This window comes from Chamaea fasciata, unplaced genomic scaffold, assembly GCF_029207755.1.
Source record: "Chamaea fasciata isolate MVZ Bird 193981 ecotype frontalis unplaced genomic scaffold, bChaFas1.0.hap1 SCAF_4, whole genome shotgun sequence".
NCBI lineage: Eukaryota > Metazoa > Chordata > Aves > Passeriformes > Sylviidae > Chamaea > Chamaea fasciata.
Genome location: NW_027094089.1, coordinates 46,266,270 through 46,332,460, shown reverse-complemented (window position 1 = coordinate 46,332,460; position 66,191 = coordinate 46,266,270). Strand labels below are relative to the sequence as shown.

General features: G+C 39.0%; 2 protein-coding genes across 2 annotated transcripts; one reads left to right on the top strand and one right to left on the bottom strand.

The window, feature by feature from the left end:
- The first annotated feature begins 9,434 nt into the window (after positions 1 to 9,434).
- TMEM215 (transmembrane protein 215) lies at positions 9,435 to 10,157 on the top strand. Its single transcript, XM_066182393.1, has one exon. It carries the CDS (start codon positions 9,435 to 9,437, stop codon positions 10,155 to 10,157), a length of 723 nt encoding a protein of 240 aa, XP_066038490.1.
- A 10,104-nt stretch (positions 10,158 to 20,261) lies between these two features.
- LOC136289044 (atrial natriuretic peptide receptor 1-like) lies at positions 20,262 to 56,586 on the bottom strand. The gene is made up of 23 exons (XM_066182511.1): positions 56,533 to 56,586; positions 55,223 to 55,319; positions 52,252 to 52,384; positions 49,731 to 49,854; positions 47,675 to 47,779; positions 47,022 to 47,124; positions 44,782 to 44,927; positions 42,046 to 42,118; positions 39,698 to 39,845; positions 38,173 to 38,259; positions 37,760 to 37,903; positions 36,653 to 36,774; positions 34,860 to 35,001; positions 31,946 to 31,991; positions 30,882 to 30,986; positions 29,785 to 29,898; positions 28,835 to 28,928; positions 27,961 to 28,048; positions 27,075 to 27,214; positions 24,108 to 24,260; positions 23,371 to 23,469; positions 20,970 to 21,061; positions 20,262 to 20,411 (listed from the first exon to the last, which is right to left on the bottom strand). The coding sequence occupies exons 1-23, from the start codon at positions 56,584 to 56,586 to the stop codon at positions 20,262 to 20,264; spliced, it is 2,559 nt and encodes an 852-aa protein (XP_066038608.1).
- Between the last annotated feature and the right edge of the window lie 9,605 nt (positions 56,587 to 66,191).

Genomic DNA, 66,191 nt, shown 5'->3' with positions numbered 1-66,191 from the left:
GATGGTGTAGGGAAGGCATCACCATTTGACAGGTATTAGACAGGCTGCCTCCTGAAAAAAGTCAATTTCACGTTTTTCAAGAACACAGCTGTCCCGTGACTTATATGCACACTTTGTGCCCCATTGCACATTTTTGCCCAGAGAATTCCTGGTGCACATATGCTTTGTGCAGATTTCACCCCTTCAAAGACAGTTGCTTGCATCCCCATCTCCAGTAAAAAATACTTTGGCTGTCTCTCTCCACTGCCTCTGCACAGAGTGATGAGAGAGTGCTCAGTCTGTGCATGCACACATGTTCACACTCATCCATCCTTTTCTCTGCCATAAAAGAATCACAGAATGTTGGAATGGGCATGTTGGAAGAACCCTCTAATCAAGCAGGGTCATCCTACAGCAGGTTGCCCAGGACCATGTCCAGATGTATTTTGAGTATTTCCGAGGATGGAGACTGCACCAGCTCTCTGGGCAACCTGCCCTAGTGTTTGGTCATCCTCACAATGAAAAAGTGTATCCTGAAGTTCAGAGGGAACCTCCCATGTTTCAGTTTGTGCCCACTGCCTCTGATTCTGTCACTGGGCACCACTGGAAGGAGCTCTGCTGTGTCTTCTTTGTGACCTTCCTTCATGCACTCAGTGACATTGCTCATTGCACCATTGCTCATTGCTCATTGCCTTCTTCTCTTCAGGCTGAGCAGGGTCAACTCCCTCAGCCTTTCCTCATAGCAGAGGTGCTCCAATCCCTCAGTTATCCTAATGACCGTTCCATTGAAGCGTCCATTGAAGAATGAATTCTCTGCAATATGTTCATGGCCCTACTCTACTGAGGAGCGCAGAACTGGACAAAGTACTCTAGGGATATCCACACCAGCTCTGAGTAAATGAGCAGGATCACCTCTCAGCTGGCTGGAAATACCCTTTCTAATGCAGCCCAGGACATTATTTTCCTTCTTTGCCACAAAGGTACACTGCTGTCTTATATTAAGTTTGGTGTCCCTCCGGACCCCCAGGTCCTATTCTATCAAGCTGCTTTCCAGCTGGGCAGTACCTAGCATATATATATATATATATATATTTTTTTTTTTTTTTTCTCCCCACATGCAGGATTTGGCATTTCCCTTTGCTGGATTTCATTAGGTTTCTATCAGCCCATTTCTCAAGGCTGTTGATGTCCCTGTTCTGGCAACATGACTCTTTGATATCAGCCACTGTTCCTAGTTTTATGTTCTCTGAAAAATTCCTGATTGTGCTCTCTGCCTCATCATCCAGATCATTAATGAAGATTGTTGAAGGACCCAGTGTTGACCCCTGGGGTACACTGCTAGTCACCAGCATCCAGCTATATATTCTGCCACCAGTCATCAGCATTTGGGTCTGCCCATTCAAGCGGTTTTCAGCCCAGCTCACTGTCTGTTCACCTAAGCCGTACAAAACCTGCCTGTCTAGGAGGATCTTATGGGATTGTCCTGGGTTGAAGTATATTCTATCACCATCTTCATGAACTGTTGAAACCAGGTGAGGCAGTGCTCCCTGCCTCCTCCACTCTGGCTTATCTTCTGTTAATGGGCCCATCAGCGCCTTTGCTGTGCAGCTCACAGACAACCCCCTCCTGGACTACCTCCTGTTAATGGGCCCATCAGGCCTTATCACATGACTCACCATCCCATTGTGAGATGCTCCGCCCAGAGGGAGGAACCAAGCATTCCAGCCTGGATATAAGCTGAGACTCTGAACACCAGAGGGGCGCTTACCCACTGGATTCCCAGAGGACCCGAGCTACCAGACCTTTCTACAGGATCACTGCTTCAGGAAGACCACCTCATCTGGACTGCTTCCATCACTCCGCTCAGGTTGTATTCTGACTCTGTCAGTGGTCTTTTGTATTATTGCATCTATTTTATTTTACTTTCTTTCCTTTTTTTTCCTATTAAATTGTATCTCTGACTTTGAGCCTCTCATTTGTTTTGCTTTCAAACCACTACAGGGATACACTGTCAAAGGCCTTACTGAAGTCCAGGCAGACAGTACCCATGCTCCCCTCATCCAGCAGGCCAGCTGTTTCACTGTAGGCTATCAGGCTGATCAAGCATTACTTCCTCCTTTGTGAATCCATGCTGACTGCTTCTGATTATTTTCTTATCATTCCTATGCCTGGAAATGTTTTCCTGGCTTAGCTGCTACGTCTTAGCTAAGGTGCAGATGTGGCATGAAGTAATCATGGGTCAAGCAATCAGGACTGTTATGACAAAGATTTCATTTCTTCTTTCATATCCACAGCATAGGATGATATTTTTAAAGACATATTTGCATTGTTTAAATGAGCAATAGACTTTGATTATATCCATCCCAATTTAAATTTGCTTCAGGTTTAATTGGCTTGGGAAGTTCCAGTCTTCCAGAGCCTTCAAGGAACATGCACAGCCTTTTGATCAGTTCCCTTACTTTTATACTTAATTTTCCTAAACAGACAGGAAGGATGTCAGCAAGCTTCATAGAAAGAATTAGTCATTGCAAGTACCCTAATACATGGTCAAGATTATGTTTAAAGCTGCTTTAAAAGTGTCCCAGTATATCAAAAAATATTAGCTTCTTCTGCAGAGTAGGTCAAGGCAACCTATTTTCCCTTCCTCTTTCTCGTTAGACAAGCAACTCAATTAGAGACCCCCTTTAAGAAGTGTTTGCTAAGTTCTCTGGGACAAAGCAAGCTACCCATTATTCACCATTGTGCATAACATGCACTACTTGTGGGTGACTCCCCTGAGTTTATTGCATGTTTTGTGAGCGATCTTTAATAGAAGAAATAAAGTATATCTAATCAGAAGCTTCCCAAAGGGGAAGAGCATATCAGGCAGAACGATGCAGATAGATAAAGTTCCCAGTGACTTACATTGGCTAATTTATTGCCTGATGCCGTGACTCACACAGCAGCCTGTACCTTTTCCACAGCAATCCTGCTAAGTCCCCGAGGTCACCTCAAGACGGATGCATGACTCACTACCAGGGTTTCTGAATCCCACTCCTGGTGTGATGGCTCAGTGACAAAACACAAGCCCCTCAGGCATCTGTTACTTCTCTTTTGCCCCTTGTTTATTTATCAGATGCTCTCATCAGCCGAGTCCTTCCACATCCGGCCAATTGGCCAGCAAGCAGCAGTCAAGCACAAATGATTGTCTACAAAGAGCAAGACCCAGGGGCTTGAGTGAACAGTCAGAGCCCAAAAATCCTTCCTCAGGTGAACTTCTTGTGCTTGTGGACATGAAGACACAGAACTGCCTGGGGCTTTGAGAGCAGTCCAGAGGTACGGAAGAGGCATCAGAAGTGGCTTCACAAACCACCTAAGAAATATAAATAAGGTAATTATGGCATGTGATGCTGGCTAAACAACAAGCATTTTCTAATATAGGAAAAAAAAATCTTTTAACAGAGGTATAGGAGGATCACAGCACATAGTTGCACATTACAAAGAAATTGTCAAGTATTTCCTTTTGTATATGCTGCCAAGAAAACACAGTGTACAAAAAGGCCTAGAGATGGATGTTGCGCATTCAGCATCCACTTTCAGCAAGGAGTACTTGCTGCAGACAGGAAGGACTTTTGTGAAGCACCTCTCGAGCAGGTTTGAAGTACCTACCAGTGACCTCAGCAGAATGACTGACTGTCTCCTCAGGCTAATCGGGTGGCTCCAATATGTGCACAAGTGCATTAGTGTAAAAGCTTGAAACTTGAGTATCCCAATCCACACAGAACTTGCTAGCAAAACAAGTCCCGTGTTCCATATCCAAATTATGGATAGGACTTACATGATCCCATCCTCAAAAACAGTATCAAGTTTTAGCATTGCCACAGAGCTTGGAAGGTGAAAATTAGAGTCTAATTTTACCTATAATGTTATTAAGGGCTTGTGGAGTTCTTGCATGGTATGCCTGAGATCTTATACACAAGCCAGCTGTCAATTCAAAACTCTATCTGCCAGATCTTTTAACTTTAGGATACTAAAAAATACGGTGTGCACACACACTTTTCCATGGATTTTGCAGTACTGCCTGGTCAGAGAAAGTCTTTGGTCTTGCAAAAAGCCATTGACTGAGGCAGACAATTGTATCTGCAAAACAGCAGGTTCAGAGAAGGGTTTAAGAAAGAAGTAGCATGAAAAATTACCTGTCATTCAACTGGTACCCTTTTCACCACATCCATCATTTTCTGATCTCTATCTTCAAACCTACATAAAAAACCAAAAGGAATGTAGTACATCCAAAGCTGCTTGTCCAAACAGCTGTTGTGGTTGCTCCATGGTAATTAAGAAAGGTAAAGAAAATGTACTCCTCTGATGACACAACTGGAAAACCAGAAACAACGGATGAAAGAAGGCTGAGATACTCAGCAACTTTTTTTCATTGTCAGTCTCTCTTCCCACACCTCTTGAGTGGATGGACAGGAAGGTTGGGGCTGGATGAGAAAAGTGCTTTCTTCCTTAAGAGATCAGGTTGCTGATCATCTGAGGAACCAGAACACATATGTCTATGGGATCCACTGTGAGATGCATCCCAGAAAGTCCTGGGAGAATTGGCTAATGTAGGTGCTGAGTCACTCTCCACTGTATTTGCAAAGGCATGGCAGTCAGGAGAAATCCCCAGTGACTGGAAATAGAGAATGAATAGAGTAACTACATCAGTGAACAAGGACAGGGCTGTGAGTGTCATTTATCTTCTGTAAAGCCTTTGACATGGTCCCTCACAGCATCCTGCTTTTTACATTAGAGAGAGATGGATTTGATGAGTGGGCTTTTAGATGGATAAGGAGTTGGTTGGACTGTCACATCCAGAGGGCAGTGGTCAATGGCTCAGAGTCTCAACGGACATCAGTGACAAGGGATATCCCTCAGGGGTTGGTATTGGGACCAGTGTTATTTAATATCTCATTAATGACATAGATGAGGGTATTGCTGCACCTTTCACAAATTTGCAGATGACACCAAAGGTAAGTGATGTGGTTGACACTCCTGAAGGAGAGGATGTCATCCAGAGGGATGTGGGCAAGATGTAGAAGTGGGCCCATGGGAATTTCATGAGGTTCAAAAATTCTCTCAGCCTTTCATGGTAGGAAAGATGTTCCATACATCTAATCTTGGTGGTCCTACTCCTTACTCACTCCAACAGGTCCATGTCCTTCCTGTGCTGGGACCCTGGAGCTGGATGCAGAGTTCCAGGTGGGGTCTCAGTAGAGCAGAGCAGAGGGGCAGAATGTCCTCCCTTCCCTGCTGCCCACACTGCTTTGGATGCAGCCCAGGACACGTTTGGCTTTCTGGGCTGTGAGTGCCCATGGCTGGGTCATGCCCAGCCTCTCATCCACCAGCACCCCCAATCCTTCTCATAGGGCTGCTCTTGATCCATTCACAGCCTGAGTTGATTATGCGGGTTGCCCCAACCCAGGTGCAGCACCTTGTTCTTGGTCTTGTTAAACTCATGGGATTCCCATGGGCTCACTTCTCAAACTTGTCCAGGTCCCTCTGGTTGGCACCCCAACGTACAGGTGTGTCAACAGCACCACTCAAACCACTTAAAGTGGGTTGGCTGCAAACCTGCCAATGGTTCTCCATCACTGAGGAAGACATTACACAATTCTTGTCCCAAGGCAGATCCCTAAGGGACACCATCTATTACCAATCTTCATGAGAAGATTGAGCTGTTGACTACTACCCTCTGTGTAAGACTGTTCAACCAATTCCTCATCCACTAAACAGCCCACCAATCAAATCCTTCTCTAGAAAATTTAGAGAGCTATTGGGTAGCTTTTAATAGGAAAGGTCAGTACAGGGAGGCTGAGAGAGCAGTGGTTCCCAGAGTCCTCCTTCCTGATTTTGTTAAAGGTGGGTCCAATATTTCTTCTCTTCCAGTCACCTGGAACTTCACCTGACTGCCAGGACTTTTCAAATACCATGGAGAATGGCTTGGAAACTATGTCAGCTAATTCGTTTGGGACTCTGGAATGCATCCATCATGGTATAACTCCAGCCAGCAGCCAAGCCCCAGCAGCCACTCACTCACCCCTCCACTACTGGAACTGGAGAGAGAATCAGAAGGGTAAAAAGTAGAAAAGTCACAGGTTGAGATATAAACAGTTTAATAGGGACACTAAAGTCCATGCACACAAGCAAATCAAAGCAAGGAGTTAATTCACTGCTTCCCATGAGCATGCAAGGAGAGCAGGGCCCCATCACACCTGACAGTGGCCTGGGCAGACAAACATCATCACTTCAAAAGTCCCACCTTTCCTCCTTCTTCCTCCCACTTTATGTACTGAGCATGGTGTCACATGGTCTGGAATATCCCTTTGGTCAGTTGGGGTCACCTGTCCCAGCTCTGTTTCCTCCCAGCCTCCTATGCACCCCCAAACTCCCCACCACCATCGCAGGCAGGACAAAAAGCAGAGACGGCCTTGGCTCTCTGTAAGTCCTGCTCAACAATAACACAAATATCTCTGTATTATCAACCCTGTGTTCAGCACAAACTCAAAACACAGCCCCATACCAGCTACTGCAAAGAAAATTAACTCTATCCCAGACAAAACCAGCACAGCATCTCATCAGGTCCCATAGACATGCCCATGTTCAGGTTCTTCAGGTGATCACAAACCTGATCTATTACAGTAGAGAGCACTTTTTTTCCTTCAGTCCTCATCCTGCTGCCCATCCATTCAAGAGCTGGAAAGAGAAGTTGTCATTGAAAACTGAGGTAAAAATGTAGTTGAGTACCTAATTTTTCTGTACTGCACTAGAAAGAAACATACTTCACCTCAAAGGAGTATTTTTTTTTTTTTCTAGTTATGAGCAGGATAGAAAATTCAACCATTTGCATTGTTGCTTAGTTGTGTTAAGTGGCACTTGCTGATCTCTTGGTTTCTAGCTTAGAAAGACAATTTTAACAATTGTGGCATGCTTTCCTGGAACTGGGTGATTGTTTTCCCTTTCTGTCCCCTCCTGCTGGAAGCATACAATCTTGTCTTGAAATCACTCACAAAGGGACAAATTGAAGACATTTAGTTCCACCTTTGTCCTGACATTTTCTGTGTTTTTCTGTCCACTAACAGCTTTCTGTTCCAAAGTAGATGTTCCCTCTTCCATCTCAGTAAGCCTGTCGCTTAAATTTGAAGGGCCATTTTTACTCCTGTTAGATATTCTGACATGTACTTCAGCTCTTATAGCAATTTTCCTCTCCACTAATGCCACTAATATTTACATTTCTGTGTCCTTTTTCTATCTCTGAAGGACTGTTGATGAGTACAGCTTCAGGTAATTGCTTTTCCCAGGCATCATAATTTGTTTTTCAACAACAAAAAAATTCCAATTTTTTGAAAGACTATTCAAATGTACTAGGGGAGGTGAAAGAAGGTTGGGAGCAGGAATTGTGACTTCCATGATATTAGTTACCAACATACTCATAACTTCATAACTTACACTTTACAACATTATAGTTACGTGGGACAGGCTTGCTGGAGGTTAATCACTTCCTTTCATCCAGAATCTAGCTGATGGATAAAAAAGACATTATTCATTCCAGCGTGAGGACATAAAAGCTGTGTATCTGAATAATAGCAGATGGAAAGAAACAGCAAATATTCACTCTGGAAAATATGAGTTGAGAATGCTACTGTCATTTCTCATACTACTAAATCCTGCACATTGGCAAATGTAGATGTTAACTTGTGCTGGTTGGAAGGTTTCAATTTTTAAATCTTTCAGTCAAGAAAGGTATTTCTAACAAAGTCCAAAACATTCCTGTTTCAGCCTACTCTGCAACAGGTGAAGAGGTTCAGTGTGAATTTTACTGGACAATTTTCTGGAGGACAAGTTGAAACAGTGATCGTGGTCCATTACAAACTTTTAATCTCACACCCAGACCATTGCCACTGACTTAAAAACTCTCCCCAGTGTGTACTTCTACTCCCATTTACTCATCCTTCAAATGAAACAGTAAATACTATAACTTGACACCCCATTCATGAAGAGTCCTGTAAGGCAGGAGTTGTTCCCACTTACAAAATTATATTCTTGGACTTACTCTCTGCAAGGCAAGTCAGAAATCTACAACACAGAGGTGTTCTGTTGATGTATTGTAGGGAGGGTAAATAAAACCCATCCTTTTCATGATCTGAGAAGCATTATGAGTGTTTTCTAAATTGGCTTCTCTGAGCTTTCCAAGTTTGTAGTATGAGGAAAATGAATCATGTTAATGGGCAAATTTAAAGAAACCATGATTTCACAATTTTAGTTCAGAGTGTCCTTTTCTGTTACCTTAGTTTTCTTGGAAGCTTTCTGGTATCATTCTTTTTTATCTCCCACTATCTCTGCCCCGGGTGAAAGCATTTAGTCTGTATCACTGGCAAACTGCCTGAAGATGCTGCTGCCTTTCCACATTCCTACCTAGTTGAGGTCCTTTTCAGAATAGTCATTTAGCTCGTGGTGCTTACTTCAAATTACCATCACCGACGTGCATCGAATCACAAGGACAGAACGTCACCATCACAGTCGGCGGGCCATGGATACCAAGGGAACCCCAACATCTGTGTTCATTCTTGGAGAGGGAATAACATCAGGAGAGGCTTTATTCCTAAGGGCCACCTTCAGGATGAAATCAAGCCGCCACAGAGCATCTCCCGAAGCCTTGCTCTCCACTGGTGCCTAACTCGGGAGAAGACTCGGGGCAGGACTGCTGTCTGCCCGGGACAGGATTTACTTCGCAAGCCCCGTCCTCACCGAAGAAGAGGCTTTAGGTGCGGAAGCCCGTGTGGAGAATGCACATGCCGGCTTCCCGAGGAAGGACGCCCGTCGAGGGTCCGCTCCCCGTCGCCCGAGAGGGAAAGGCTGCCCGGGCTGGCGGCAGCGGCCGGCCAAGTGGCGGTGGCCATCAGGTAGGGGCGACCCCGCCGAGCCCCGGCGTCGGCCCCGCAGCATCCCGCGCCGGGCGGAGAGCGTACTCACGGCAGTGCGGGGCTCCGGTGGGGCCGGGTGAGGACGAGGAGGAGGAGGCGGAGACCGGGAAGGTGAACCCCCGCGGCAGCTGTCTCCCTGGCCGCTGCTGCTGGAAGCCTCCCGATCCCTCTACCCCCGGCCTCTGGCAGGGTTCGAGCCCCCTGCACCCGCCGCCAGCGTGGGAGGGCGCGGCGGGGCCACAGGCAGGGGAGCCGCTCCGACCGGCTCCGGGGAGCGAGGGAGCGAGCGAGGGAGGGAGGGAGCGAGGGAGGAGGCAGGAGGCAGGACAGCTCCCAGCCCCGGCCCGCCCTCCATCTGCCGCTCCGCCGAGGGGAAGCCGAGCGGTGCCGGCTGTCGGGGTCCTCCGTGCCTCACTGCCGGGGAAACTCCGGAGGCTCGCCGGGGAGCGTCTGTCCCCTGCCCCGACGGGCGCTCCGGTGGAGGGAAGTGTCCCCGTGCGCACCAGCTGGATGGCGAGGACCCTCAGACCCGACGACATCAACCCTCGGACGGGGCTGGTGGTGGCTCTGGTCAGCGTCTTTCTGGTGTTCGGCTTCATGTTCACCGTGTCTGGCATCAAGGGAGAGACCCTGGGAGACATCCCGCTGCTGGCCATCGGGCCGGCCATCTGCCTGCCGGGCATCGCCGCCATTGCCCTCACCAGAAAGACCGACGGCTGCACCAAATGTCCCGAGAACATGCGTCCGTGCTGTAAGGAAACCAAGGACCGGGATGTCATGGAGCTGCTAAGGACCCCCTCGGACTTGGAATCTGGCAAGGGAAGTTGTGACGAGTTGGCCAGGAAAGCTTACCGCAAGGACAGGAGAGAGCTGAGGGGAGAGGACACCGTGTTCATCTGCACCACCAGCACCACCGCCGCGGCCACGGGAGAGTGCAAGAGTCTCACCGAAAAGGTGGAGCAGGAGGAGATGCTGAAATACCTGGAGAGCTGTTACCCAGAGATGCCAGAGAACGTGTTCGTGGGAGATGGCTCCACATACAGTGCCTTGGAGAAGAAGAGCTCTTCTCCCAACAGGGACAGCACTCCTTGCCCTGACATTGAAGACAACATTTTTGTGGCCCCTAAAGATAGTATCATTGTCTGCGCGTACAAGGATAACAGCCCTTACGACAGGTACTGTTGTTACATAAACCCCACTGGAGTCAACTCAGACCAGGAGACCATTGTGTGAAAGATGCATACTTTATATATATATGTATGTATACAAAACCTGCAACTTCAACTTCTTGATAGGGGATAATATAGCTGTCTGCATGGGACAATCCTGATACTATTTCAATTTAAAGTGGTATGTGACTGATACTCAAACCTTTTGTGCCTGAAGTACGCTTTCTGTAAGTAAACAATCATGTTTGAAGGTTAAAGAATTCAATTTTTCATTTTTGGAAGAAAAGAAATTGCATTTTAATTTTATTTTCTCCCTTTCCCTCCCTTCTGTTTTCCTGCTGCCTTTTGTACTCAAGCCTGTAGGCACACTGGCAGGAGGGCAGCAGTGGCTGTCTGCTGAAATCAAGAGCTGAATGAAACTCTGGCGCTGTCTTGTAGGAAAGACTGTGGTGCTCTATAGCTGAATAAGTTTTTGAAATACTGTCACTTCATTTTGGAGGGGATTGAGAGATGTCAGCATGAACTCCAATAGCTGGCTGATGTCAGGGAGTGAAGAAGTCATTTGTCTCCCTTTGTCCTGGCTGGATTTTATTTTCCTTTGTGTCAAGGAATAGATGTCCTGACCCCTTGGGCTCTTCTGAAAGTCTCCTAGGAACCATATAGGCTCAGGAGAGTTTTCAGAGATCATTAACAGCATGAACATAGGCATGTTAGTTTAATTTTCCACTGGTCTTGAGTTCACTGGAGTGTTTCAAATACTTTTGGATTTTACAGGCATTCTTGACAAAGAGAATGCAACATGAACATGACACAGTTCTTGCAGAGACTAGGAGCAGATATCAGTGAACTCAGGTCTTTAAAATATATTTCAGTACCTCAAAAATTGCTTCAGGAATAGACTTCTGTGAGTTATGTTCAGAGTGGGATCTGACTCTTCTGAAAATGCCATTTTCTTGTGCCTTTTCTAAAATGCCAGATATTTCTGTATGGGGGATGCATGGTGGCAGTCCACTTAGGGGTCTCAAAGCCATGCTTTGCTGGGAGAAGGGAACAGACGACCTGACTGACAGGTGTTTTTTTCACAGCTTATGGATACATAGGAAGAAAACTTAAAGTGAGTAATGAAGATTAACCATTCAAATTCAGAGCCTGCAGTTTAAATACTGAAATACAAATCCTGGCTATTCTTTCCAACACTAAGTTGCATGTTCCATGCTGTGCATAAACATCTTACCTGACCTCTACAGTGTAGGTAACAGAGATGTAGTATGACACAATCTGCATGCTGAGCAGCTACTCTTAAGTGTTCTGGTCTTAGGGTAATGGTTGCTAAAGCACAGAGTAATTTGCTAGCATCTCACAAACCCCCAGTTCCTATAAGTAAACTCCCAGAACACCAAAAAGTTCCTGTGTGATGGAATCCTTAATAGCTGTTCCTACTTAGCTGGCTTTGTCAACCATAAGTTGTACTAGAGGAATGTATTGAGTTACTAGAGTAGAAGATAAGAAAAACAGCCTTTCATTTGTAGCAACCTGAGATGTTGCATAGAAAACTAAAAGAAATTTTGCACTCAGATGAGACTTTCCATGCCCATGGAATTGTTTGGCAAGTGAATGTAAATTTTGCACATATACTTATGTGTGTATTTGTTTGTTTGTTGAGGAACTTATGTCAAATCATAACAGACAACCAGACTCTGAAGATGTTTCCAGAAAAAGGAAACAATTTTCTGGCCAGCTTGGTGTCTTTTAGACCAAATAAGATGTTAACCCTTTGGCCAGGCTTTGGCGTGGCATCTGGATACCGTTAGGATAAATTCAAAAAACACTAGCTGGTTGAAGTCATGCAAAACTCCGAATAGGTGGTTACAGGCAGCTCTGCTCCTCAGGCATGCAACAACAGTATTGTGGTAATAAATGAACACCTGCACTCTGTGCAGCACAGGTTTTATCCAATGAGCAAAGGAATTCCACAAAAACAGATCCTCTCCCTGACATGTTCAACTTCCACATAAAAGCACTCAGTTGTTAGCAGTCTGCCTCATGCTTCGGCTTAGTCACTGCAGGACCTTATTCTGTAATGTACAGAGCAAGTCTTGAATGGCACCAGGAAGTCTTATTTCATGACCTCTGAAGCCAACAGCTAAAATACTGCTGATGAACATGATGACAAATGGGGTCTTTTGCTTTCTGCCTCTAAGCAGAGCAGGTGAGGGTCTCGCTGTGTGCCCAGGGGTGCTCAGCATCCCTGGAGATCAGACCCACCATGAGAAAACAGGCTTCTAGGTCCTGCCTGCTGCCTTTGACAGCAGCTGTGAATAATCGCTTGCCTTGCATAAGTGAGCAAGCCACCAGCCTGCTGAGAACCTAGATTTGTACAGTTCTGCAAATATATATAGAAAGCAGTGAATTTTTTTCCATTTTGTCTAGGATTAGATGTTCTCTGTCAAAAGTTACATGGGCTTTTTCAAGACAACACAGCAAACTTTAGTGACAAATGGAATAGTAAATATATAATTTGATATACAGACATGCAGATTTGAGTCATGTGCTTTGTTCCATTCTTAGTGTAAAAACAAGACAATGCTTGATTTAACCAAAGTTTAATGAGAGTGAAAACTCCCACAATGTAGAAAGAGGTGTAAAAAACCATGTGTTTAAAATTTGATATTTATAGGCAATGTCATCCCTCCATTCATTCAGCTAAGATTTCACAATAAAATACAACTTTAAGCAATATTTCTAGGCTAATATACCATAGTCCTCTGAATTTGTTTATTGAATGTGTGAGAATTTGAAATTAGAGAAATAAATTAGTACTGACTCTGAAACCTTTATTTTTTTTTCCTGCTAGTTTAATAGAGAATGAAATGGAAATTGATTAATTTGGACATTTTAAAAATATGGATTTTTAAATTTGAAAATGAAAGGGATGTAGATTTTTTTGGTTTTTTGGGGGAGTTAGGTGTTAATGTTTGTTTTTTGTTTGTCTTTGTTGTTTTGGGGGTTTTGTAGTTCTGATGGTTTGGGGTTTTTTAATAAAGTGACCTTTTTATAGTTTTGCCAGTAGAAATCTAATGCATATTTGATCACAGACTTCATGACAGCATTTTCAAATATTGTAGGCCGATAGCATGCCCAGATCAGAGAGCACCTGACCTTTGATTTTCATTGAGCTCATGTGGACACTAGAACTTGTGGTACCAGTGCTGATCTTAGAACAAGCAGGAATAATCACTCTGCTTTTCAGAGACAGCTGTTAGTCTGAATTTGGCTTCTGGATACCACAGCTTGGGTGTGCCTCCAAGCTGTGACCAGAGGTGAGAGCTTCTTTCTGTTCTTGCTGCTTTAAAAAACCTCCGGGTCAAAGTTCCACTTTTCTCCTCAATGCTCTCTTCCAAACAATACATGAAGATGTAGGGGAGCTTAGTTTGGGGGATAAATATCTTTGGGGATAAATGTCTTGTGAACCACATATTGCTTGGTCCTAAAGTATGGGTGGCAGGGTGTATAAAGCATTTAATGGAAAACACTGATTTTGACATTTAGAAAAGTTTCCTAAGATACATAAACTTTATTTTTGGAATAGCATTTATCATAGTGCTACAGTGTAGTTTATCTTCTTTTAAGAGAATGTGATATGCAGATCAACAAAAGGGCAATTTTGTGTTGCTTTGTTTAAATTTCTGTTGTCACAAGTAGCATTTTTACAGTCATACAAGCTGATCACTGCAAAATCTTTAATAGACAATCTGAAGTTTTACTCAGTGTGCACTTTGTCCTCCTGAGTGCAAAACAATAGCTGGTCCTTTTGGCCTGGAACTGAATAAGCAAGAGGTCAGTGTGCTCAGAGTATGTGTCCCTCTGTCTGGAACTGTATTCTTGATCTGCATTCTGCAGAAATACTCATACCCTTGCAGAGGCAGTTCCTCCCCCTCTGATCCAAACACTTTGCAGTCCTAGCTCCATTAACTATTTTTTAATGTTGTAATTACCAGAGCAGCAGCTACTGTGACCCCCTGTCACCATTTCTGCTGCTACATACCAGACTTCACGGAGTGAGCTCCTGCGTTTGGGCAGGGTGGTAGAATTTGACATTAGATCATCCATCTAATCTAAGCTGTTACATTGAGACATTCAATTATATTGTCAGTTCTTGCAGCACAAGCTTGGGATTTTGCCATGGATTAGAAGTGGAATGTCAAGCCACCAAGCACTGCCAACCTGATTTTCATGTGTGTGTAGGGATTAACCTATTTACTTGCAGAGCACAATCAGCACACAGGACCTTGACTCTCAGCATGTTGCCAGTAAAGCCATGGCATAGGAAACTTTTGATTCCTGAAAGGTTCTGTTTGTGCTTCTAATATAAATTTTATTAAAGCTTGTAGAGGCGTTTCCTAATATGTAGGCTAGAGGTGTTCTCTTGACACATGGCATAGGGCATCAGCTGCAAAGCAGCTCATGCTGAGCCCGTTTCCACCCTGCAGCCAGTCTGAACATGCAATCCCTACAAGGAGAACTGTCAGTGGGATTGTTACTTCTCTGGTGGTATGGGCTCTTTTATGTCTGGAAACCAGAGAGAGAGAGTGGACTGAGAAGTCACTTTTCATGCACACTGGCAAACTTTCACAGGTAAGCATTACCTTTAATTTAGCAGTCCTATCAGTGCTAGAATCGCATACCCTCTATGTCTTTAGCAGACATGGAGATTCAGCTTTCATTAGTTTTTAAATATTTGTGTATTTTTTTGTTTAGAACAGTTGCATAGATTAGCCTTGTGTCAGACACAGAGAAGTGTTTATGCTTGATGTTTTTACTTACAAACTACGCCCTGGAAGGGTGTGTGTATATATGCTATACATCTGTCTGCAAGGAAGGTAATACAATGCACAACCACAGTGAACATAATGATTTGAGATATTCTCAGAGGTGTTTTTCCAACACCTTACCCAGCTTTTCTCCCTCAAGTCTATTCCTGCTATTTAAAATTACTTCTGTTCTTTAGGAAAAACAAACAAACAAACAAAAAACAAACAACAAACAAACAATCAAAAAACTTCTTCTAAGAACAACTCTGTTGTGGCTCTTTAAGAACACACAGTTCTTCCAACAGAGTTAAGATATTCCATGTCTGTGTTTCACCATGGCCCCTGTGAAATCCTGGCAATTGAAATCTGATTTTTTTCCAGTGCTTTGCATTCAGCATTTCCCCAGACAATTCGTAAAAGTCCAGAACCTTTAGTCAATTCTTTAGTCATTTCTAGCATATTTTTTCAACCTAAAGTTGAAACTCCTTAGTGAGTAAAAAAGAATTAAACACTTTGAAAATCTGGCTCTGTACTCTCACTTGTTCTAGCGAGAGTAGAACAGAAGAGGTCTTCATAAAAGTAAAAGAGACCAAAAAGGCATCATACACAACATTTCTTTACTTTGTCAGGTTGTGTTGAATTTTGGTCACAAAAGCTGTATATTTAGTGCACTGTTTCATGTGTGTATTATATCTTTGGTAACTTACCCAGATGGCTCCTCAGGTAGGGACAGAGTGTCTTTCTGCCTGAAGGCATGATACAAGAACTACTGGGAAAAAATTATCATGTAGTGGGGATCTAATTTTAGATCTCATCAAAACACTTATTTTCACACCACCGTATTTTAGTATGAAATGCAGTAATAATCAGCAATTGTGCACAATCATGAACGTAAGAATGCTCCTACATTAGCTTCATATTTGGCACTCACTGGTAGGAAGTACTTATTTTGTTGCTGTTGAAATCCAAGGCAAATTGCACAAAGGTGTAACACTAAACATTTCATGTGGAGCTTCAAGGTCAAACTTAGTGCTGTATGAAAGCTTTTGAACCCAGTCTTTGGAATTTAGTTCCAAAAAGAATTGCAAATGTGTTTAAGACAGAGTGCAGTGGAAAGATGGTGTACAAATAAGAAGGTGGAATAGGTTGTTTCACTGTGTGAACCAGAGGACTGTGATTACTATGCTGTGGGACATTAAATAACATCATGTAGACTCATGGGTGTTCTTTGGAAGGTTTAAATCATTAGGGTTCCCACACAAACAAATTCTAAACACCCACTCCGTCACATTTCAAACTGTGGTTGTTTTATATCTCTACATCCAAAAGTGCATTTAAATTTAAACCAAAATTTACATTAAGAGGAAAGGCAATTTTCCCATATTTTATTTGGAGAGAACATTTTATTGCAAAATATTTTATCTTTGAATTCCAATTTAGAATGTTAAAAAAGGTACAGTGCAATTTTTTATCCTGAAGTAGGGAAGAATTGGGAGAGGAATTAAGAGGACAAAGTGCTCATTAGCTGAAAAGCAGATGGTACTCAGCTGGAGTTTTATCAGAACAATTTTGCTTAGCCTTGTCTTTTTACAGGTTTGAAAGGGCAGCCCCAGAAAGACACTTATAAAAAAACCCAAAGATTTCTACTTTTGAGGTCAATTCAGATGGAAGGGGTATTAGTAATTTTTAGGGGTCTGAGTAGGTGGGAGAGATGTTCTACGAGCTGGGGAAATCTCATATTTATCAGACATTAGCCTTAAAGAGACACTGCATCCTTTGACTGCAGAGTCGGGATCAACACTCATTTTATGCCCCTGCACTGTTTGCAAAGGACACATGATTTCACTTCACTTTTATTTAAACAAAGTAATTTATTTCATGTGACTAATTAACTGTGCAAGGAAACAGATAACTTTTCTGTTTAAGAAAGAAAGAAAGAAAGAAAGAAAGAAAGAAAGAAAGAAAGAAAGAAAGAAAGAAAGGAAGGAAAGAAAGAAAGAATTGGAGACCACACACACACACACCAAAAACAAGCTACCTAAAATATGTTTGCTACCTAACCTAGGGGATACAGAATAACTTTTTGGTGGCAAAACACCATCTTTTCCAGTCCCCATGGTTTGAATAAAATCTAGGATGTTTTACACTTGGAAATACATTAATGAATTTTTGGCTTTACTTGTTGTGATTTTTTTAAAATATTGTGATCATTCAGTCTGTTCCTCAATATTCAAGTTGAAACAATATAGTGAAGTTTTATCAAACTAATAAAAGACTTTCATAGGTCAGTTTTTTGTGTTGCGTGATTTTTTTTAATGTTCCTGCCTGCATTCTCACTGCCAGGTAGATGGAGCTGCAATAAACAATAATCAGAATCCACAATCTTTCAATAAAATCACCACATTGTGAATAGAGTCTTAGTAACCTCTGTATTATCATGCATGACTGTGGAAAATGAATGGCAGCTGTGTGAAGTGATCTATAAAGTACATATCATTTTCACTTCTTCAGCTCTATTATTGCAATTGCATTCCCATTTTCTGACATGGATAAAACCATCAAGAAAAGGAAGAACACATCACATACATCTAGTATATAGTGCCATTTTAGAAAAGAATGCTTGCTAGATTAGCTGACTAGCTCCAGTTCTGGTATGTGAATCTCTGTGGATTTAAAGCATCTCATAGATGAGCACTGTGCTGCCCCTCATACTTCAGCTTTACCTGCTGGTAAATGCTTACCTGCATCTGAAATAATGGCCGTTGTCATTGACTACATCTGTCAAAATGCCTGAGATTAATTTTAAAATACTTGTCAGTTGACTGAGAACACTTCTGATTGTGTCTGTAACGTTCACGACTGCACTTCTATCTTCCAAAGTCAGTCATATCATCAGTCATCAGACAAACTCACATTAATAAGGACTATTGCTTGAAGTTGCAGGAAAGATATGACAGATTCAGCAGTCCACAGAAAATAGTTTTCATTCTGGAGATGCTCTGTTTGAGGAGAGGATCAGGAAATAACAATAAAACTGAGACAGGCTGACCCAGGCACTCTTCAGGCTGTACCTCTTTTATAGAAAACTAGCAGGCCCTAAGCCTCCTGAAGTCAGCAAGTCTCTGCTGTCTTCTGCAGAACTTGAATACTACCCAAGGACTTGTCAGTGGTTGAAGCTGTCAATCCAGTAAGTTTTCTGTTGGTCACTCTTCACTCATTTCTATTTAAAAGATTTTAAACTCGTAAGACACTTTAAAAAAATCTTTTAATTCTACAGTAAAACAAAGTACAGACAACAGTAAAATAAAGCAAAAGAGTTAAAACTGAAATACTACGGACAAAGCATATGCTTTCACATTCACATTTGATAAGAATATGCACCTTTTTAATAAAAATGTAAACAAATGCAAACACATTAAGATAATAATGTAAACTAATAAATCATCAAGCATTGTAATAGAGCAGAGTTGCACTATTTTTAGATGGCATTTGGATAAAGGAAATGGTTATATTTGAGGATATCTCTGGGCTACTGATAACTGAAAGGTTTATTCTGCTGAGATTAAAAAAACAGTCATTGAAATACACCTTCTCATATGAAATTTTAAAAAAGAGAAAGGAATTATTAAGCTTAGAAAAAAATGTGAAACTAATTAAAAACTTTTATTTTAAAAAATTTGGCTGGACTTTATGTTGGGAATCTCATGTGCCAAAGTCAGCTACATCTGTGTCCCTTGCTGGGTTTCTTATTTCATTCCGGTTGCAGATACAGTTTCACAGACTTCTGAGACATAGTTTCACTCAGAATCCTACACATCTTTCCTGTGTAGTCCAAAAACATCTCCCATAATTTGGAAGTATTTAAAATTCTACCTCTGTTAGGCATCCCTGAAAAATCTATCATTACGGCTGCATTTACTTCTCACAGAAGCTGAAGAAAGACTGTAGTGTGACCCTCCAATCACTGTCACACAGCACATACTTGGAATTAAAAGTTGTAGCAATGCCAGTTACATAGGAACTTGAACGAGTAGTCAGTTGCTTGGTTAAACTACACAAATTTATACCAGAAAAAAAGGCAACTACATGCATGTTTTTGTACTTGTACCTAGGATCAAGGACAGACTGAAGGATAAGGAAGCAGAATAAGCAGAAGTGCTGCCATGTCACTCAAAGTCCTTCATTTTCATCTCCTCCCAATTAGCTTTATCCAGTCTAGTTCACATTATGGTGGAGATGCTTTTACTTTTGACATCCTTTGTCTCTCAGTTTCACTTATTCTGTTAGATTGTTTGTTACTCAGTTGAACTGGAACAGGCTAAACTCTTCCAAATAGATTATCTCTGAAAGGTAAGTCTTTAAAGAACGCCAACACCAGCAATGCTCACAGAATCATGCTCATTTAGAGATTACTCCACTTGTAGTGATGGTTCTCTCTTTACAGGAAATGCTGGCTCAGGAATGAACTTTCCTAAACTGTGTCCTAAATTGCACAGTGACTCACTCAGAGGGCTGTCTGATTTCACTGACAGACAGCTTTACAGAATACTAGGTTCACTGCCACTTTAGTAAAAACAACAACATCAGCTAATTTTAAGAGCTGTTTGTCAAAGAAATCCCAGAGCAGCCAAAGACAAGAGCACCTCAGTACTGAACTTTATCCTGTTTAGCAACAGCATACAATACATCTTGTATTTCTCTCCCAAGATTTTCGGGTCTCTGCAACAAAATGGCTGGTGTCACTAGGAATTGGCTGTATGGAAACACCAGACTTTCTTCTTAATTCTTCTTTCGATGCTCCAGACAATGGAGATTAAATGGAAGTAGGAGTACAAATTCTTGTTTCAGTTTGTATCCACTATAATTTCTCTGCTTCATCCTCCTCTTTTGATGGAAGTTACTTCTTCACACAATACACACACTTTTTTCCCTTTCATAACCTCAAACCAACCACATCCACAGGGTTTATGATACCACTAAACAGCAACACTACACTATCTCCTTTCCTGTGGGAGCACCTCAAAGGCTGGAATGTCCAACCAGCTGATTTTGAAGTCAAGGTGGCAACTGGCTGGGGATTTCCCATCAAAACCAAATCAAGAAGTAACACTGGGAGCAACCTTCTGCTCTGGTAGCTGGTGGGCCATTTCTATGTATTATTCCTTAAGACGAGTTTTTGCTTTTTTTGTATTTTCAGTGCCACTGCTGGGAGAACCACCTGTAAATGAAGCCTGAGCTACTACATTCACAAGGCCAAAGGGATGTGTTATCTCTTTTCTAATTTTTTAATTCAGCAGGACGACCTAACAGAAAGCAGAAGGGATACTGAACTTAATGAGTGGCTAGGAAGCAGGATTTCAGAGAGGATCACTGGCAAGGACACCTGGTATCGGACTATATGAAACTCTGTTGGCATCTTGAGGAGTCACAGAAATGCTGGTGACTGCCTTCTGGGTGACATAGGCTTTCTTACCTTCAAGCCAGTATGTGACCATGTCTCCTTTCCCCTACGAATGAATATTAGTCATGGGGTTATATCACTATCTGTCATTTATGAAGTCATTTTCTTACTACAACTCAAAACAAGTCTCTAAAGAAGAAATATGTGCCACTTTACACAGAGGAGAAATGAGGCATAAAACCTTTCCTTAAAAGATAATAGCAGTAGTATCAATTAAAAAAATTCTTTGAAGGCCCATCCAAAACTGGGTCCACAAGTATGTTAACTCTCTTGTGGAACTCACATGATGGTTTGTGATGTCTCTGAAGGACCTTTTTTGATTTCAAGCAGCTGTGACAGTGAATGTGCCATGAAGGACTTCCAAGCTTGACTAGGTCCTTCATGTCTGACTTACGAGGCTTGTCCCATGAACAAGTCCATGGAATTGGTTCTGGCTTAAAATCTGAACCTGCTGTCTTTGGGTAAGGGAATTAGTCTAACCAAAGCACTGTGAGATATAGAGGACTAGAGGATATAGGGGACTGCATGGGTTAAAATTGCGGGACTCCAGAGTACTTTCACACTCTCCTCTCTGAAAAGCTGAGTATAAATGTTGCATACACACCTTGACTTGTAAATTCCCACGGCATACTAACACATACTCTCCAATCTGCTCCAACAGCTGGTGTGCACTTGAACTGCACTGTATTTTAAGAGCTGGAAAGAAAGATAAATATCAAAGAAACAATTAGCAAACAATTAGCAAACAATTTATGTATCTAAGACATATCCATCTCCCAAAGTGTGTCAAAAAATTCAAGACTCAGTAATGAACTCCCCATTGGTTTTTTTTTCAAGTCTTTGCTTTCATTCCTTGTTGTATTCAAAATGTTTGCACACAAGCTCCAGTATCCTGGCTTTTTGTGAGAACATCGCAGGACAAATATGGAGCTGTCAAAAAACACTACTTTTCACTTTCTGCATCTAATAGTATTTTTATATTCTTCACAGTTGTCTGTGAAGAATATAAAAAGTAAGAAGTTGTCTGTGCTACTGATAAGCATCCTTTTCATCTGGTGAAGAAAATCATACACAGTTCTACCTCCTAGTCACTAAAGAGCTAGTGTTTTCTTTGCACATTTAGTTTTCAGCAAAGTCTAAACATTAAAGAAGCAGCCATCCTTGCTCTGACTCCAAACCTGTAAATTTAGACAGTTGGAAGAGATGATACTAACATAATTCCACAATTTTTTTAACAATGTGATTTTTCCTTAGTTGAAATTTTATCTTGATGTAAACAATGGAAACCTCACCTGTCTTGCCTTTTACAAATGATGGAGGAAGTACCAAGAAGGAAGACCGGTAGAAGAAATTCTACTTTTGCAGGAAAGCAAAATTTTGCTGAAATTTCAAAAACATTTAGAAAATGATTTTTCCATCTTAACATTCTGTGAAACAGAGCCAATCATTATGCTCCTTTGTTTAAAAAAACATCCCAGATGATAGTGGGATTGGCTAAGATTGTCTGATTTTTCTTATATCAGAAAATGATAGTTCTATACTGTCCACTTCTATTTGTTTAAATTTTTTTAGAGTCTCAGAACACTGCTGATAGATCAGGAGATATATGTTTCAACAAATACAGACACATACCTCAGAAATATTCTTTGCAGTAGATACATTATATTTCAGCTTGTCATCTTGCTTGAGAACAAGACACCAGTACTCAGATTCCAAGTGATAGCATTTTTAATGCACATTGCTATTAATTAATCTATTTTAAAGCAATAATCTTAGGGTTAAAAATTGATAATGTGATTTGAGGTTCTCAATATGTGGCGAGAGAAAGAGAGAGAGAAAATAAAGGCTTGAAAGATAAATGCTCTGTCTTTATTTCTAAGTCTATAATGTTGATGCACCATCTGAGAAAGAGACTGGCATACAGAAAAAAAGATAATCTGTGAAGGATGGAAGCAGATTTTGAAGGTATTACTTTTAAAAGAGTTCAGATAAGATGACACAAGGAGCATGAAAGGAGTTACCTGGGAGACTGACAGAAAGAAAATGAAGTTTTATGTGTTCCTTCCAGGTTAGAATTTGCTTTGAAAAAATAAAAATGATGAGAAGGAATGGATGCTAGTGATTCTCAAATTGTTTCAAAACTTTCAAATCCATCATTTAGGACCTTTCCCCTGCCTTTCTGCTTTGTTTTTAGTGGATCATGATAGATGTTGAAAGCATCAGCTTATACCATGAAATTAAACTTGAAGAATCTTGTATGTGCCTAGTTCATTTACAATGCATTGCAATGTGAGCCATAAAACTACTCAGCTGTGTTTAATGAATGAAAAGAAACAAGACATCGGGTTACTGCGACATTGAATCACTCTTTTTTTTTCCTTTCATTTCCTGTAGATCAGCTACAGTATTTCACAATTTGAGGTTCAAATATTTATATTGGCTAAAGACAAAGCTTACTAAGTAAACTTGGAGCTCTGTTACCTCTTAGGAAGAAGTGGTGAGAATACCTCCAAAAAATTTCTGTTTAAACTCTTTTCTAGAGGATATACATAATCTTCTATACTGGTCAAACACAGACACAGCTCCCATGGTGGCCTACTGTTTCTTGTATTCTCCATTAGGGAAAGTTATCAGCAATAAAAGAGGAATATTGAAAATATTTTTACCATAAATCCAGCTGGGTGCCAGGAACAAATAGAAGCAGTAAGCACAACCACTTGCCTCTCATTTTGTTTTATTCCTACCTTTTTTTTTACTGTAGAGAACTTCAAATCCACAAAAATCCCTTTCTGAGACTTTAAAAATAAGGGGATCTGGTTACAAAAACAGTGTAGAGAATATCACTCAAATAATTTGTCCCTAGGTAGATGGGACCCAGAAATCAAGAACCTCTTTACAGGATTCAGAATCATTTGAATAGGTCAGGACTAAAAACTCAGCCTAAGATTTTTTAAGAACTAATTCAGGGCTTATTAAAACCCCACCTGCAGTTTGTTCCATATTACCTTCACTGGTAGATTCCATCCTGGAAGCTGTGTTCACAGTATCCCCAAATAAGCAGTATCGTGGCATTTTGGTTCCAACAACTCCAGCTACAACTTCCCCTGTTAAAAAATAGAAAAAAGGACATTTTGTGTTTACAAATCACATAATCAGTCATACAGCCTTATGACTGGCTTCCTATACTACTTTAAATCTAATTTGTTAACCAGATAAAGTTTGAGTGTCAGTGTCATCTTTACACAGGTTACAAATCTGTCTTACAAGTGATTTAAAACACAGAAGGTATGATTTCTTGGTAAGACAATGTATGCTGATTAGTTGGCAGATGCTGGGCTGCACAGGACATGTCCCACTCTGTCTGTCAAGAAGGAATTGAAATCATACATCAGATAAAATCAGGGAGCTAGGACTCTGAGAGTAAAGGCTAGATCAGAGTGTCAAGAAATAACTCACTGTTTTGAGAAGAGAACAGAGAGAAGGAAAAGTGACAAATACAGAATTGTTTTTCTAACTCACATCAGCAAAGACACAGGGGTTGTGGGATGTTTCCAATGTTGTGTTCAAAACTGAGGTACCAATATTCCATGTATCCAATAAATTATTCTGTTGGGATGACCTCTATGTTGTGTTCCAATGAATACCAAAAAATTTACTTTATTTTTAATGGAGAGGAAATGGCCACTAGAGAGATGCATTTTTAAGGCCAGTGGAAGACTCTTTTGCAGATTTCTCAACATACCTGAATGTATTCCTGCTCTTATCTTTAGGAGGGTACTGGGCTTGTGTGGGATCTTAAAAGTCTTGCAGACATCCAGAAGATCTAAAGCCATGCTTGCGATCTCACCAGCATGAAGGATCCCATTCTCCTTGGGTACTCCTGACACCACCATATCTTAACACAACAGTGCAACGGTGTTAGCCTTTGGCATTACACATACATTAACTAAAGTACGCTGTCTAAAAAAAAAAAAAATTAAAAGATACAACAAAAGTAAGAAGTCCTATTCCTTCATATCTCAAGGCACAGTTGTGCCTATGGAGCAAAGAAAGCCATAAAAAAATGAAGGCTAGGACAATGGCTCATGTGTGGAATTACCTTAGGTATGAAAAATTTTGTATTTCTTTCTTATTTTTACATAAGATTTATTCTCCCCAATCCTTTCTTTCTTCATCCTCCCCTCCAATGAGAATGCTTTAAGTGGGACAGGCCATGCAAATGGTGCTGTTCAGTACCTTTGGTCATTGGGTAGATATTATAAAAAAAGGCAATGACTCCAGCTAGGCATTGACCTATGCTTCCTGCACTATGCTTTAAAAACTGATGATGGGTTCTCTGGGTCCCAGAGTGCTGAACTAGACAACCATGACTGTGAGAATGATAAACTCCCACTAAACCCTGAATTTATGTGGGATTTGCTGCTCTAGTTTGATCTCTGTAAATCTATGATGGAATTATATCTATGATGGCGCATGATGGAATTCATCCCATCGTGCTGAAAGAACTGGTGAAGTCATTGTAAGATCTCTGAAAATGCTTTTTGAATGGTCAGGGAAATCTGGAGAGGTCCTAGTCTACAGGAAGCTGGAAAATGTTGACCAGACTTTCAAGAATGGCAAGAGGGATGACCCTGCAAACTACAGGCCTGTCACTTTCACTTCAGTACCCAGCAGAAATTTGGAGATTTTTCTAGGAGGTAATGAAAAATACCTGACGCACAACACAGTCATTGGTCACAGCCAGCCCGGCTTCATTAGGGGAAAGTCCTGACTGTCAAATCTGATTTCATTTTATGACAGGATAACCCACCCAGGAGATCAAGGGAAGAAAGATGATGTAATCTTTTTTGATTTCAGTAAAGTTTTGATACTGCTTCTCCCAAGATCCTTCTGGACAAACTGTCCAGCACATGGCTGCATAAACTCATCATGTGATGGGTGAGCAACTGGTTCAGGGGTCAGGCACAAAGGGTCACAGTGAATGGGGTGATATCAGACTGGTGACAAGGCACTAGGGGAGTTTCACAGTGCTCCATCCTCAGCTCTCTGCTCTTCTACATCTTCATAAATGGCTTGGGCACTGGATTGGAAGGGATGGTGAGTGTGCTGATGCTTCCAAATTGCCTCACAAGCAGAAAGGCCCTGCTAAGAGACCTTGAGATACTACAGGACTGGGCAATTACCAACTTAATTTTAAAGAAGGAAAAGTGTTAGATTTTTCTCCTGGGATGAGGCAGCCCTGGATGCACAGACAGACTGGGAAAGGAGAGGCTGGAGAGCAGAAACAAGTGCACGAAAGGGACATGGGGGTCCTGATTGAAGTTGAACATGAGTCAGCAGTGCCCCTGGCAGCCAGGAGGGCCAACCCTCTCCTGGGGTGCATCAGGCACAGCATCACAGCCAGGCAAGGGAGGGGATTGTCCTGCTCTGCTCTGCACTGGGGTGGCCTCACCTCAAGTGCTGGGGGTAGTTTTGGGTGCCACAATACAAAAAAGACATTGAAGTGTAAGAGAGTGTCCAAAGGAGGGCATGAGGATGGTGAAGGGCCTTGAAGGAAGCCATGTGAGGAGTGGCTGGGGTAACTTGGTCTGTTCAGCCTGGAGGAGACTGAGGGGAGACCTCACTGCAGTAACAACTTCCATGTGAGGGGAAGATGAGAGGCAGGCACTGACCTCTTCTCTCTGGTCACCTGTGACAGGACTCAAGGGAATGGCCTGAACCTGTGTTAGAGGAGTTTAGGTTGGATATCAGGAAAAGGTTCTTCACCCAGAGGGTGGTTGGGCATGGGAACAGGGTCCCCAAAGAAGTAGTCGCAGCACCAGCCTGACACAGGTCAAGAAGTTTGGACAACCTTCTCAGGCACATGGTGTAACTCTTGCGGATGGTCCTGTGCAGGGCCAGGAGTTGGACACTATGATCTTTGTGGATCCCTTCCAGCTCAGAATATTCTCTGATTTTTTGATTCTGCTACTGTGTAGGGGCAAGAAACTGATCTTCTAGGGATCTATGGGGTGCATTTGTTCAGGAATTTTATGCTCAAGAATGTGTTCAACAGTTCCACAGAGAAAAAAGAGTGGGCTTTTTTTCCCCACATATCTTATAGGAATTCTGTCTGTTTCATCCAAAAGTCCAGTCAGGTTTCCTTAAGTTTTATGGAACTCAATTTTAATCATACTCTATCCCCAGCAGATTGCCATGGTAGCAAATATAAAGCCATTTTCCTACAAACTCTAAGAGAAGGTGCAGTCAAGCCCCTAAAGTGTATTAGGAGAAAGAAGATTGTTATAGTCTTTGCAAAAAGACAGATAATAAAGCTTAGGGTATGGCATCTATGATCCCATGTAGATGTAATTTTTTTAGTTGTGTTCCTGTGACACAGAAGTTTTCAACTGGGATTAATCTGCTGCCAAGACTTAAAATAAAACCTTACCAGTCATAGGGACCAAATAAGCAGTAGCGGTATTTTACTCAATAATTTTTCCCATTCACAACATTTATCAATCCTACAAATGATTAAAGATATGCAGGAAAATGTTCCTAAAGTTTGTTGGGGCTGTGGTAGGACTCCTCCCCTAATTGTTTTATTCGGTGACAACTTCCCGGTGGCAACAAACTGTCCAAATCTCCTTCAGCTGTTCTTCCTTGTCATCAGACAGTCTCTATCTTGATGCCCCAGGCCCCATCACTGTCCACAGCTCAAGGAACTTACAGGCATCTCCTATTGTCTCCACCTTATAGACATCATAGTTATCTATGATTTCATCAAAAGTGGTATAAAGCTTGTTCAAGAGATCTACCACTTGGTATGGTGTGCTGCTGCTGGACAGCTCAGTGAAGCCAACAATGTCACTGTAAACACACAACAGAAAGAGCATAATCATCCACTGTCCTAATCATTACTGATTAGTAATCTTAAACACAAGTAAAAATTTGTCAATGCAATTACACCAACCTTCTCTTTTCAATAATTCTTTTGCTAAGATTCTTATTGGATAGTTTTGTCTTAATTTATTTAAATTTACAAAAGACTCCTTTCTTTTAAAAGGACAGACTAACCTTTTTGTTTAGAAATGCAGTAAAGCATTTTTACAGGTTGACTTTAATCTGTAAAAGACTAAGCAGTCTTCATTTCTGAGTTATGTATTAATGAAAAAAAGGGAACTAGATATCTGTTCATTCTTCACAAGTGAAGGCATGCCATTCAAATGTTGCTTACTGCACATATAAAAAAAAATAAAACTGCAAATCCATGTGGACTCTAAGGATAGACAAATTTTCCTTACACAGGCTAAATGGTGGATTCTTTACTTAGACCTATCATGTGAAACATACATTCATGCATGTGTAACACATGTAAAGTGATATGATGCTGTTTGTTAGAGCTCCAGAGTAATGCCATTTTATTTAAGCAATTATAATGAAAAGTAGGGAGGTGTGAGAATTTTGAACGACACTCTTTTGCAGAACCACCTGTTACAATAGGTGGCAGTTTAGACAGAAATTCTGTACTCGGTTAGGAGCTTCACCTCCATTTGAGGCCTAGAAGTTTCTTCTGTAGGAGACAGTTCTAGTCCTATCTTTCATTTTTTATTTACCTGAAGAAGATGGTGACACTTGAGTAACTTTGAGCTTGTGCATGTTTTCCCTGCCTGAGATCATCTGCTACTTGTTTCGGTAACATACCTGTTGTAGAAAGTAGAGCACTGTAATCTTTTTACATGGATAAAAGAACACATTAAACATAACATGTTGGTTTAAAGGCACAAAAAATGCTCATGAATCTGAAAATACACTTTGGCATCAAAATCCACTCTGCCATTATGTGAGAATTCACAATAAATCTCACTGATAACACATCCAGATTTTTCACATGACCCATAACTTTTAGGCCCAACAAACCAATATCTGTACATTCCAAGAAACAGTAAGGTTAGATTCTAATGATGTGATCTGGGATTTTACCAACTCTTTCTTTGTCAGCTCTTTCGTAATGCTTTCTACCCATGTTACGTTTGTTTACTAACTCTTCTTTTTTTTTTTTTTAAATCATCTTTGTTCCCCCTATCTTGCACTTTCACACCCCTTTGTTTTTTCCTCTCTTATACGCTATTCCCATCTCTTTATTGTCTTTTGTTCTTACAGAATCCTGGAACACTGCCATCAAAAGTAACCAACTACAGCTCCACAACATTTATAACTATGTGAAAGGCCTGCCACACCAATGCAAAGTCAGGGCATTATGAATTTTGGGCCATAGTTCTCAGATGAGTGTACTGATTTCTAGGAGGGAAATACAGAAAGTGGCTAAATATCTTCCCAGCTTTGCAAGAAACAAATACATTCATTCTTTGCTAGCTAAATGTTACCTATTAAATAATCACCTATCAAAGGGTTCTTGTTTGTAGTTAGACAGCTGAAATAAAATTATTTTTGAGAAGAATATCCAGTATTTTTTTCTTTATAACTTACTATACAACAGACGATCAGTCTTCTGTTTTTCATGCATTAAATCCTGGGTTCTCTCAGAAACCAGTATCTCCAGATGTTTGTTATATTTCTCCATCTAAATAACAGAGAATTTTCTAAAATTTTTCAAAAATTCATCTTTTTACTGAAACAGATGGCTGGCTAGTTGGATAGGATTTAAGTATTTGAATGATTACACTTTGAAAATATTCAGAGATAAAAAAGGGCACAGGTCTAAGAAACTTGACACTTTTTTACGAAACCCAAAGATCAGATTTGTCCTTAAGTACATTTATGAATCTAGACTTGAGGTTGTTGCTTACACACAAGACAGAAAAAGGTAATTTCAGGCTTTTCAAATTTCATGCAGACTTTAGGGGCCAAATCCTATGCAGAGAGCAACCTACAGACAAAATCTTAACAAAACAAAAGGTATCTAAGACTCAATCTTTTATCAAAAATTCACAATGACCTTTCATAAAATATCTTGCTGTGCTAGTCTATGCTTCGCTTTTTGCATCCCTCCCCTGTGTGAGGCAGTAGTCTGTGGAGGCAGGAATCTTCTTTCTCTGCTGATGGGCTTGAGATACTCTGCTCAAAATGATTTATAAACGTGCTATTTGTAACATGCAGGGATTCTATATCCCTGCTATATAAGACCACTGAGCCACAGGAAAGGGGAAATATAGTTTGCAAATAACATTTGACAGACAAAAAAAAAAATGCTCAGCCAAAAGGAAGTCGAGAAGTTAAAAAACTGAATGCAAAGGAAAGCTGAGTTTCAAGCAGAAGTGCATCTACAGTCGACCCAACAGAACTGAAGAAATAACTCTGGATTTTTTTCACCAAACAAGGGGTTTTAAGATTTAAAAAAAAAAAAAACAACCCTGAAGGACAGAGGTGAAAGTTATTGAAAGTGAGCAGATTGGATTGGATTGAAGTGCTAAATTTACCAGAGTCATCATCATGTCAACAGGGCTAACAGGATTCATCTTGTACAACATTTTCTTGACTTGTTCAAATGTAGGCCTTTGGGATGGATTATTTTTTCTGCACCTTTCGATTAACTGCAGAAGGAAAGAGAGTGAAAAAATCGAATAGCCTTTTATTATTCCAAGCATAAGCAGTGTTTTACGTTAAAACTTCTGTTTTCTTGATGCCAACTGGCTGTGTGAAGCTCTATCTGCAGCTGGTGAAAAGTGTCAGAGCTACACTGAAGCCTCTGGAGTTCTACAGGTTTTTGCTGAATGAAGGATATTAGTTAATGAAAATGCTGCTGTGGGAAATTATGAGTAAGATATATACGTTCCTTCTGCTGAACACAGCCTAAGCTCTTGTGTTGTGCTGTAAGAGAGTGTTATGCTGGAGTGTTGCAGTCACACACTGTTTTCAGAGGACTTGCCTGTACACAAATTTCACGAAAGATTAAGAGCTGAAGAGCCCCTTAAGAATGTTAACTTCTGATTAAAAACCAGTGCTGCTGAGGAGTTTTTTTTTACATTTATGTTGCTACAAAAACGAGCAAAGGGGAATTATATAGCACTTAAACTGAAAAGAGGATGTCCCCATCTTGTTCTGATTTAATAAAACTGGGAGGGGGTGTACTTTATTGAGGCTACTGAAGAGAATAATATGTTGCATAAGAAATAAACCAAACTTGTAATTTGCTTGAGACAGTCTTCATTATGTGAAAGCCCTCTGTCAGTAAGCTAGATATTACTAGCATGAAATATGTATGGAATTCAACACTTTATAATAAAATGAAATCGCACAAAAATCAATGATTGAAGATTAAAACCATAATCCATTACACTGGCAACTGGAGGGGACAACTGAGTCTTTCATTGTCACAATAACAGGTTTTTTATTAAGGATATTAAATTTTATCATTTTACCTTGTTTGAGGTGCACTTCTTGATTTCTGAGTAATTTATATTATATTTATCAATATTTATATTTATCAAGGTAATATTGCCATAAAAATTCTATGACGTGTTGTAAATTCACTTCCAATAAATGATTTTTGTACACAGTATTGTATTTTACTCACCTCTACATAATCTGTGGGACATGGGCAAGAATTCTCAGCCTTTCCTGAAATTAATTCTGCCAAAGGTGGGCAACATGAATATTCAGCTGAAGGCACATCATCTTTCTACAGAAAAGGGGATTAAACAATGTTGAAACCAGTGTTGTAGTTCTCATGCCAGCCACTGAGAATATATTACTATTATCATCACCACTTTTATAACATCTTCCCTAACAGTTCAAAGTCAGCTTTTTTTACATAAGAGCACAAGGGAAAAGAAAGGAAAAAAAATGTAACCCAGTCTAAAAAGGGTCACCTTGAGTTAAAAGCTTTTTCATGGCTGACAGGCTTTAATCTCAGTGTTCATACGGCATAAACAACTTTTGAAACAACTGAATATCTGGCAAGATATTGGGAAGCTTTTAAGAAGCCACAAGGATTATATTAGTCTATTATCACAAACTGTCAGAACTGGAAAAATAGTAGTTTCAAGTTTTCATTGTTACAAATCTTGTTAAGCAAATTATTTCAGAGAGAACAGAGTTACACATCCAGACCATCTGTTTTCAATTGCAAGGTGCATTCTTGCTGTGTTTGCCATTTAGCAGTGATCAAAAGACACATGCAAAACAGAAATTTTCCTAATGGAGAGCAGTTAATTTGCTTTCTTAGGTTATTCTTATTACTGCAAGATTCCACTAAAATGGCCTGTAAAATGACAGGAAAAGGAAGAAACAGAAGAAAAAGGAAGATATTAATACATACATTCTCCCTGCATCCACCTAGCCATTAAGCCTCCCAAAACTAATTGAAAGGCAGTTTTGGAGATACATTATTTTTATTGTATGATCTTCTTCAAAACTCAGAAAGGGAAAACCCGTAGATCTATGAGGAAACCCTGATTAAATGTTCAATGGTAACTGAACTGGCCATAAAATCATGAGAATTCATAAAATCATGAGGAAAATGCATGCTCAAAAAGTAACTCAAAGGTGCAGTAACTCAAAGTTTGGCTTGTGTCTCCAGCAGAAACAGAATCAAACTTGTCATGCAAATTCTACAGGTAGTTCATCATTACTCACTGCCAGAGGGTCACTTCTTGTGGCAATTTCTAGTAAAATGATGGCATAACTGCAAAATAAAAATGAAGAAAAATCTTAATGCAATAACAGTTAACTGAGTCAGTGATTCCTTCATTTCATGATCTCTTATTCTTCCCCATTCTATGACTGAAATCTCGGTATCTCAAAAGGAAGGAGGGCAATGGCGCTGCTACTTGTTTCTCCTTTGTGTTTTCAGAGATCTATGATGGAATTTTTCATAGCATTTCCCTCTCATCATTATAGGTCCCAGAGATGTTTGAGTTTGATGGACAGCAAAGCAATTTTCTCTGTAAGAATGGAATCCAGAGGTGATATGTGCAGGTTTATGTACATGATTCCTACCAGTTAAACACAGAGGTCTGATTTTTGCTCCAGTCAAGGGGCAGGAGCAGGTTCATCAGAATCACCAGTAGGAGGAATAGCTTTTTTTCAGCCACTGAAAACATCACTGTCCTAGAAAGTCTCCATAAAGTCTGTGATGACACATTGTGCCCAGAGGAGATATTTTATAGTAGGCATTTCTGCTTGTTCCTTTGGAATTATATTTTCATGGTCATTATCTTCCTCAGTTGAACTAAGGTCAAATACATTCACCAAGGATGAAGAAAGGAAAAAGACAGCAAAAACAGAGAATTTAGTCCTTTTTCTGAACTCATTGAAGATCTTTCAGAACAGTGATCTCTCCAACAGGCTGGATGAAGTTGCCTCTTAATATAATGAAACTGCATAACAATTTACTCCTGCATCCCTCTCAGTTCGGCAACACTCACTTTTATGGAGAATATTGGTTTTCAATCTGTTGTGTTGCTAATGGCTGCACTGTTCTGTGAGACATTCTGCTGGTAACAGGATATGTTTATCTATCTTTCAGCCCACTTGCGGACCACCAGTGGAAAATAAAATAATGCATATAAAATATTATGAATAATTTAGAAATTAATCTGATGAGATTTTTATATTAATTTTGTGGTGATTTGGTAGGAGAAGGCAAAGTCAATCCTGGTGAGGCAGCAAAGCTGAAACAGATTTTCAAGGATAACAATTAGATGATAGTAAGTCTGACAAAGCAGTATCGATTTGATTCATCTTTAGCCGCACTGCCCAATAAAATTCACTATCCATTGTGGATAGTGAAATTCATGTGACGATTGCAAATCAAGAAGAACCAATCCAGGAGAAACTGTGACTGGAAACAGCCTCTTCAGCTCAAAACAGGAGCTACGTTCATGCTCCCATTTTCATTTCCATTTTAGCTTCCCCATCTGACCAACACTTTCCCTAGAGAACTTTAAAAGCAAGTGATTCATTTGTAAGAGCACACTAAATTCCAAGGCCCATTCCTGCAGTTTGTACTAATTTTTTATTTGGGCCTCACCTTCAGGAATATTAATGGAATTTTTTGCAGAGGTAAAAACTGAGGATTTCAAGACTGGATCAATGCTGCCAATGATCCAGTGAGGCCAAACACATGTATCTGGGAAGGCTTACCTTCTGCTCACATCATCGAACACAAAATTTGTTAAAGTGCATATTCTAAAGAACAGCCCAGATAAGGAGACAACCCTTTCAATGGTACAAGGTATTTCTCTATCTTCCCTGTCTGCATGTTGCTCTTCTCCCTTTCTGGTGTTTTTTTCTCACTGCTTTTACCTTTTTTTAACCAAGAAAATAATAACTGCAGTGCCACAAAAGAAGATGAGGATTTTGCAGACGTGTGGGTGCGACAGCAATATAAATACAGGAAACATTCACTGAATCTGCCAAAAATTCATTGTAGACATATGTGATATGAGCAAATCAGATCTTAGGACTATTTAAAGGGGAACCCTTGGTAAAAAATGCCTTCAGGAAGCATAGTCGCTTGCAAAGTCAAATAATGATATCTATCCAGAACAGGAGCAAAATGAGAACAACAAACCAAGGAAACATTTTCTGAGATGCATCTTGCCTTCATGGAAATGGTAAACTGCAATGTATAAGACAATCCTAAAATTATTGTTTAGTTGGAGCACAGTTCTTTCAAAGACTACTTCATGTTGAAAAAGTACAGACCAACACAGGACAAATGACAGTAGCCAGAAATACTAACACAATCCCAAACTGCCTTAGCTGAGCTATTTTGGAGCAAATTCTAAGGACATACTGAAGTTTATGGGCAGAAATACTACTAAGACTTCAAGTTCTTGCTCAGTTAATCTGATAGAATAAATAAAAAATTAAAAAATTAATGATATTCAAGTACATTTTATATCCAGGCATTTGTTTACAATCACGTAAACAAATTGAAAAGTGCTTGGATAGAAGCAATCCACCACTGGCAGGGAAAGCCACTGGAAAGCAATCTTCTATAAAGGCTTTCAAAAGGAAAGGAATGGAGCTATTTGCTAATGCGTCCATTTTTCCCCCTTCTCTTTATTTTTCCTCTGTAAACGAAATATTGTCACCATGTATATGCCCCAGAATAATTGTATTGACATTCAATTATAGAATTACAGGATGCATATGTGCATTATGAAATTCTAGAACATTGATGCTATTAACTTTTAAAGTATTGCCATTGGAGAAAATAATCTACTTTTCATAAGAAACAACAACAGAAAAAAAGGATAATTAGTTAATAGAAGATCTTTATGCCTTTTTATCTTACCAGTCAAGTGTCTCCTTATAAATCATGAGGCAAACTCTGCTTTTAAATTATGTCAGTGAATTCAATATTTGGTTATCTACTTTGAAAGAGAAGATCATGTGATATCTATACTGTTCTCTATTCCAGGACCAATCCTTTGAAAAATACAATCAAACACGTACCTGGAGTGACAATAAAATAACACCAAGCCTAACTGTCATTAAAGAATACTCAACATTACTGAAAGCCAGATCAGGAAAACTTAGCTACCTGTAGACATCTGACATAGAATTGGGTTCAACATCTGAAAGAGTACATATTTCAGGAGCGGTGTATATCTGTATCAAATGCTGCTGGGATGAACTTGATCCATCAAGAGAATCTTCTTTTCTGAATGACTGCAAGCCATAATCTAAAATGGAAGAAAACAGGAAGCAAACTATGCAGTGGATACTTCCCTAAAACATGTGCAGTAGTAGATGGTAACACAGCTAGTCTAAAGAAATTAATTTTCCCCATTCTAAATACACATCTTAGTCTCAAAATAGTGGGGTTTGGGTGGTCTTTTCCCCCTAAACTATTGCAAATGTAGCATCTGGAAAACCAAATATTTGGGCAAGACTGGCTGACAGCAGAGAAACTGAACTACGTGACCCATTGCAATCAGAATTATTTTATGATTTTATCAGATTATTTTCAGATAATAGTCTCACCTCAGTGCAAAAGTTAGCATGTAAATACAGGTTTCTGTTCCACTTTATCCCTTGGTCCTTATCTCTGATGGCAGGTTGCTCAAGTAATTACTAGTTGGGCAGACTAACAACTGAAAATCAGATGGTGGGTGTTACTTGAACACCACTAGCATCAGAACAAAGGCAGCATAGATGTGAAACATCTTTCCATCTATATTTCTAGCCTAATATAGAAGGAATTCTTAGCATATGACTCAGAATCAGGAAGAAGGAGAGAAAAAAAAAACCTGACTTGTTTTCTTTCTTATGTAAAAAGTACTCTTCTTGTATGAGTGTATGTGAAGGCTGGATGCAGACATCTGGTTTTATTTGAAGTGACCTCTAATTAAGGTGTTCCTAGGGACTGAATCTTTATGTGGAGGCAATTTTTAGAATAGCTACCACATTTGTTATTTTTGAGGTTTGTTTGACATTACTGCATCCAGAAGAACCATGAAGATTTTAAAACACTAAAGTTTGACACAGAAGAGAATCAAAACAGAAGCTGCTGAATGATTTCACAGGTATCCTACTTAATTGAGAGGAGCTGTGCTAAGGTGATGCATTTGATGTAATCCAACTATGTCTAATTTTTATGTTTTTCTCCAGAACAGGCTCCAAGCAGAGTAGGCAGTTCTGAAGGCAGAAGGATACTGAAGGAGTTGGAGAAGCAAGTTTGTCCCTGTGTAGGAACCTTAGTCATAGGATGTACCACTGAAATACAAATCTGCTGCTACTGCTTTTAGGATGGCGATGGGTTAGAAAGTATGATCACTACTCTAGGCAAAAAGTAGAAAGATTATCATTGCCCTAATTCCCTTTGGCAGCTGCAAACTAACCTAGACTCACCAGTAGCTTTCCTGTTCCCACAGGCTGTCTTCCTGTACCAAGAGTAGACCTGACCTGCAGCTCCATCTCTGGGAGAATACTATTCAATGCTGTGAACAAGACTTAAAATCTCTGAGTTAAGTCTTCTTTTCCCCATTAAACTACCTTGCACTTACCAATCAGTCGACATTACTGTATCTCTTTACACCACTGTCCATGCCTCGGGTTTCTCTCTCAATCAAAACAGAGAATGAGGCAGAGTTTCTGCTCAGATGTTGATAGACTGAATCATTTGTGGGATCTGAAATGTGTATCTGTGGCACATACTAAATGACTTGATATCGCAACATGAAACTTGCTTCAGCACAAGGCACTGCTAGTGAAGTCTGGTGCAGTCAGCAATTCCACATGAAATGTCAACATGAAAGCACTTGGGAAGAGTGTTGTGTGTTAAATCTATAATTAGGGGGTTAGTTGGACAGTTTTTTCTAGCCTTCTCTTTACCTGCAATTTTACAAACCCACCGGTCATCTATCACACAGTTATTAGACTTCAACCGTCCGTGATACATTTTGTGGTGGTGGAGATAGGCCATTCCTTGAGCAATATCAGTTGCAAAAGAAAACCTGAAAGTCAAAAATCAGTGAGCTAGTATTTCCACTTTCACTCAAAAATGGCTCCAAAGCCTGCTGAAGTTTTCAGAAACAATAGCTTTCAATTTGTGTCCCCATGCTCATTTTTCTAAAACACTTAAGGTGACTGTTCAAAAACCTGTATCTCCCTGAGCTCACAGACCAAGACAGTAAAGTTTCTTCTAGAAATTGTTAGTACTTTTGTATCCTTGAGAGTGCTTTCACATGTTTACCAGTGAAACAATTTTATTATCTTCCTCACTTTATTTGGAAGGTTTCCTTCCTGAAAACCATTTTTCATTGCTGAAGGCAAGCATACACCAGAAGCAGAAAGGACGTGTCAAGAAGATCAATCTCAAAAAACAATGTCACTGTCTTTGTGAAAGTTTCACTGACAACACGAGCTCATTTCCTGTCTTGGTAAGAATAATAAAACCACTTGCAGGTATGCTGACCATTTCACCAATATGTCTTCACAAAGATGTAGTAGGTTTTAGTTAAATAGGGATACCTAATACATTTGGGAACAAAATAAAGTTATATAGGAAAAACTAATTTAAAATAATTTTGCAGCATAACTAGAGAAAGAGTTGAAAAATCATTGGCTTAGCATTGCAAGAACTAAACACATGATTTCTCAAAACACCCAAAAGACAAGCTGGTCTGGATATTCAAATTTCCTTCCTTCCTTCCTTCCTTCCTTCCTTCCTTCCTTCCTTCCTTCCTTCCTTCCTTCCTTCCTTCCTGCCTTCCTGCCTTCCTGCCTTCCTGCCTTCCTGCCTTCCTGCCTTCCTGCCTTCCTTCCTGCCTTCCTCCCTCCCTCCCTCCCTCCCTCCCTCCCTCCCTCCCTCCCTCCCTCCCTCTGTATCACACCACAGTCCTGTCTAGACAAGAACTTTAGCTAAAATTAACATCTTGTCCTAAACAGCATATAGCACAGTCTATGCAATCCAGCTTTTCAAAAGCTGGACTTTTTTACCTGAAACCCCAGTTCAGAGGAATATCTTCATTGAGGAGCACATCACTCAGGCTGCCTTTGGGGCAGTACTCTGTGACAATAGCAACATTTGGAACTTCTATACAACCTCCAATGAATTTGCAGAGATTAGGATGGTCAAGTTCCCTGTGAAAATCAACAAAAATCACAGCACAGCAGTAATTTTTACAAATGTCCCTCTTGGTTTTGTATCGCAACTCGAAAACAAAGTGCCTTGTCTCCTGATGTAGAGAAAAAGTAAAACTGACATCAGAAAATTTTGATCTTAGCTCTCTTTCAAGCAAAGTTTGAAAGAAAGAGGAATATGAATTTACAGTCACATTTGGAAAAATTTTAAGCCCTAAAAATTAGTGTAAAAATGGAACAACATACAGTTCTTAGATTTCACTTCTTACCTCACTTGCTTTACTTCTTTACGTATGGTTTTAGACAGCGTGAATGCCTTCCTCATTATTTTCTTTATGGCCACTGTTCTGCCATCACTGAAACAGAATGAAATGCTGTTTATAGTTGTAGGGCAACTTCAGGAGCCAGCAATACTACAAAAATGGGCTGCATATATTTTGTAATGGGGAACAGCTTCAAATCTCTAGAAATGAGGCAGATAATTTAAGCATGTCCATATGTGGTTGTAAATCTGAATCTAAGACAAGGGACTGGACCCTGTTTCTTTTGATGGAGGAAGTATTAGTGATTATATTCAATCAATCTTTATCTATGGACAACATTTCAAATGGGAGTTTTAGAGTAATTTTGGACAGTTTGATGACGGAGTAGCAGCAAAGGAAATGTCAGAGCTAGAGAAACACATACAGCCACCTCCTAGCTATCCATTACTTCTGGCTATTGTTCTGCAGATCCTTTACTGACATTTAACATACTTTTGTTCTCATGGGGTTGAGCATTCTCAGCAAAGAAGCAGCTGAGCTTGATAGAGAGCAAAGCAATTTTCCTTTTTAGACTAAAGGAATTCAGTGGAGATACCTGCAGGAATTTTAGTGATGGCCACCACATAAAGAGTAAGTGGTGTCTAGTATAGCAGTTGTAGATGTTTCACCAATGAGACTGAATGCCTCATTCTTACATTTTTCACCCTTGATTAACATTTTTTACTTGGAGTCATCTGAGGAAGGTGATGATGATGAAAATGTCACCATTCAGAAAGAACCAGCAAAAAAGATCAGTGCTGAACATAGTATTTCATCAATGAATTTGCTGTGATTTTCCACAATCTGAGCTGAAGGCAATTTCTCCCCTAGCCAACGATCCCAAGTAAGCTTCTTTATCCTGCAAAGCACAGATCCTTCCCTGTATATTCAAATGACCTGCTTCCAGCTTTGCACATGTCCTGCTCCTACCCCTTAATTTATCACTTCTATGGGAAAAATTGCTTTTTGGGTGGCAGGATATATCTATAACCTTTGTCCTTATAGTTACATGATATGCACCTTTATAATTTGATTCAGAAGTGAAATGTTCTGTATCTTGAGTCATGTCAGCTAGTTAAAGGACAAGATTTCTAAAGTGCTACTGTAGAGGATGCCCTTCTTTAGAGCAAACAACCTAGTTTGCCTGCATTTCAGAAAAGAGGGGTTAATAAGTCACAGTTTCAGATACATTTTAACAGCAAGGACCATTCATTAACAGATGCAGGACATCTTATGTACCAACAAACAACCTTTAAACAAGACTCTAAGAGAAACGGAGAAATGAAAACCAAACCAGAAGCCTGGCATGTAAAATACTCCACAGCCAATATGCAGTACAGAAGTCAGATGATGATCTTAAGTTACCAGATTTGGCCAAACAAGACAAATTCAAGCTTTTTCTCTGCCTATCAACGTAAAGTGGAAAGAACCAGAAATTAAGGTGAAACTAATATGGTAGATACTGCAGTAAATGAGTAACACATTGACCTACTATCTCCCAGTCTGGGTGAAGTGTTTCCTGCTGGACATGTTGGCAGCTTCTGTGCAGGAACTCAGAGCAGTAACACAGCTGACATTGGAGTCACTGGGTGCTGGGAGAGCACTCATCATGCTCGATGTTGCTGTCCGTATAACACCATCTAAATGGGATGTGGGATGAGAAAAGGCACACAAAGGTTCCTATTTATGCACAGGTGGAGATACCAGAGGCAAACAAATATAGGAGAATTCTCAAAATCTTTGCATCTCATCTGCTCTTGTTAATACTTAAAGAGAGAAAGCCATTGCTTGGAATTTGACTGCTGCATAAAAAGTCAAAAAGTTTCAAAGATGATTCATTGCCAGAGATTCATTACTTCTCACTAATCCTCAGGATTTTATGCAATTTTAATTTCTCTGCTCTTGAGATTGTTAGCCCTTGCTGCTACATAGAAGCTAACGACAGAGGGAAGGAGAGTAAACCCTGTGCCATACTTTAACAAGTCTATTTGGAGCTCCTAGAAGACTGTAATGCACAGGAATGTGGGAAGTGATTCTGACACCAGAGAGAAGAGCAACAATAAAGTAAGAGGAAAAAAGTCCCAGTGATTTTCAATGTACATTTTTTATGTCTGTTTACCAGCACACAGTAAAAAAATGGATTTCAAAATAAATTTAATGAACTACATATCATGTCATAATCTCCAATTAAAATCCAGTTTTAGCCCATTAGTCTCAGAATTGGTAAGACCTCTCAACTGTCCCTGGTAGAAATATCATGCTGAGGAAGTTCAACATCTCACCTTGAATCAGGACTGCCATGTTCCCACACCATAGTATCACCCATATGCAGTTCAAAATTGCATTGACATTTGAAGCTTTCTACAGCATTCCATGCCAAAATACACTACAGATCCCTGAGATAGTCTGAGAATAAGACTGCATATATATCTCTATATATGGTGCAATACACCTAAAAAAGAAGTTATCTTAAAAAAAAATAAGGCTAGTTTTTCATACTAAGTGCCACATACCCTGGGTACTGCTGATGTGTTTTCATTTTGATATCTGTGCATTTCAGGCTGCTGTGGGTAGCTCTGAACAACTCTATCCAGAGAAGACATACTGCCTGTGACCTCATAATGTAATCAGTCCTCATTAAGTTGTTAATCATCACTCTTAGAGCAATACTCTTAAACAGTAATGCTGCTTTTCAGACTTTTTTCCAGGAAAGGTACATCTTTCATCTTGGACTTTTTAAAATAATTTTCATCTGTTATTTTTTGATCATGCTTCTTATTTCCCTCAGTCTCTTTCTATTGCTTTCCTTCACATGTGATGCTTATGGCATTTTCTAATTTACTATAAGCTAAAATTTTGCTCATGTTACTTTTTGCTGTATTGAAAAACACTTTTCTCCATTTCTGTTGCACAAATCTGGATTGAAATTGATTTTGGTTCCTGTAATCAAACTAATTTCTAAGTCAAAATCTCTTATTTACAGAAACAAGAATATATTATGAAAAGTATACAGAAATTAATGTTCAAGTCTAAGGCTGAAAGCGTCTCTATTATATATTATCACAAGAACATCTTGACACTGGCAACCCAACAGAACACAGACAAAGCAGACATCTGCCAAGCAATTTCTCCCAGAGACAGAAAATGAGCATGTGTACAATCAGCACAGCAGACTTCCATAGATTTACTCTTTCTGAGGATCTAGGTATCATTTTCCTTCTGAATGCTAAATCAAGGAACAACAAAGTAAATAATCTGTATGTATCTTAAGTACAGCACAATAAAGTAGATAATAACACCTGAATATATTCTTAACTTGTTTTATTAGAATAAATTAAATCATATTTTATAACCAGAAGATGAAATAGAAAAAAAACCACCTGCAAACCTCTGGCCAAAATTAATTACTTTTTGTAGCAAGTCTGCCACAGACAGCATACACTAAGAGAAATAAAGATAGTACTATGTCCCTCAATACATTTGCACAATTACAGGGCAACTTCATACAGAAAAATATATCCACTGAAGCAACTGTAATTTGTTTCGTCCAATTCCAGAGCTTTTCTGTTTATTTTGGGTAGGTTTATCTTTTTCAATTAAAAATCAACATAAATAAAAAGAAACTATTTAAAATAACTTAGTCATCTAAAGGTTTGACAAAAATTATTACTATTAACAAAAACAGGAGTGAGCAGCTCACAGAGGTTGAAATATTGGATATATCTTTCAAAAACGACTTCACTTTTTGCAAGTGAACAAAAATAAGAACAATATAATCGAGATTATTTCTCAAAATTAATAAGGAAACTGATCACAATATCAAAATTACAAGTTACTAACCTTGTTTGATGCAGGCGAAGTCTATTATCCAGCTTTCATCCCAAAGCATCTTTTGTTTCTGGTATTGAAACCACTACAAAAGTAAAAAAAAAAAAAATCACCCCTAATGTAGTCCTCCTGTCTTTGAATGAATTGAATCAGAGATTATTTTTATAAAATATGAAAATTTAAAAGTATCCAAATTAAATCTAAAGTGTCAACATCTAGCATATGTCTTACAGTAACATTAGAACCAAAAGTATTAATAACAGGCTTAGAAGTAAACAGTATCTAATTAAAAACTACACATTATATTCCAGAACTAATTCCATGTCATATTCTGTATTGTCTACAAATTCCCCATTATTGTCAACATTTATGCATTTACATTTCAGCCTGGACATCAGATGAGGGGTTTACAGCATCTCATCTCATGGAAGTGCCCAGTGTTGTTTAAGTACATGACAAGAACACACTTCCTCCCAATCCCGAGATAAGGAACAATGTATCTTATATCTTGGAATAAAATTTTTTAGCCCATGACCTACACATTAGGCCATATTGTGACAAATACTCTATCATAAAGAATATTAGGTAGGGATTCCGTGGCTACTTTGTAAAGAAGGCATTGAGCTAATAGCTGATTTTAGGTAGAGCTGACATACAAAGCTAACAGGTAAAAGTGTAAATGCATGCTTTCAAAGGAGCAATAGATTAAATTATGCAGTTGTTAGGACTGCAGTCAATGCCAAAATGGTAAATCAAAGCAGCATTTTACCATCATTATTCCATTTTCTATAGTGCCAAAATTAATATTTGGAATGATGCATTCATTGAAATGCATTCATTGAAACAGGTAACAAAAGCCCAGGAACAGTTTGTGGAAATTGTGTTGATATGTTGGTTGAAATTGTGACAAATACAGAGCTCACTGAATCAAAATTAAGGCATCCCATTTATTTCAAAAAGCTTCTGAGGAAAGAAACCTACATTATATCTTGAAAAGGTGTGACTGTACAAAGACATATTAGCAAGAACTGAATACTAGGCTTGCTTCCTTTGACACTGATATCAAAGGAATCCTTTCCGCTACTCAAAGCATTGAAGAAGGCATTAGTTTCCCAGACAATTCCTTTTACATTACATCAATTCCTGAATTAGATTAAAAAAATGTTTCCTATCTTATTACAGTAAAAACCAATAGAACCTTAAAAACCCATGATGCTGCTATTGAAGAAATTAGCAGGAATATGGCTACAGAAACGAAAGAAGGAAGAAAACCCAAATTACTCCAAAGCTACAGAAAAACAGCAGAAATAACAGAATAATTTTGCTACAAGAACTTTAAATAAAAGTATGCAAGGCCAAGAATCTCCATTGCTCTTTCTAAAATGCCAGTCACCTAAAACTGCCTGACTTCTCATCTGTCCAACAGCATATTTCTATCAGATCATATGGTTTTATTGGACAGTTGCTATAAACTCATTGTCACAACTTGCTTGCGAATTATGAATGCTCAAATAGCTTTCAACAGTGCTTCTGTTCCAAATTTACAAAGTCACACAGTGAGGCACAGAAAGACAATATAATAAATATATATCTTTTATATCTGTATCTATAAAATATAAATATGTATTTTATATATATAAAAATATAACGTGATTCAGCCCTCCCTTAGAACCTCAATTTGTGGGCCATCAGCTTTCTCCTACTCATTCCCTCTCTGTGCAGCTGCCTACCTCAGATGCTCACTGCAACTACAGTATAAGACAGAAAGAGAAAGAATCCCTGAGGGAACAGGAGCTTATAGACTGAGAGGATATATAGGCCAAGGTCTAAACAAATTACCTGTTTTGAACATAGTCAATACAACGACTCTACAACTGCCATATTCACCCACTAAACCTCTGTTAAGAAACTCACAAATGCATTTTTTTCAAGATGCAGACACGTAAGGAATGTAGATTCTCTTTCTCAGAAGCACTCGTAAGTAATAAGTCATAATATCATCCTTTCTTTATACCGACATTTTCACTGAAAGACACCCAAAACTACTTCTCCAATATCGATACACTCCTCTCTCCTCATTCCCTTTTTGTTTTTCCTTCATGAATCTCTTAAAATAATTTATAACCATTATGCAAAATTCATCACTTTGAACTGAACCAAGCTGGTTGTTACACTAAGAAAAAGAACTTATTATAAAAAATCAACCAACCAAAACAGAAGAAAAAAATTATCTTCTCCCCATGATTCTTTTGAGAATATCTCAGCTTGAATGTTTTGCTTTTAAAGTTCTATTTGGACTCTGAGATTTAATGGCCTCTTGTGGAACTAGTCCCTTAATGAATTTACCTTATTTGTTTTTGAAATCTTTTATAATTCTGGCCTCCATAGATTTTTGAAGCCACTAATTTCATGTCAGAGTTTTGTTGTGAGTGAAAAGTACTCTTACTTTGTTGGCATCCCCTAATCCCTATGTTGTGGAAAATCTTTTTTTCCTTTACCATAATCTACCCATTCCCCTATTACATTCCACCTCAGTCTTCTCTCTTTAAGGATGAAAATTCCTAGTATGATGTGACTTTCCTCATAAGGAATTTTTAAAAGTTGTTTCCCTTCTTTCTGCTTTTTTTCCATAGCACACAGGTGCTGGAGGCAGAAGAAAATCTTTCCTTCTACTAAGAGAGAGCTCTACTCTGTCTAATAAAATTATGGAAGAGAAAGGAAATAAATGAGCAAAGAACAGGTACTTACCATGACTGTCAAAATGAAGCCAGTGCAAACTAAACATATTGGTAAGGCAATTGCTATCTTAACATCAACAGAAAGAGGGCATTCCCCACAGTCTGCTGGACAGATAGAACAGCCTTCTTCTTCCTCACAAAAGCCATCTCCACAGACTGATTAGAAAACAAAACACACATGAGAAAATTTTAAGACAGTTTCATCCATTCACAAGATTGCATTCAGATTTAAACATGTCATTCTTGACCTGAGAAATCTCAGAGTCCCAGAAAGAATAAATTTTGAAGAATTCAGAGATACCATCCCAGCAACTTAAAGAACAATCTGAATTTCTGAAGTAATACAGGTTCTCTTTGATCCAGGTAAATGTTAATTACATCTGAGCCTTTAACATGTTTTGTATATAACTCACTTCATCACTATTGTATTTCTCATAATCCATACTTTTTTTTTTTTCCGAAACTCAAAGTTCTTCAAGGCCTGCATTTTCTTCTGCATTCTTTGTATTCAGTCCAGTGCTTGTGATCCCCAGAAGTTAGGCACCCTTCTTCAGAAGCAGCAGAAGACACTGGAGACTGCAGACAGAAATCTTGCAACCGACACTCCAAAAATTTCCTTTACTCCAAGGTCTTATATAAATTATCAGCAAAATTAGATGTAGTTTAAAACAAAAGTATTAAATAACAGAAGTCTTTCTTCCATGTCTTGAATGGTCTTTCAATTTTACCTCTGTGACTAAACTAAAATCATGCTGTATTTCATACTTGAGAAGTGAGCTGAAGGTATTATTCTGTCATTATGTAATATTTTTAAAATAAAAAAAAAAAAATCCGCTGCTCAGTAATAATTCTGTTTCAGCCTCACTAATTCCAGTGTAATACCAAGATAATACCAGAAGTCACTTTTCTGCCTCAGGGGTAGAGCTGCATTTTTAACAATTTCTTCTCTGATATATTGTAAGTTTCCTGGAAAATTCAGCTGCAGTTGTTTTGAAATGAGTAGAAAATTCTGTAGATAAATACTTTCATTCACACTAGAGTTGCTTTGTATTTTTTTTTCTTTTTTTTTTTTTTTCTGTAACATTGGGAAGTATATTCTCACACTTCCAGAAGAGTAGCTAACAAGAGTATTGGGATGACCCTTCTGTTTTAGCCAATAACTTTCTTGAGGTTGTGTGTTTAATTCATTAAACAAGTCCACCTTTAAAATTTTACATCACTAAGAGAATTGCTACAGTTATTTCTGCTTCCCTCCACACAGGTATACTAAAGAAAATAAAGACTGATGCCCTTGTGTCCTGGGTTGAAGTATATTCTATCACCATCTTCATGAACTGTTGAAACCAGGTGAGGCAGTGCTCCCTGCCTCCTCCACTCTGGCTTATCTTCTGTTAATGAGCCCATCAGCACCTTTCCTACACAGCTCACAGACGACCCCCTCCTGGACTACCTCCTGTTAATGGGCCCATCAGGCCTTATCACATGACTCACCATCCCATTGTGAGATGCTCTGCCCAGAGGGAAGAACCAAGCATTCCATCCTGGATATAAGCTGAGACTCTGAACACCAGAGGGGCACTTACCCACTGAATTCCCAGAGGACCCGAGCTACCAGACCTTTCTACAGGATCACTGCTTCAGGAAGACCACCTCATCTGGACTGCTTCCATCACTACGCTCAGGCTGTATTCTGACTCTGTCAGTGGCCTTTTGTATTATTGCATCTGTTTTATTTTACTTTCTTTCCTTTCTTCCTATTAAATTGTGTCTCTGACTTGGAGCCTCTCATTTGTTTTGCTTTCAAACCACTACACCTTGGGAGCAATTTTTAATGTGAACAAGGGAATCAGTATGGATTTCTACCTTTCCAATAGGTTTAAGATTAGTCTGCGTCCCTTCAGAGAAAAAGTGTCTGGATCCTCAGAACACTAGCTGGAGGAATATTCTCACATTCCCATAAACTGCTGAAAAGCTTTATAGCACCTGAAGCTGTTGGTCATAGTATTTGACTTTACTTATTTGACAAGAGTGGCTTTCTACTGTTCTAGATTAATACAACTGTTAGAAGCTCAAACACTTTTTCAGACTTCAGTGATATGTGAAGAAGAGTTTCAGGAAGACATATGTGTATTTTCAAAGATAGGCTGGGGTAGGAATCATTTCTACTCTTGCTAACTATGCATGAATGATAAAATCATTGAGATTTACAGTCAATAAGCAATTACCTTACATTTTCATTTTATATCATACCTACTGCAGGAAGAACTGTGGTTTTTGCTTCCAGAGCAGCTTGGATTTTCCCAACTCTGATGTGTGCGATGAGAGAAGTCACGCCCAAGTGAACTAGAACAACCTGAGAAAAAAGGGAACAAACCAGCAAGCATCAAAACTTCACCTGCATGCAGTAGGCTTTTAAAACAAGAACTGACTGACAGCGATATCCTTCAGAAGAATTTGTGTGTTTTTTTTCAAAATTGGGAGAGACAGCTCTTGTGAGAAAGAATGATCTGATTCCCTTTCTGGTGTGTCTTGCTCTCACCAGGTAGGGCTATGAGCCCTGTGCATTCTGCCATGTATGCTTTCCTGCTATTTCTTTCAGGCGGAAGCACAGTTCAGTTACTAGTGAAATGTATTGTCAGTGTGAACCTCAAAGGGACGGATGATGCTATTAATTTTCCTCACATCCCCATTCCTTCCACTATCTACCTAAGGTGTAAAGGTGATACTTGCAAATCAAGTCAGGTGGGAATTGATGGTACTCAGCTATATGCATAACTTAGATAATAGCATATATATATAAAATGAAGTGGGGAACATATTAATGAACTGCATTAAATCATTAGCAAGAAAGCTATAAAAAGACTGAATCAAGTAAAATCCTATTTGCAATAAATATACTTTACCTTGGCAGTCCAGTTTCTTTGGCTCATTTTGCCAGCAGTAGACAAAGTGTGAGTAAATATCTGACCATCATCTGGGATCCATGGACCACATATTCTTCCTTTAGCCTTTTGTAGACATATTGGTTATATCAGTATACCAGCACACAATTAAAGTCTTAGCTCCTCCTCTTTTACTTTCTCGAAATTACTTATGTTCTCTAACAGAAAATAATGTTATTTCATAACCAAAGCTATAAAAATGCCAAAACACAAGCAACATAGTTCTGTGACAAAAAAAACAGAGAAGCAATTGTTCCTATATTCAGTTAAGATCTCATATATACTGTTCTTTCTTAAAACATGAGCCTCAGTAGCGTACTCAGAATGACTGATCTTATGAAGCTGGTTTACTTTTTTGGATTTGCTGTGCTAGAACCAGAACCAGAATCATATTCCACTTTTAATATTTTTCTCAAGGGGTTTTACTGAAGTGTCGCATCTGATACAGCACAGCTTTTTTTCCTTTTTTCTTTATTGAGAAAGTGAAGCACTGCTTCAGGGCCTGTTTGCAGAGCATTTCTCAATAAAGCTATTAAGATGTAAACCTCCTACAACTGCAAACACAGAGGATTAATTTTGGCTGTCCAAAGATCTTGTAGGTTTTTTTTTACTTGAAAGAATTAAGCCAGTCTCCCAACTCCAGATAATTCTTCATACACTTTCTTCAAAGTACGGTAAATAATAGACCAAGCCATAAGAAATAGAGCACATTAAATAAGATGTTTTAGAACACATGACACTGAAAAAAATCAAAAAACAAATACCCAAACTCCTCTCAAACAATGGAAAAAACTTACTTTGAACATATGTTCAGTCTTCTGCAGTGATATTCATCTGTGTGACAGGCAAATAGCTCAGAGTTCCTTTAAGCAGAAACTCTAACATTTAGAGAATTATGAATAAACCAAATGATGCATGCTTTTGCCATTTCCACACCATAATTTCAAGCAGAACTAATCGTGAAAACAGAAATTATAGCAAGGTCACCACAGCAGTGGGATGTTGAAGTTTTTTACTATGGTATTAGACAAAATTTTGATGTGATGGTTCCAGGAGGGATTCCTCTTTTAAACAAAGTCCTGGTACCAGCTAAGGCTTTCAGGGAATCCTTAATTAAACAAGTCCTTAAGAACAGACTGCCAAGAAGCAAACTAGAGCTGTTGTGGAGTCATTAGACCTTCACACAGAAGGGTATATGAAACAGCTGCAAGATATGTAGGCTAGGCTTCCTATTACACCACCTTTGATCACGAAGAATGTGTCACATTTCCAGAAGGCAGATTAATTAGAAAAACTGGGCAGCTGCATGAAAGTTCTTATGCAGGGTAAGGCCTACCACACAGATAAAAAAAAAATAAAAATAAAGGTGTTCCAAACTGTATGTTTAGAATCAGAACTTAAAGTAGTCATTCAAAGAGAGACAGGCCAAGAAGACAGGCTAAAAACAGAACTTGCCTTCACTCTTCACTGAATGAACGAATTTTGTAATCCTGTATTTGGATTCCTTTTTTTCCTCTGATGCAATTAAGAAAAATCATTCCATCTCAGGACACAGGTATATAGGCCTCAGTTCTACAAGTCACAGCCAATGTTACTCACCCCCCTCAACTCCAGTAACCCAAGCAAGTTATTCATAGTCTCTCTATAAAACAGAGAAACTGGAATACCTTCAACTGACAATTTGCTCTGCTTGTTTTAGAATGCAGTGATCTTTCTTTCTCTGTTGGCTGCACAGTGGTCCAAGTCAGATAAACTCAGACAGATGAAACTGGTCCTACTAATGAGAGATTCTGAATACTGCCTTGCAGCCTCAGCATCCCATGCAAAAAAACTATAAAACTGACAGACAGTGCCACAGTGGTTTTAGTGAACCATAATTTGTGAATATAGAGTGAACTATATAAATTTGGTCTAATTTTAATCACAGAAATACTTCAAAAACTTCAACCTGCTTATTACAATGATGCCTCATCCAGTAGCAAGAACAAAGCACATGATGCTGCACCATCACACTAACCATGAAGGTCAAAGGACAGGAATGAATGTTGGCATGGTAGACACAGCAGTTGTCCCCATTTGCATCTTTCCATCTGGCAGGACATTCATGCTCTTCACAGAATTCCTTTGCCACAGTAGCATTGCTAACCAAGCAGGAGAGAGAGAAAAACTTTTACATCCATTCCTAATTCACACAAAAATTGCAACAAACACATGAGAGTTTGTTCTTTATCCTGCACAGAGAAATTAGCAGTAAAAACATATGCAGTCAAATAAACACTGGTCAATCGTTTCTTTCTTTTGTTTTCTGGTTTAAATACTCCTGGAGAACTGGAGATGGTTGTCAATAGGTCCTCTGCCTACTGCCATGTACTAGGGACTTCCAGCAGACACTATACAGCAAGCAGATACCAACCTCCACTTCTCTTTCCAGCCTGACTTCATGACCATCATCTGGCACAGACAAAGACACTATTATTCTACTGCCACTCTCAAATATATGTGTCTCTAGCCACTTCCAGTCTTAATGGTTTCAATCATAAACCTTCATCTATGCCTGCAATTCATACAGACCATTTAGCTCCAGTTTTTGCTCCACAATCTAAATTGTCAAGGAAAATAAGTATAATGGACGATAACATCAAATAAAATTCCTCAAACCAGAAATTTAGAGTAGACTTTATGAACAGAATGTTCTGCAAAATAACTTTTGAAAACTTATTCCTGAAAGATGAATGTATTCACCTCAAAATATGTGATGCAACACTGTTTCCTCAGTCACACTTTCTGTGGTCATCACTCTAATAAATTTGGCTGTAAAATAAAATTGTTTTCTGCAAACATGATTTACTCAGATACAGCCAGAATCAATTGCTGTTCAGCTGAAATATTATGCACTTGTGTTGGATCTTTATAAAACAATTTCAGAACACAGGAGTTATTTTTTGGCTTGTTCTTAATGAAAGAACCATTAGCCAATAGTGAGTACATCTAAGACAGTAGGCTTTGTTTATTATGAGAAGACTGTGTTTATTATGACAAATAAAAAAAAACCCACAGTGAATGAGATTAACATAGATCATACTCATGGCCAGATTTAAAAGGGCATAGACATATTTGAAATATGAGATAAGCAAATATGTCAATCTCCAAAACATCTAAACAGATAAAATATTAAAATTTATTAGCCTTTGAGTTCATACTGGAAGTTAAGAAAAATACTTAATTAAGTTGGTGTCTAATTTTACCATGTACTTTTCTTTAGGGCTCCTTTACAAAATTTATCCAGTATTCTGTATTGTTCATTCAGTATCTTCATCATGACTTCACCCAATTACACTGATGCCCATACACTGACTTACCACCCTCAGGTATATTTGGGTCAGCCACTGTAGCCTTTAGTGTCAACCAGATAACCTTCTAGTCAAAATGAAAGCAAATTTGATCCCTTTGAAAAACTGCAGCATAAATTTATCTCTCTTTAAAAATACTTGCTATCTGTCTCTATGTTCAGGGTATATATAAGTACACAAAACCCAGATTTTTCCAAATTCCTTACTAATTTGAGGGAGTGAGTATCTCAAGGAAGACTAGGAAAATCCGATTCATGACAAGCAGTGAAAAAATCTGCTTAATGGTTAAGTTCTCAGAACTACTAGTAGCCATACATTTCAGAAAATGTGATAAACAAATTTTAAGTAGTTTTTAAACATACTACATAGATGACAGAAAATCCACTTTTGGCAGTTGCAGATACATTATAGATCATCTTTCAATATTAAATAAAATAACTCTGGATAACAGCTTTTATAAATTGAACTTTGCAATATGAACACTTAGGCAGAGAAAAATGTTCTGTAAACATCTCTTATACAACAGCAAAGAAAGTGGGGTCCACTCTCTGTCCCAGATGTTCCTATATAGGGATGGAGAATTGCCAATCACAGACAAAATTGTGAAATCAGAGTGTATTATCCCTGGATTTATCAATCCAGGTCTGTAGATCTGGAGTTCCACCACTATATACTCTCTAACTGCTGATGTCCAGAGTCACCAACAGTGTGTGAGCTGACATATAAGCTTTTAGAGTGATTTTAATCCCACAGAAATCAAGCAAGGTCGACCACTGAATTAAATGGATTCAGGCTGGACTAGTTCTTTTTCATATCCATGTTGTGGACTTGAATCATATTTATGATTGAAATGATGTAAAATACAGAGAGCCTGTGACTCATGCTTAAACTTCAGCTATAAATTCAATGTGTAGAGAAGGCAAGAAGTGATGTTCAGGGTTGCACTGTGACAGTAGTGATGTGCCCTGTCTCTGGCTTAGCAGGTGGACATGCCATGATGGCTGGTCTGAGAGCAAAGGGAAAAATAGCAGGGAAAATAGTGCTATAAGAGATCTCAAAAGGTGGAAGAAATTAATGAAGAGCCTCAGAGTGTCTGTTTCAATTATATCACTGAAGATCTAGACCTCATATACTCATCTAATCCTCATATACTCATGATTATGACAGCATTTTTGTAAGAAGTAATACCTGTGGGAAAGTATTCCATTTTGCACAGCATATTGATAAAAACTGTCTGAAGCAAAGACTGCATATGTCACGTTGAAAGATATCCCACTCACAACCTTTTCTGGAGGCCTTTGCACCCATGTCATCTCCAGTCCTAGAAACAGTGCAAACACAGGTCAGAATATTTGCTACACTTTTTTACTTAACAGATACATACTTCACATTTTACAATGTAAAACTTTCTCTGTAGCGATTTTCATCTTTTCACAGAATCACAGAGTGGTTTGGGTTGGAAGCCAAGTTAAAGATCATCTGCTTCCTCCTCCTCTGCCATGGATTGGGACACCTTCCAGTAGACCAGGTTGCCCAACACCCCATCAAACTTGGCCTTGAATATTTTCAGGGATAGGGCATCCCCAGCTTCTCTGGGCAGCCTGTTCCAGTGCTCCACAACCCTGTGAGTAATCCACTGACTATTCTCCAATTACTTTTTATGAGCCAGAAAGAGCTGTGCATTTTAGTGGCTGTACTGGTAAACACAAATGCACATTAATTGAAGAATTCTGACACTCAGAAAAGACCAAGCGGTTGGAGAAATGCAACATATAATCTGTTCATCTTATGTAAACCAACTTTGTTCCAGTATATGGCCTTGCTTCTTGTTCTGGTATATTTGATTTGCCTTTTGATCAGGCAATATTGCCCTTAATTCTCACCTGCTTTCACTGAGACACACCTTATTACGGAAGAGGAACAGACAAGACTACCACACACAAAATTCAGTCAAAACCCTTAAACTTGTGAAACATAAACTATATATACTAATAATTACATATTTAAGAATGCATTCTTATGTGTTCGAACCATACGGCATCTATGTGGAAGGAGTGCTATCAGACATCTGTCATTTTCCATTTTCACAATTTTAACCGGGGAAGATGACTTATCCCCATCATGTCTCTTGTCCCTGGGACTCCATATTACCTCCTCTGAGCCTGAGAATGAAGTGAGATAAAAGTTGGGAGAAGTTTTAAATGCATAAGCTTAACACCATCAAAATCTTCTCACTGCACTCACCTACCTTTTTGTCTATTGTTGGATGAAGGTTTTAATTTGCACCACACCAAATTACTTACATGTTGAAGCTCTGCAACTCAGTTTGTCAGGAAGTATTAAATTCCTTCTCCAGAGGACTGGTAAATCTGCCTTACAAGAGATCTCATTTTTTCATTCTTTTTTGGTTATGACCTCTTCTGTTACTAATACTTGTTTTAACGAGTATGTTCTTCACTTGCACTGTACTGAAACCACTATTTTCCCCCTAATTTACTATCAGATTTAACTAGGCAAATTATAAAATAAACTCTTTATTTTCTATCTTCCTTGAAAAGTAAAAACTCATTTTAATTGCTAACATTAAGTGAAAAACTATAATACAAAGATTTCAGAAAAAATGCTAGTGTGACTTCTACTAAAAGGTAAGAGAGTTGAGCTTCAAAGAATATGCAAGAATGAAGACAAAAGGTCAGCACAAATTTCACTTAAATTGTTTTCTACTTCCTTATAAAGGTCTCACAAAAGTAAACTCAACTCTTCTTTCAATGACACTTACTCCCACATATAAAAGCTTTGAAGATTTTATGTCAATTCCACAGCAATGAGGCATCAGTATGTGTTTTGCTTTGCTTCTAGCAATGCCCAGAAAATGGCAAAGAGAACCTACAAAGAAAGGCAGGATAGAGCTTGAAGTCCATTCTAAAACTGACTCTAAAGGGTTCACATTAATTAAGTAACCTACACCTGTTAGTTTCCCTTGTACTTAGTAAAAATAGCTTTGAACAAGGCATCTGTAGTGACAAATAGCTGTTTCAATGTTAAATCAATAGTAAATTCATACAGGGATAAAAGTCTTAGTTGAAATTATCTAGAATGTCTTTGAACTTCATTGTTCCAACAGAATTAACTGGAGAATGTTTAACTGTGACGCTGAGCTAAGAGTGTGACACAGCAGTATATTTCCTGAAGTGTTTCATTAGAATCACCTTCTGAGATCATCTTCTTTTTTTTTTTTAACCCTATTGAACACTTGTCTCAGGTTCTACCTTTTACAACATAAACAAAGGGTTCCTTTATCAGTTATTTATTTGTTACAGAGTCACAAGGTCACAGAAGAATTGAATTTCGAAGGCACCTACAGAAATCATTTGGTCCAAGCCTGTGTTGCTCCAGGCAGGGTCATCTCAAGGATGTTTCTCTAGCCTTTGTATAGTCAGGTTTTGAAAATCCCCAAGAATGGAGAAGTCATAACCTTTCTGAGAAACCTTTTCTACTGCCTTATAACCCCTAGAGAATAAGATACTCTTTCTTATACCTAAATTGAGTTTTCCACATATTAGTTGCTCCTTAATTACTTTCTCATCTCAATAAATTACCAACATACAAAATAATTCTTTTTTTGTTGTTGTTTATCTCATCATGCAAATTAATTTTTGAAACTGGCAGGAATAAGTGGCTAAAGGTCTGAGGGTTTCTTTAAGCACTCATGAAACAGTTTTGAGCAGTGTGGAAAAGCATAATGTAGAATCAGTGATTTTTCTTACTGGCTCACTGATTAAGCACAGTACACTTTTGAAATGACACTGCAAAGTTTCAGCAAGTAGGTTTGCTACAATGTAGCACTGCCTCTATGCTTTGTCAGGATTAAGATCCATTTGGTTTTCTAATGAGAAAGAAAACATTTTCAGTTTCTCTCTGGGCAAATGGATACACCTGTTCTTACTTTTTCTGTTGAAATAAAGGTATACCGGACAAATAATTACTCTGAAGTATCTTTTAGTTGTTTTCTTTCACTTATTTCTCTAGGAAGAGAGATTCAGGTGCATTTCACCATGGGTCATATCCAGTATAAGTAAACTATTATTATGAATACTTGAATTTTGGGGTTTCAGCCATCTTCCAGGTAAGATACCATCTTTCTTTATGACTCACTCACCTCCGCAGTCCAGCATGTTATACTCATCTGGCTTTTCCAGGGGCCAACAGTCATAGTCTTTGTTATCTAAATCATGCCACCCCTCCACCAATATCACCTGCCAGAAAAAAAAAAAAAAAAAAAAAAAAAAAAAAAGGAAGTCAGAAACAGTATGAGAAGAGGGAAAGGATGGGTTTTATCTCCTAAGTTTATAATCCTTCTACAAAAATTAAACAAAATGCAGAAACATAGACTGGCATATTGTGACCTCTCCAATTTCTGGAGAGAAAAAAAAAAAAAACTAGGAAGAAGAAAGAAAAAAGGAGAAGAAAGAAGAAGAAGGAAGAAGAAGGAAGAAAGGAGAAGAAAGGAGGAGAAGGAGGAGAAGGAGGAGAAGGAGAAGGAGAAGGAGAAGCAGCAGCAGCAGAAGCAGAAGCAGAAGAAGCAGAAGCAGAAGAAGAAGAAGAAGAAGAAGAAGAAGAAGAAGAAGAAGAAGAAGAATTCCATACAAACACAACCAGTATGTTATTTTTACCTGTCCAGAAACTGGCATGAAACAGTTAGGGGACTTAACTAAACTTTCTCTTCCAAAATGGTTCTTTACAAAGAGCAGGTGTTTTTGGACCATATGCAGATAGACAGTTTATTTAAAGAGGGGTTTTTTGTTTGCTTTAAGAACGGCACTCTCCTCACTCTAATCTGCTCAGATTCGTTTTAATCTTTTATACCTAAAATCTTTGAATGAGTATTTTTTGTTATACTTTTAATAACACAATAGAAACTCTAACCATATAAATGTTAATATACACAATGACACATAGAATAAGGATTGCATTAGCCTATTATAGGTAGAATACAGCATCATAATAGTACTCGGATTGAACAGCAACAGTAATAAAATATACATTATATATGTATATATAATACATTATAACAGATAGTATTACTCATGTATTAAAAATACACTTTATGGTGTATATGAACAAATCAGAATACTCTGTGATAATGCACTCTGGGTTTATTCTATTTCTAGTAAAAGATAATAATTTCTACTCATATAATCTGCTATTGTTTTTCTATATATTATTAAAGCATAATAATCTACTGCATTATGCAATTGCTTATCACAACACAACCTGAATGGAATAAGATAGAATGATACAACTGATTTTTCCAAGGTATCTTCCATTACTCTTGGTTTCTACATTGCTAAAATAAAAATCAACTGCCTAGTATAAATAGCTGTTTCAGTGTAATAAGCCTTACACAGTTCTTTCTGTATGCACAGATCAGAGGAATAAACTCCAGTAAGCAGATCTAGGTAGACCTACCAATAAACTGAGGAGGCTTCGGAACTCTACAGCTGGTGATCTGACAGCTCCCATGCTCCCTAATGTGCACCCAGCTCACTAACTGTCAGGGCTGCTTCTGATGTTGCTGTTGGTTCTGAATTAGATGCCCTTGTCTAAGAAGGGGGTTGCTAGGCAAGCTGATCCTGGCAACTCCAGCTGCTGCAGCTGTTGTGCCTCCTCCTTCCCTCCTCTTCCACTTCATGCTGCAGGGTGGAAATACCCCCTGGCAACTCTGCTGAAACCCTTTGAAAAGTGCCCACTTGTAGGGGCAGCCCCACCCTCCTGAAATTTGTGCCCCTTACTGCTTAAAACTTGAAAACTAACTGGGGGGATTTTCTTGCAGTACCTTATCAAATGTGAGCATCATCCAACCCTTAGGCAGATGAATTGATGCTGTGGACATAAACACAGAGCCCAAAGAAGAAGCATATAAAGACCAAGGCAGGCAAAGGCCACTAATAGAAGGTGAACAGTAAGGCTGATCAGCTGACCAGCTTCCTGAGCTTCCTTCCAACGGAATTGTATGAGGCTCTGCAACTTCAATTTCTCAGTCCCTGAAGGTGTAGGACAGCTTCTATCCAAGTGTCCTGCTACATATGCAGGTGAAACGGACTTCTGTGTAGTCACGCTGGTACAATAAAGACATGCATGTGTCCATAAATAGCTGTTTGCTGAAGCCTTGCAATACAAATCTTCAGTTGTGATTCAGCTCTCCTGAATATTTCTCTATGCTGCCTCTTGAATTCTCTCAGCCCAATCTGAAAATGGCATGAAAAAAACTGCCATGTGTGACCAAATAATCTTGAAAGAGCTGTAGATTAATAAAAAAAATCTGTTTGGCTTCACTCATTAAAGAGCTATGTCTATAAATTACTATGTTTTAGGTTGAAATTTCATGTTTGTTGTGAGATGCTAAATCTCATGGATGTTTTTTCCTCCTGTACTTCACTATGAGAATTTCACCCAAATGACAGGTTTCACTATGTGGAAGTCTTTTAGAGAATTTCAGCATGTCACTTTTTTCCCCTTTTCCCCCTTTTTTTTTTTGGTACAATTATCTACTTACAACAGCCCACTTACATTAACATCTCGGAGAGGTTTTATTGGCCCTGCATTTTAGGATATCTCTGCTTGATAAGAAATTTGCTGGTAGGGAAACTAAGGATTATAACTTGTTACATACTACAGAAGGCAAAAGATTACCAGACTGATCATATTTTCTTTAATTAGACTGACAAATATTCAGATGACATTGAGATCATGACTCAAGGACTGTAAATATCTTACATTACTTTTACAGCTACTTGTCTATCACCTCATTCAGAATTCCTGGAGAATGGCCACAAGTACTTGGGAATCTTGGACTAAAGATGGACAGACAGGAATGGTTGACAATTGTCTGATATAACAATTTATCCCAGTTACTTTATCTGATTTAACAATGTATTCCAGCTACTTGAGGTGCACCTTACCATCTCTGCATTTAAGCGAAGAAGCACTGGAAATTTTAAAAAGAAAACCAATGCAATATAAATATATAAACCTTGGTAAAAAGAAAGGACTGACAGCTTAGTAACAGCTCGGCTCTATCCACAATTCTCTGTATATAAAAGAAATGAGAAATACATTTTAATAAAGTGAAGTACTCATTTTAATAATATTTGCTTTACATCTGCTCCTTTTACTGTTCCTAAGTTATATGCAGTTACATAATTTGCATAAATATCCTAACATTCCATCATACCATGGATGAGTTTATTACCACAGCCAGACCCAGTCTAGCATAGACTAAGTGAATTCTAGGAACTGCTGCTTGACTTGCTTAGTGTAACAACACTGAGTCCTTTGGCGCCTTCTCTCCAAAGGATCTCTTAATCTGAAAAAAAAAAAAAAAATCCAGGTCATTTCTACTGATTGAAATTAAATTATCTAATCATTTTATGTTTACAGATATATTTCTGTTATGTTGGCTTTACTCATAAAGTCACTTAAGCTACATTATTTCCATTTCAGTAATTAACACAATTATAACTTCTACTATAAAAGAAACAGAAAAAATAAAGGTATTTCAAAAGTTTGAGCAAGAAAACTTTAGATGTTGTTAAAAACATGCATTCTTATTAATGTTTCAATGATCATATAACCTAAATACAAATTTGTAATATTTGCAGCAAATAATAACAATGGATACGATATTGCTGAACAAAAGTTGCCACCCATGTTCTTCCAAGTATTTTAGGATAGTAATTTCCAGCAGTAAGTAAACAAAAAATTAGTGTGATGAAAGCTTCAGCTATCCTTTAAAATATTCATTTTTTCTGACATTCAAATTTTCCAGATGGCTCAAAAAAGCAAGATGAGGATACTGAGTTAAAAGCAAGCAAGCAAACAAATAAATAACCCTTCTAAAATCCCAAACAAACAACAAAGTCAAAACAATCCCCAAAAAGCAACAAACCCAAAAAACAAAAACAGCTAAAAAAACCCAAACAAAAACTCAAAAGCCACTACCAGGGCTTATTTGACATTTGAAAATTATGGCATTCCAATGACACCATTTATCAGAGTCATGAGGACTGTGGTGTGATTAGCATATAAAACTCCACTTATGCAAAGTACGTTAATCCTGTGCATGGGCTGGCATCCTCTTCAATGCTCCAGGTTCCTAGCATCTACAGGGATGTAAGATTATCCATGCTGTTCTCATTTTACAGTGATAGCTCCAAAATAATTTTACGCGACACAGAGCCCGAGAGCCTTTCTAAGTCGGACCAGCAGAGCTTCCCCTGCCCGCACTCTGACACTGCTCTCTGGTGGTTACCGTACAGCACGACGGCAGGCAGGCTCTCACCGCGCCCGCCCTGGCTCAGGGCCAGCTTCCTCTGGATGCACCCACTATGCCAAGCCTGGTTTAAGGAAAGCCTCATTTGGCGCAAGAAAAGTCCTCTCTTGATGCACAAACTGTTGAAAATGGAGCACAGAGCAGTAGCATAGCAGAGAACATGTCCGATTTCAGGTTCTCACCAGGGAGTTAGGAGGACGCAGATGGTGGCCTTCTACCCTTTCCCAAAAGCAGTGATGCACTGTGCAGCCACAAGAAACTCCCAGGGCTCTGGGATGCGGTGAGAGTACCACAGCACAGCAAGTGATCACACCTTCCTTGGGTCACTCTAATCATTTGTTTATGCATTTCAGCCTGCAGGGACAGGGTTTTGCTGACCTATGTAATGCAGCCCTACAGACAAAGGGTGTTGACTTTCATCTTGTAAATTCACATTGAAGCCAAAAGTTACACGTGCCAAAAGAGACCTTTCAGCATGGGCTTCTTGTTCTCTCCCCACGGTGCTGGTCTTCCAAGCTTTTTGCTGCTTATGAAATGAACTGCACAACTGGACCAGAAGCCTGATCTGGTTACAACCGCTATGATGATGATGATTGTTATTATTATGCATTACCTCTAAAAGATTCTGTGGGTTTTTTTCCTCCCACCCTTTTTTTTTTTTTCCCCCCCTCATCATTCTTGTTTCAAACACTTAATCAAGTAACGCACATGTGAGCTCGTATGGTTCAGTGAGATTTACACCTCATCTGAGCCTGGATTAGCAGGTTTAAAAAATAACACCTGATTTTCTCTAGAATTACTGATAATTTAGTTAAAAGACTAAACATTTTAATAAGTCTCCTAGTAGATTAGTAGCTCCAGAGCTATTGAGTGCCCTCAGTCTGCTGGGAGATCTGAACAGAAGTGTGAGTTTGAAGAAATGCTGGAGAGCAGTAAGCAAGATCCTGAGCCTTCCACACACACCATCACTTAACTTTGCAGTACTTCTTCATTGCTCTAATAAATTTTCCCAAATACCAAAAGTTTGAGAGAATTTCAAAGAAAGAGGTCTCAAGCTAAAAAAAAAAAATGGTAATCATACATTTAAAAAAAAGTACATATTGGTTTTCAAGGATCTGAAAGGTTTATGTTAGGTGATTAATCTTTGATGGCAGTTTACTTACAGCAGAAGTAACAGTTACGTACTTACACAAAGAAACAGAGCAGGGAGGCAGTTATGAAAGCAAAACAGATAAAAAAGTAACTACAGCCAGTGAAAACTACAGCAAACAAACTGCTTATTCTGATGACCACTCACAATGTTGTACATACCTCAAGAAACTCAGAGAAACCTCAAAAAAGCAAGTGGTATTAATTGGTGAAGGTGGCAGGTAGTCTTCCCTGCACCCTCAGGTTACTGGGAACACTGAACAAATGTATGCTTTTATAGATCCATTCCTTAGGTTCACTCTAGTTCATGAGGCATCATAGGAAGGCTTGTTCTGTTCCTGCACTTTGGGTTTGATCTGTGGCACTAAACATGCCTAAATACTTACTTCAAAAATGTTAGAAAATCCATCAAAACTTGAAATGAAAAGTATCTTGTATATTTCCTCCAAGTTGTATGAAGGCTGTCACCTAGGATATGTAACAGACTTTTTCCTTAAGAATAAGACTATTTTCTGTTTAGAGGAATGACCAGTATAGGAGCTATTGTGGAAAAAAGCAACATTCTAGAATTTTCATCATGTAAAACAACACATAATTTTTCTTTTTCTAAAGACAAGATAGAACAACAGTAATCTAGAATTCTGCAAGGAAAATATTCACAGGTAACGGTGAAATATTAACAGATAACAGTGATTATCTCATTAACAGAAAATACTGGTGATGTTAGTTATTTGATGTCATATATAACTGAAAGCCTCTAAAGAGACTGGATAAGAAAAAATTAACTCAGTTCTTAGAAAATCCACCGAGGATTTTTATTTTCAAAGTGATCCAGGTTAAACTTTAGAATATCCTAGCCTAAGTACAAAACTTTATACAGATGTCTGCACAGGGGGTTTTCCTGAACAGATCTTTGTTTTTCTGTTATTGTAACATAGCATGTCAATGCTCTAGTCATTCAAAGGACATTCATCAAGTCTGAGAATGTGAGAATGAATTTCAGTTTGTCAGGATGACTGCCTGGGAGGCTTAAGGAGAGTGGGTCCCAGTTCAGCACAGAATAATTTCGAGTTTTTCAGCTGAGCAGAACATTACCAATGTTCTCAAATTCCTCCCATCTTTCAGTCCTCCCACACAGGCAGAAACGTTACAGATGTCTGCAGTGCTTAAGAACAGAAACCCTGGCTGCTCTTAAGTTCAACTGGAGGACCTGGGTAATAGTGACGGGCAGCTGAGGGACAATTCTGTTCTTAGCCTGGATTATGGTCCTAAGATACACTGGTCATTCCACTGGTAGCAGTGGCCTTCAACTGAAATCTGCCTTTTCCCTTAATGAGTTTTTCCTGTCCTCCTAACTTCTCACTGTATTAGTCATTCCTGTTTCCAGAACTCTTCAATGACTTTTCAAAGCCCACATTTTTATGTACAATTAGCACTGCACATCTATGGACATTGCACATAGCCCTTTTCTCCCCCAGAACGACACCCTTGTAAGTCAAAATTGCTTCCACTTTTCCAGGATGTCACATGATCCAGGAATTCCTGAGGAATTCACACAGGAATTCCTGAGACACTGAGAGATCACTGAGACAGGTCGCCTCCTAACTGAAGGAACATTTTGCCTTATTGATCATCTCTTTGGACCAAACTACAAAAGAAAAAAGAGATTTCCTCTCCTCAAGTCATGATCATTTCTGCATATGCCAGGTTATAGAGATGTTTGCCTAACCTATTTTAATAACCTTCAGAAATGGAGCCTCTGTCCCTTCCTTTGCAGAGTGATCCAAGGCTTCCCTACCCTTCCTTGATAGATGGGTTTCTCTAAAGCCCCACCAGCTTCTATCTTGCTATAATTTCAGTTCAATATTTATCCTAGCTACACAAAGAAGAGTCAGATTGTTTTGTATCGTTTTTATAGGCTCGAAGTCTCCACCGCTCTGGTTTCTGCCAGTTACTGTGTATAAAAATTCCTTACAATCATGTATTCTTGTATTTCTTCACAGGGAAAAAGCATCATCCTAGTTTCAGTAACACAATGCAGGAATGAACGCAGATTTAAAAAAATAAATGAAAGCAGAACAGATATTTCAACTGTAGAATTAACAATATGTCCTCAGATTTTTGTATGCAAACAAGTGATTGCAAATGCAGCCTGGGATCACTACCATGCAAACACTCTCATTCTGTAATTAAAATAAATGTCACTTACAGAGAGAAGTAAAAATCAATCTTTAACATCACAGTCTTTCTGCTAATGGAGACTTTGTCTCAATGAGCTTTTTTAATCTGTGCCTCAAGTGAAGTAAACTTTCAAAATGTCCAGTTTGGCATAATGCCATTTTGTAGAATGTTCAGTAACTGACTAGTTGTCAGAAGTAGTCTACTGGGAAAAGAAGATTTTTGTATGCTACTGAACCTGAAAAGATTTCTCTGCTATTCAGGATTCTCTGGTTCTTTGGGTACATTACTTTTGCTGCTGAAGTCAGACATGGCTTGTCTGTCATCTGCCAGAAAACACTGGGCAGCCAGGAACTTCCTCACCCACAGACCAATCTACCACTTGCACTGTAGCTTTGACACTATTTCTTATACTATTTCTTATAGTAGCTCAAATGGTGACTGAAAGGAAGAGACAGAAAAGAAAACTGGTTTGATTTAAAACTCAAATACCTGATGTAACATACCTGTTGGGAATAAAATAAGGTATCCTTCATAGCCACAGGCAACTACCATCTGATTTAGGGCTCAGCCTCACTTTAACTGAAACCCCTGGCACATGTCTTTGCTTTTCCCAATGATGTGCTAGTTCCAGAATGGACAACTTGAGAACCTACTGCAAGGAGAAATGTGGGTGTATGAAGTCATATTTATAAAGAGGATTTTTATTTTCCATTATTTCAATTTTATATTGTCTAGGTCTACTTCTAATTGCTTGTTCTCCTGTTTTTTGATATCCCTGTCCCTTCAGAGAGTACACTTCAGAGTGGAATCCTTAATGATTTCTAGGGCAGTCTGGTTGGCAAGAAGCATGTCAGATGATTCCACCATAAAATATTTAAGTGCTCTGCTCTGTCAAATACTAGTTAGGAGTTGAGCTGTATCTTCTCATCTTATACATTTCTTCCAGACCCCTCATTTCCTTTATATTTTAGTTCTTACAAAATAATTCCCTGGTTTTTAAAATTCCGAAAGGAGATTCTCAAAGACATAAATAGCAACTAGAGGCCTGGATGCCCATTGAATCTCCACATGGCTTTCTAATACTTAGTTCTGAAAAAAAAAATCTCATTTTTATGTATACTGTGTAAAGCGAGCAATAAAAAGGAAACACAATCCTGACATGGATTATAAGCGGCTATGCTCCCTCTCTCCCGGAAGCTACCCGCCTGGTCTCAGGGCCAGCATGGACAGTGCAGCTCTCCAGCCATGAAGCCACATGCAGGAGTGTTGCCTAAGAAGCCCCTGCAGAGACTCCTCATCTTTCTCCAGGATCTGCTTTTAGGCTGGGCTCTCACACTTGTTTTCTGCCAGTTATATTGCATCTACACCCACACCTGGCCAGGAATTGTTGATCTGAATCCTGACTCTGACCACATGGATTTGACTTCCTGGCTTGACCTTGAATTTATCTCATGACCATGTATTCATCTGTTAACCTCTGCTTTTGGCTGGAGACTATCTACAGGCCTGTCATGATTACGCGTCCCTGGCACTGTACACCTTTGGAGTGACAGTACTCTGCCTGCCTCGCTGCCCAAATCACCCTCCCTCATGGAGCACTTTGTCCTTGCTCAACAACAAGGATACCTCAGCTACAACAATGGAGGGAAAAAAAGTTAGAAGTATTAAAAATAACAAAATAAAAATAACGTTCAGGAGTAAATACGCAATGAAATAAAATTCTAGCCAGAAAGGAAAATGCAAATGCTTTGCTTAAAACCTCACAGAGATAACTCTCTTACAGTATCTTTTGCCAAACTATTTCTAATTGCAAATAAGGATTTTTGTAAACGACTTACTCCTACAAGAAAAAAATACTTTCATTCCTTTCTCTTTCAGTAGAAATTATCAAGACAGGACACAATTCTATGCATCACTAACTTGAAACACAGACGTTATCACTATCTTTGGATTATCTGTGATGTCAGTAGTATTTTAAAATGGACAGTATTATAACTGATTTAGTTCCATATCCAGTTTCACATCACAGCCCTGCTCCAAAGTATCTGCTTCAGACTGGCTGTGATTTTAGATATTTTTATAAAATATATATTAGCACTTTAATTCTTTACCACTGATAGGTTTTTGCTAATGATTGACCACGACCAAGTGTTGTATTGGATCATAATATCACTTTCACTAGTCATTAAAATGATGAGGCACATCTTCTCCTCATGCCCCAGATGCTTATTCCATTAAGAGATGACCTTTAAATTATACATATTTTGTTCTCAGTACTTCAGCTGGAAGGAAAAACCTACCTTATTAGTCTTTATATCTCACACAAGCTGCATAAACCACTCCATACTTCGTGGAAAAGTTTAGAGATGCAAGTAATGTGTATGGAAGAACAAAACACAAAATTCTTAGCCTTCTAAGTGTGAAGTAGGATAAATCTCCTACCATTGTCGAACAGAGGATTAAGAACCAGGCTACCTACAGACAGGGCAGGTAAACTAGATATGCCCTATAGGGAAAACTGGGAATGAAATTGCTCTTCTCTGAACTCCTGAAGTTTTGCTTCTCAGGAATCATAACATTTGCTCATTTTTCTTTTTCCATATAAACACCTGGGCTATAACGACTAATTTCTGCAGACCCTGAAATACAACGGATGCTAATGTATTCTGCATTTAAGGGGAGAAAGGGTGCCTGAGAACCTGGAATGTCCAGAGTACTCCAGTACTTCTGTGCTGGTAAGAAAAGGATGCCATCTTAAATGGTGACTGTGGGAGAATGGAGAGAGATAGTGCTGCAGGCAGTCTTGCCCCTTATGGGTTGCTGTTGCAGTAATTACCAGAGTGGAAACAGCCTTGACCTCTCAATAGGTCACATCTGTGTCCAATACGGATGGGTGTTATAAAACAGTGGGTTAGCTGGTGGAGGGTTGGTTGGAGTTTGCTGGCTGTGCTGTGAGGAGGAAGGGTAAGGTAGTTGCCTGAGGGACAGAAAAGAGTTAACTCGTTGTGCAAAAGGAAAAGAGGAGTCTTCCTCCTAACAGTGAGAAGCTGTCAGTGGGAACTCACAGAAGGTATGAAAGTTTTTCTGTAAGACTGATGCTTGCTACCATCTTCAGTGTCAGTTGCTTGAGCCGTACAAACAACTGAGACAACTAGCGGAAAGGTAAGGTGGTATTATTGTAGGATAGCAAACCAACAGTGTCAGGCAGTTTGCGTCCACCGCCCAGTGGCGCCGAGCACTGACGCCAACAATTGGTGCCCTCTGTGAGGATGGGTGCTGATAGGTGACACGACTAATCCTTTAAGACAGCTGTCATAGGGTATCTTAGGCTCTTCTTTTCCCTTTTCATTTGAGTATAACGATGCTTTTCATCTCTGGTTTGGCTATTCCTGACACTAGCTAGAGCATGTTTCAAGGCAATCTCTGCACTTCATGAAGTGCTAATGAAAAGACTATTTTTAGCACA

What these genes read in the sequence shown, in the direction of transcription:
- TMEM215 (XM_066182393.1), top strand. Translation starts at nt 9,435, where the DNA reads ATGGCGAGGACCCTCAGACCCGACGACATCAACCCTCGGACGGGGCTG.
- LOC136289044 (XM_066182511.1), bottom strand. Translation starts at nt 56,586, where the DNA reads ATGGGAGCTGTCAGATCACCAGCTGTAGAGTTCCGAAGCCTCCTCAGT. An exon ending in AAAGAAACTGGACTGCCAAG is followed by an intron (nt 47,125 to 47,674) that starts GTAAAGTATATT and finishes CTTTTTTCTCAG; the next exon opens with GTTGTTCTAGTTCACTTGGG. An exon ending in TCTATGTCAGATGTCTACAG is followed by an intron (nt 31,992 to 34,859) that starts GTAGCTAAGTTT and finishes TTTATTTTGCAG; the next exon opens with TTATGCCATCATTTTACTAG.